This window comes from Petaurus breviceps, unplaced genomic scaffold (genome assembly GCF_028583685.1).
Source record: "Petaurus breviceps papuanus isolate PSGF00001 unplaced genomic scaffold, PetGlider_PUasm1.0 90865, whole genome shotgun sequence".
NCBI classification, from domain to species: domain Eukaryota; kingdom Metazoa; phylum Chordata; class Mammalia; order Diprotodontia; family Petauridae; genus Petaurus; species Petaurus breviceps.
In genome coordinates this window covers 2,954,612-3,026,700 of record NW_027187367.1, presented here as the reverse complement: position 1 = coordinate 3,026,700, position 72,089 = coordinate 2,954,612, and the positions used below count along the sequence as shown (strand labels likewise).

The window sequence follows — 72,089 nt, the reverse complement described above, 5'->3', positions numbered from 1 at the left end:
GCAAGTGAACCTGGTCTTGGTAAAAAGATGTCAGGAGAAAATGGGACAGGTACAAAGTGAAAGCAGAGACCGAGAATATTATCTAAGATTGTTAAAAAGAATAGTAAAAGAAAATTGGGAGCCAGCCAAGAGACAGAGGGGTGAGAGATTTATGGAGGAAGGACTCCAGCATTTCACCATTTCTGTCCTTTTTCTATGGAATATATTAATGATATGTTTAACATCAGAAAGGAAAGTGCCAAAGGAGGCTGGAAACATTCAGTGTAATGCAGCTGTCTCTATTAGGTACAGATAAAAGAAAAGTATCAAGTAAGTCTTTTGTGGCCTGGAGTGCCAAGTAACTGTTTTATATTTTTTCAGGAGATCTCCTACTATTTCTGTAAGCTTTTGGATCCATTCTATTATTTTCTGTATCTATTCTGCTTTCTTTTTGTGTCTTCATATGAATAAGTGTGTGAAAGTAATTTGTCATTCTATAAGATTTAATAGTCAGTTGGACTACGGAACATTCCATGAAATGTTGTTATCTCTTTCACTCCCCCTCTCCCTTCTTTCTCACCAGAAAACATAGTATTTTATTATTTTAGAGGTTATAAAATGGTTATATAATGGTAAGTTGAAGCGTGTAGGAGCAGTGTCAGGTTAGAATTAGAAAGATATAAGATATGTGTGGTTTTAAAAGGGGCTTTAACCAAAGTCCAGCAAAAAAAAAAGATAATAGTAGGCAAAGCAAGAAAGTTTAAGTATGTAGCAATGAGAGGAGCATGGGTAGAAAGTTTAAGAGAGGTATAAATTATTTGCATGAAAGATGTGAGGAAAAGTTTTTTTTTTTTTTTAAGCAATTGGGGTTAAGTAACTTGCTCAAGGTTACATGGCCAGTTATTATTTCTGGGTGTGGTGCTGAGTATCTGAGCCCGGATTTGATCCAGGTCATCCCGACACTGGAGCCGGTGCTCTTACTTGCTGAGCCACCTGGCTGCCCCTAAGCAATTGGGGTTAATAACTTGCTGAAGGTTACACGGCCAGGTGTTTCTGGGTGGGTGCTAAGTGTCTGAGCCTGGATTCGATCTGCAGGTTGTCCTGACACTGGAGCCGGTGCTCTTACTCGCTCTGCTACCTGGCCACCCCCATGAGCAGAAGTTTTAAAGTTTTTAAAAGCTTGATGATCTCTCTCTCACTCAACTCAGGCCAAATTGGGTGCTGACAAGGAGATAAGATAAGGGACTTTTCCCCTCAGATCTAAGAGGCAAACAAATGAACATTTGGGAATGCAACTGTAGGTCAATTAAATTCACTTGAAAAGTAAAAAGTGTCACTCCTAATTTAATGCTAAAGATAAGTCAGAATTTATTATACTTGGCATTTAGGCATATTGTAATATTGCTAAGATCTGATAAAGAAACATTTAAAAAGTTAAAGTTTCAAGCTCCCCAGTTTCTGGGAAGTGGGACAAGGCGTGCCTCTGGATTTTTCCAGAGTCCCAATCCCTCTGGAATGGAGTGGAATTGAATTGAATTGAAATTGAATTCCAATTTCAGCTGGTGGGTGGAAAGCTTTTCACTCTCTAAGAAATTTTTAGGAATAAACATAACACTGAAGTACAAGTTAAAATTACCTGAAAACATTTTACAAAATTTATTAAAGCTTCTCATCCCAGATTAGGCTAAAAGAGAGTGCTGAAGATTAATAGGGAATTTAAGTTACTCTCCCCAATTTGGCAAAAGGGAGGAAACATACTAAAATCAAGGACCCCACTAGTAACAGCCCTGAGGCACCCTGAAGCCCACACCTTTAAGCAAGCAGATAGACTTCTCTAATTCAAACCCTGACATCCACTATCAGGCTCTGCAGCTGTGAGGAGATGAGAAAAACTTCTGCACTCCATAAGCCCAATTTTTATCATTAATTTTTGCAAGTGATGATTTGGAAATAAATTAATGTCATAATGTCATGTGGGGATCATTGTAAGCCAGAAATAGTGTCAGATAAGCAAAATTTTAATCCTAATTTTGTTGGAAGTAAAAGACAAAGATCTTGTTTAAAAAAAGTTATGTCACTTACATCTTATAATGTTTATATATGCAATTTGATTATCAATTATTTGGAACTAGTAAGATTATTGAGTTATTTTATTGTTTTTATGCTAAAAACTTAAAATTGTTGATTGATTAATGTATGTAGAAAGGAGGAGACTGGGTGAAAACTTTGTTTTGGATTCTGTCCATTCAGAACATTCCTTCTCCATGTGTGAGAGTTATCAATGTAGGGGAATAAGCATTAACCCCCCAGTCTTTCCTGCTTAGAATCCATATCAATCTTACGTTGTAAAACCGCCAAAAGCCCATGGATCTGTATCTGTAGAGGCAAGGTCATTCAGCCTGAGAAAGGAACTTGTTTTAATTGTAACTTGCTAAGAAACTTGCAAAATATTAAAAAGATTTCTAATAATTTGGCTTTTACACAAGGACAAGTTAAATTTGAGAAAGAAAAATGTTAAATGAAATTCTTTATGTAGGAGAAACCTAGTAAACCTTTATTGTTTATTACAGCTCCATGGGAATAAAAAGTTTAATTGTAATTGGCTATGAGCCATTATTTGGTGAAAGAAATTTTTTAACTACTTAATGCTCACCTCAAGAAGATTCTAATATCAATAGCTTTTAAAGTACTGTGATCAGATTAATTTACTATATCTTTTTTTGACTAAAACACTTTTAATATCTAAAGAATTCTGCAATCAACTAGAAAATTAGTATATTAATAATACTTCAGGAATTTGTTACTTAAGAAAAGTTTTATACCAACTTAGTCTTAATAATCTCAATTTTAAAAGTCTGTTGTGCTCTAAAGTATATACAGAACTATTAGGTTATAAAATTTTAACAATTTTTTTTCTTTTCTCTCACAAAAGTTTGATGATCATTTATAAATCTTAACACTAGAAATATAGCTTACTACATTGATTCTAATCATAAAGTTATTATTACTCACTTTACTCCTGCTTATGATACAAAGCTTTTAGCTATGATATTACTGTTAAATGATTTTTTCTTTTCCCTTTACTATTGAGTCAGATAGCAAATATTCTGTATACATATGCCAACATATTTGATACTGTTAAACTTAAACACACTTAGAATACAGATCTTTTTAACCTTTTTCAGAAGTTACAAGCTCTTATAAGATAGAGGCCACTACCTATATTGCAGTTCATTCTTCACTTCCTAGGCCTCTTTATCTGAATAATGCTACTATTAATCAAAAGTTCAAGTTTTTCCAACTTTTCCCCCAAATATTCTTATAACTACATTATCTTAGTCTTATTTTTATCAAAATGCATATACTCTATGTAAATAATTCCATGTTTCTAGGGAACAAGCTAGACAGATTCATTAAAAACTGCACTCAATGTGTTGCCTTTATTACTCCTCCCCAACTCCTCGTTGACCCACATAGGATGGATGTAACTCATTATCCTCCCTTTCACACGTTATCATATATGCATATTATAATTGATACTTTTTTCATCTTTTACTTTTGCTTCCCTTCAGACAGAGGGTGAAGTAAAAAATGTGCTCAACCATATGTTACTGTTTTTTGCTTCAATAGGCATTCTGACACAACCGAATGCTGATAATGTTCCTGCCACTAACAATTTATTTCAATCTTTTTGTGATCATTTAAAAAATAAAATTAATTACAGACATAACCCTCATAATCCCATTGGTTAAGTTATACTTGACAGATGAAATAAAGTTCTTAAGTCCAGCCTTTAAAACTTTATCCATTCTAGTCCAAACTTACCATGCCATACTTAATGTTACTCCTTTTCATTCTAGGCAAACTGGTATAGCTATTACTCAAACTTGACATACTGTTTCCTACTCCCAGCTTTTATATAAGTAAAACCTATCTACAAAAAATAAAAAGGAGGGACTTGGACCAATACACCATGAAGGCAATTAACTACTGCCTTATACACCCTAAAAAATTTTAAGCATCACTAAAAATGAGTATACACCAGCAGAAAAAGTTTGAAAAAGTACACACTCTTTGTGGAGAATTCCCCAGACAAGAACTGGGTAGGACCTGACCCTTAACTATGGGGGGAGAAGCTCTGTCATTTTTATCAGAGAATGTGATAATTCCATCTGTGAGAATGGAATGTCCAAGAGTGTTCCACGACCCATCTTGCAGATGCAGAGAATTCAGAGAAAAAAAGATCAGGAGACCTCTTGCACAAAGACAGCCCAAGAAGAAGTGATTTACTGTCTCACATTTTCACAAGATAATACTACCCTCCAATGGACTATTACCTGCTTAACTTACCTTTACACAATGTATTAGTGGAACCACACTCTTTAGAAAAAAGTGACTTTGGGGTGGCCAGGTAGCACAGCGAGTAAAAGCACCGGCTCCAGTGTTTGAGAAGACCTGGAGATCGAATCACAGGCTCAGACACTTAGCACCCACCCAGAAACACCTGGCCGTGTAACCTTGAGCAAGTTATTTAACCCCAATTGCTTAGGGGCGGCCAGGTGGCTCAGCGAGTAAGAGCACCGGCTCCAGTGTCGGGATGACCTGGATCAAATCTGGGCTCAGATACTCAGCACCACACCCGGAAATAATAACTGGCCTTGTAACCTTGAGCAAGTTACTTAACCCCGATTGCTTTAAAAAAAAAAAAAAAGAAAAAAAAAGTGACTTCTGGACTTTTAATCATGGGACTAATTGCCATAGCCTCCCTTTTAATATCAGCAACCATGTCTTCTATTTCCTTACTGAGTGAAATATAAACTGTTCAATTTTTGAATAAATTGGCAAAGAATATTAGTTTGAAACCCATGTAATTATGGATACACTTATCCCCATGTATGGAATATTACTTGTATTAATTGTGCTTTTACTTAATGTATATTTTTTGCTTTTTCCAACTAATTTTAATTCATGTTTGGCATCTACATCAGGGGATATACACTACATAAAATTTCTGATCTTTAATAAGGGGGGATAAGGTCTTGTCATTGTCAGACTTATTGTTAGACTTATTATTCTTGTCAGATTTCTTGTTCCTAGACTCACTGCCCTATTATTATTGTACTATTATTGATAATTTCAACCACTGTGTCTACAATTTCTCTACTTAAAAAAATCCAAAAAACTGCATAATATGTTAATGAATTTTCATAAAATGTTTCTGTAGCCTTTAAGACACTACATGATATTAGATAAGGACTTTTTGTATAAGATCAATGTATTAGAACCTAATGTATTGTATGTTAGGTTATGATTTAAAAGCTTTAAAACTCAACTGTTACTTAGATGTGATTATGTATTTACATATAGTTGTGTAACTCTTTTACCTTATATTAGCTCTGATTCTAATGTCTTTTGGGACAAAATATATGCCCAACTACTGCAGCCAGCACAGTTGGTGGGCTAGTGAGTGGTGAGAATAACGAGAGAGGGGTGTAATCAACAGTCTGTTTATTACAGGACCATTTCATACAGAGCCAAAGATGCAAGGGGCTCACAGAGTTTATATGCCCACCCCCCAAATAATGTAGATACCCCAAAAGAATGTAGACAATGTACAAAGATCCTCCCTCTAGGTGACCCAAAGGAATGCAGACAATGTAGAAGGACCCTCCCTTAATCTTGTTTACTATTTACCCTTGCTTAAGGTTAGTTATTTATTAGGGTAATATCCTAGGACCATATCCAGAAGGCTTAAACAAACAAAAAAAAAGATTACATGGCCTCTTTCTTATCTGCCCTGTAACCTTGCAGGTAACTGTATAGGGCAGGGTAATATACCTTTAGCAAGGTCAAGGAACCCCAAAAAGTTCTCTACATATATACATTCTCCTGCTTGTCTGCCCTGCAACCTTTCAGGTAATAATATAGGGGAGGGGAACATTTCATTAGCAAAGCTGGGGGACTCCTGAAAGTTCTCTACACCCAACTTCTCAGTGCTTGGCATGATTAAAATATTACAAATTATATCAAAAAAATGCTCAGAATTATCATTGCTCTGGAATTGATCCAGGAACATTGCCAACAATATCAGCATTGCTAAAATTATCTCCTTTTAATTTGATGTCTATGTTTTTACATATCTTACCTATATTGATTATTGTATTATTTCTTTGTATCTTTGAAATCATTATTAACTCAGATGTAGGAAAATAACTTTTTAGAATAAGGATTTATATTGGAATTTTACTTGTAAAAATTGTAATCTCATACCATGTATTTCTATGGTCATCAGTATGTTATTACCATTTTTTGCTGTCTTTTCTCACTAAGTGTATCTTATGCTTTGTACCAATCTGCAGAAGAACATAGCTTAGAGCATAGCTTAGGTTGATCAGTGAGGCTTTAAAACATAAAAAAGCATTTCATAGGGCTACTATTATTTGACACATAACTTTAGTATTTTAGTTTCCTTTGTTACATTTTTTGGCTATAACTTTACAATCCACAATTCATACTGTCCAGTATGTTGTAGAACTAGCATAATTTTTTATCTTACCTGGACTAAAATTGAAAAATTAGAACAGTCTATACTGGGTATAGGAGATGAGGTAGAGACCCTTAAGACTCTGTTATCTCTACAAGTGGCAGATGTATATCTCTCTGTGTCACCCTCAGATTATATTACTCCTCCCAGACCATCATTACCTAGGACAGGATTAGAGCCTGCTTAATGGGAACAAGGCTTGATTCCAATATCACCATTGTAAATAAAGGTTTTCCATCAGATTTTCTAGGATATTAAACATAGTGAGATCCCTGGGATTGACCCAGAAGAAGTAGCAAAGGCAATTATTGATACATTTAAGAAAACTTCTCCATTTCAGATCATACTGGGTCTTGGTATACACTTGCTTCTTATATTAATTTTCTATATAATTGTGCTATGTATTATTACAAATGATGTCCTGTGATGTCAAGGTTTTAGGCACTGAGGTACATGCCCTTAATTTATTTAACAAAAAAGGGAGAGATGAAGGGAGCCAAAACATTTGATCCAGGAATCAGGCTGGTCCTAGATAGGTTTGCTCTGGGTTTTCACCATGGCCAGTGCAAAGTCACTGGTCTTGGTTTTTTCCCTTGAGAAGCAGCCGTTATCAGAGCCTTTCTGATATCCTGTGATCCTGGGGGGGTGGTGGTGTGTACCCTGTTCTGGGATTATTGCCAGAAGATGTTCGCTGCCTTTTATACATTTTTTGATACTATACTATAGGACCTGGTTATTTTCAAGGCCTCATAGTTGACATCATTACTTTACTAAACAAAGAGTATTAAGAAAACCAAGTGACCTATAATTACCTTCTTTGTTTAACTTCTCTATAAAAACCTTGTTCATGGTATCAATAAAGGGATTGTTTGACAATCACGCCTAGACCATGTTTACATATCACACTTTCTCAGGCTAGTGTGTCAATTTAGAGCTGGCTTAAGAAACCACTCAAGTTATCTCTACATAAAGCAAAAAACCCACAAAAAGATAAAGTGAAAATAGTATGCTTCAATCTGCATTCAGATTCCACCAGTTATTTATCTGCTTTGTATTATTTATTATTCATCTGCTTTACTTATCTATATCGCTGAGAAGAGTTAAGTCATTCATAGTTGATCATCACACAAAGTAGCTATTACTGTGTACAATATGTTCCTAGGTCTGCTCATTTCACTTTACATCACTTCATACAAGTTTTTCTGAGTTTGTCTAAAATTTGCCTGCTCATCATTTCTTATTGCACAATAGTATCCCATTACATTCAAATACCACAACTTGTTCAACCACTCCCCAGTTGATGGGCATACCCCAGTTATGAATGTTTTGCCACCACAAAGAGAGATGCTATAAATATTTTATATAATAGATCCTTTTTTTCTTTTTTATGATCTCTTTGGGATATAGACCTAGCAGTGTTATTTCTGGGTCAAATGGTATAGACAATTTTATAGACCTTTGGTCATAGTTCCAAATTGCTCTCCAAAATTGTTAGATCAGTTTACAACTCCATTAATAATGCATTCCTATCTCAATTCCCCCATATTTCCTCCAACATTTGTCATTTCTCTTTTCTGTCATATTAGCCAGTCTGGTCTGATAGGTGTGAGATGGTACCTCGAGTTCTTTAAATTCACGTTTTTCCATTTGAAAGTTGAGGCTTTCATCAGAGAAACTTTCTGTAAAATCACCCACTCCCCCAGTTTTCTTCTTGCCTTCTAATATTGGCTGCATTGGTATTATTTTTGTAAAACCTATTTAGTCTAATGTAATCAAAAATATTCATTTTACATCCCATAATGCTCTTTATCTCTCGCTTGGTAACATATTTTCCCCTTATCCATAGACCTGACAGGTAAATTATTCAATGCTCCCTTAATTTGCTTATGGTATCACCAATTATGACTAAATCATGTACCCATTTTGTCCTTATCTTGGTATATGGTGTGAGATATTGGTCTTTACCTAGTTTCTGTCAAGCTGCTTTCCAGTTTTCCCAGCAGATTTGTCAAATAGTGAATTTTTGTTCACTATCTGGATCTTTGTGTTTATTCAACATGAGATTGTTATGGTTGTTTCCTACTGTGTATTTTGCACCTCCACTACTCTATTTTAAAATTAGTGGCATATTGTTTTTTTTTTCTTTTTTTGTGATTACCACTTTGTAATACAGTTTGAAAGATGGTATGGCTCAGTCACCTTCCTTTGCATTAAAAAAAAAATTAATTCCCTCGATATTCTTGCCCTTTAGTGCTTCTAGATAGATTTTGTTATTACTTTTTCTAGCTCTATAAAATATTTTTTGGTAGTTTGATTGGTATAGCACTGAATAAGTATATTAATTTAGTTAGAATTGTCATTTTTATTATAGTGGCTTGGCCTACTTGTGAGCAATTAATATATTTCCTATTGTTTAGATCTGACTTTATTTGTGTAAAAAGTATTTTGGAATTGTATTCATATAGGTCCTAGATTTGTTTTGGAAGATAGACTTCCAAGTATTTTATGCTGTCTACAATTATTTTAAATGGAATTCCTTATTTTATCTCTTCCTGTTGGACTTTGTTGATAATATATAAAAATGTTGATGATTTCTGTTGGGTTTTTATATCTTGTAACTTTGCTGAAATTGTTAACTGTTGCTGAAATTGTTCAACTGGTTTTTTGGTTGGTAATCTGAGAATGTCGAAGGATACCATCCTACTATTTGTAAAAAGTGATAGTTTTGTTCCTCTGCTGATTATTCTAATTCTTTCAGTTTTTTTCTTCTCTTAGAGCTATAGCTAGCACGTCTAGTACAATATTGAATAATAGTGGTGATAATGGACATCCTTGCTTCACCCCCAGATCTTATATTGGGAAGGCTTCTAGTTTATACCTATTATAGATAATAATTGATGTTGGGTTTAGATAAATATTACTTATCATTTTAAAGAAAGCTTCATTTATTCCCATTCTTTCTAGAGTTTTAAAGAATGAGTGCTATATTTTGTCAAAAGCTTTTTCTGCATCTATTGAGATAATCATTTGATTTTTGTTGTTTTTGTTATTGATACAGTCAATTATACCAATGGTTTTCCTAATGTTGAACTAACCCTTCTTTACTGGTACTAATATCCACATAGTCATAGTATATGATCTTTGTAGTATATTGCTGTAATTTCCTTGCTAGTATTTTATTTAAAAAAATATTTGCATCAGTATTTATTAGGAATTTCTCTTCTGTTTATCTGGGCAAATGATATTTTTATAAATATTCTTTCTTTTCACTTAGATAGAGATTTATTGGCATTTCATTGGGCAAAATAGCTCCTAATAATTGCTTGAATTTCTTTTTCATTGGTGGTGAATTCATCCTTTTCATTTTTGACAAGTTGGTTTTCTTTAAAAAAAAATCAGATTAATTAATGATTTATCTTTTTATTATTTAAAAAAAACTAAAACCAGTTCCTACTTTTATTTATTTATCTAAATGATTTTCTTACTTTCAGTTTTATTAATCTCTCCTTTGACTACCAGGATATTCAGTTTGGTGTTTTATTGGGTATTTTAATTTGTTCTTTTTCTAGTTCTTTTTTTGCAGTTGCATAACCATTTTGTTGATCTCTGTTCTTTATTTTATTGATGTCATTCTTCTTAATCAAATTATTGATGTTTCTCTGATTTGTTCTTTGACCTACTAATTCTTTAGTTTAAGGTCATTTAGTTTCCAATTATTTTTTAATCTATCTTTCCACAATCCTTTATTGAATGCAATTTTATTGCATTATGATCTGAAAGGAATGAATTTAGTATTTCTGCATTTCTGAATTTAGTTGTGAGGTTTTTATGTCTTAATAAATGGTTGATTTTTGTGAAAGTACCATGGCAGTGGAGGAAAAGATATATTCCTTTCTATTCCCATTCAGTTTTTTTTCCCAGAGGTCTATCATATTTAACTTTTCTAATATTTTATTCATTTCTTTAACTTCTTTCTTGTTTATTTTTTTGGTTAGATTTATCTAGTTCTGAGAGGGGAGAGTTAAGGTACTCCACTAGTTTAGTTTTATTGTTTATTTCTTCCTATAACTCATTTAACTTTTCCTAAGAATCTGGATGCTATGCCATTTGATGCATATGGGTTTGGTATCGATATTACTTCATTATCTGTGGTACTGTTTAGCAAAATGTCATTTCTTTCTTTGTCTTTTCCAATTAGGTGTATTTTTGCTTTTACTCTGTCTAAAATCATGGTTGCTACCCCTAACTTTTTTTTTTCACTTCAGTTGAAGCATAATAGAGTTTGTTTCAGTCAATTATTTTTACTCTGTGTGTCTCTGTTTCAAGTGTGTTTCTTATAAACAACATATTGTCAGATTCTGCTTTTTTAAACCATTCTGTTGTTTAATGTGTGAGTTCATTTTGTTCACACTTACAGTTATGGTTACTGGGCATTTTTCTTCTTGTTTTTTCTTCTGTTTATCTCTCTCATCTGTCCCTTCTCAAAAATCTATTTTGATTCTGACCTCTGCCTCCCTTAATCAGCCACCCCTTTTATCCATCCCTCTCCCTTCTTTTATTCCCTTTCCTCCTACTTCCCTGTAGGGTAAGCAAGTTTTCTACACCCAACTGGGTGTTTATGTTATTCTCTCTTTGAGGCAATTTTGGTGATAGTAAGGTTCAAGCATTGTCTGTCACTCCCATCTTCTCCCCGACTGTAAAAACTCTATTGTTTTGCACCTTTTTTTATGTGAGATAATTTATTGCATTCTTATTTTCTCTTTTCCCTTCTCCCAGTGGATCCCTCTTTTTCACCCCTTAATTTCATTTTATTTTTTAAATTATCCCATCACAGTAAACTCATAACTCACACTTAGTCTACATATACTCCTAACTGTCCTAATAATAATAAAGTACTTGGGAGTTATGAGTATCATTTTCTCATGTAGGAATGTAAATAGTTTAACCTTATTGAATCTCTTATGATTTTTCTCTCCTGTTGACTTTTTTTTGTGCTTCTCTTGAGTCTTGTATTTGAAAGTCAGGTTTTCTGATTTGCTCTAGTTTTTTCATCACAAATACTTGAAAATCCTCTATTTCATTGAATATCCATTTTCCCCCTGAAGGATTGTACTCAGTTTTGATGGAGTTTTTTTTTTTTTCCTTTGCTCTCTGGAACATCACATTCCATGCTCTCTAATTCTTTAATGTATGAGCTGCTAAGTCTTATGTTTTCTTGACTGTGGCTCCATGATATTTGAATTGTTTCTTTTTGGTTCTTTGCAATATTTTCTCCTTAACTTGTTTTGGAGTTCTGGAATTTGGATATGATATTCCTGGTAATTTTCATTTTGGGATCTCTTTCAGGTGGTGATTGGTGGATTCTTTCAATTTCTATTTTGCCCTCTGGTTCTAGTATATCAGAGCAGTTTTCCCTGATAATTTCCTGAAATGTAATGTTTAGGTTCTTTGATTATGGTTTTAAAGTAGTCCAGTAATTTTCAAATAATTTCTTGATATCTTTTCCAGGTTAGTTGTTTTACCAATGAGATATTTCATATTTTCTGCTATTTTTTCATTTCTTTTGATTTTGTTTCATTATTTGTTGATGCCTCATGGAATCATTAACTTTCACTTATCTAATTCTAACTTCTAAGGATGTATTTTCTTCAGTTAAGTTTTGTTCCTGTTTTCCCATTGGGCTGGTTTGCCTTTTTCTGGAGTTCTCTTTAGTGAATTCTTGTACCTCTTTTTCCATTTAGCCAGTTCTGTTTTTTAAGCTGTTATTTTCTTCAGTCATTTTTGTGCTTCTTTTACCCAGCTGTTGACTTTCTTTTCTTAAATTTTTTTTGTTTCACTTTTGTTTATTTTCCCAATTTTAACTTTACCTCTCTTATTTGAATTCTCAAATCCTTTTTGAGAGCTTCCAGGAATTCATTTTGGTTTTGTAACTAATTCATATATTTTTTTGAAGCTTTATATGCAGCATTTTTGACTTTGTTGTCTTCTAATTTGTGTCTTGATCAAAAGAGAGTAACTTGGGGCGGCTAGGTGGCGCAGTGAGTAAAGTGCCGGCGCTGGAGTCAGAAGGACGGGAGTTTGGTTCTGGCCTCAGACACTTAATACCCACACAAAAAAACTAGCCGTATAACTGTAGGCAAGTTACTTAACCCCAATTGCCATCCAAAAGGCAAAAAAAAAAAAAAAAAAGAGAGTAACTTTCCATGGTCAGATTTTTTTTTCTCTCATTTTCACAGTCTCTCACTTGATTTATAATTTAGCTGAGCTCTGCTCCCAGGGTGGAAGAGGCACTTTCCCAATCTTCAGGTCTTTCTTGCTGCTCTTTTCAGAGTATACTTTGTGGGTTTGTAGGTTTTTAGTTCTTCCCAGGTGGTATGATCTAAGAAGAGGTGTGGTCACTACTCTCCTGGCCTGTGCTCTCATTTGTATGTGACAACAAGCACTCTTCTCCACCTGGAACTGTGACCAGAGACCCTACTTTTTTCTTCAGGTGCAAGTGCTATCATTTTTTTATGTTCCTGGAAATGAGATGGGCTCCTGCTCTCCTAGAGTTGCTACTGCTGGTGGTCCTTTCTGCCTTGGACCCGAGACCAGGGTCTCTGTTCCCTTGTGAGCAAACACAAGCACTTTTCTCTGTTGGATAACTATGGGCAGAGCTCCTGCTCCCCTCATGCACTAGTTCTCCTTTTGCCCTGGGACTGTCACTGGAACTGTGTATGGGCAATGTAAAAGGGTCAGTGCATTTTGTTACCCAGTGCCATCAAAGGCTTTTTCTGTAATCTCTTTCTGTGCAGTTTTCCAACACCCTTACTGTGTATGGACTGAGAGCACCCCAAGCTGCTGCTAGTACCCCTGCAGCCAGCCCCAGTGCCTTCTGCTGGCTTGCCAGTGCATGACCTGTATTACACTTCATGGCAGGCCTGACCAGCACCCCTGAGACACAGAACTTTCTTGCCAACCTCCTAAATTGTCTTGGGCTGGAAAGTTATTTCTCCCCAATCTTTTGCTGGTTCTAGCATTCTAGATTTTGATTTGAGGCATTATTTTAAAATTGTTTGGAGGGGAATTTAGAAGAATTCAGGTGAGTTCCTATCTTTACTCCTCCATCTTGGCACTGCCTCCATTTTCTGGTCTTCTTCCACTTGATTCTGCTTCACATTATCTATAACCCAGGGACACTGGCCTCTTTATGGTTATGGAATGTTCCTGGAACATTCCATCTTAACTGATCATTTTTGGTTATTCTCTGTCATGCCTGTAATATTCTTCTTCCTCATCTGTATTTCCTAGCCTTCTCAAGTCTCAACTGAAGCCCTATTTTCTGTGAGAAGCCTTTCCCAGTCTCACTTAATCTTAGTGCTTTCCCATTGAGACTAGTCTCAATTTACCCTACATATTTTTTGTTTTACACAGGTGTTTGCATGTTATCTCTTCAAAGAGACTATGACCTCCTTGAGACTAAGGATAATTTTTTGCCTCTCTTTGTATCTTTAGTACTTATCATAGTGCTAGTTGACGGACTGAAAAAGAAATCAAAACAACAATGAAGTCTAAAGTAGTGGCAAAAGGCACAGAGAGAAAGCTAAGTAGATGTCTCTTGTAAGGCTCAAGAATAGTCATAGGGTCTGAGTTGTGGCCTTCTATTTTCCTCCTAGCTGTGTGTCCCTGGGCAAGTCACCTGACCCTATTTGCCTCAGTTTCTTCATCTGTAAAATGAGCTGGAGAAGGAAATGGCAAACCATTTCAGTATCTTTCCCAAGAAAACCCCAGATGGAGTCAGGAAGACTCAGACATGACTGAAAGACTGAACAACAACAAAAACAACAACAGCAACAATAGCAGTAGCAAAAACCTACGTCCTGCAAGCCAGACGACAACACTCTCAGTCTTGGGTGAGACAGCAAATTTTTTCAGGCAAATATCTTTTTAGAGCCTCTTTAAAATACAGTAGTCTCAATGAACCACATTAGAAAGGGCACTATTTATACCCTTAAAGAGGAAGATCAATGCCAACAACACCAAAAGAAAAAAGTAAGGGGCAAGTCCACATAAAGGTTCCTTTGATTTTTCTCAATAGTTTGGAGGATCAGAGATCAACTCATGAACCAAATCACACTGAGAATCAAGCCCTGGGCTAGGAAGGAATTCCAGGTGCCATACCTTACCTGACCAGCAGAGGGCAAGAGAATCCGTATTATCAGGCTATCTAGTGAAGTCTGGTTAGAGAAACTTCTAAGCAGTAGCCTTTTTAGAAATTGTGTTAGACTTTTGCATTTATACTTATGCCCTTCGAAATATTCTGAAGGCGTTTCATACAGCAGAATGGCAAGAGATCATATGACTCTCCCCTTATCCTTCATTATATGACCCTATACCATATAATAGTTGGGAATTTGGTTATTGTTTAAAAGTAGGCAGGTACAATAGGGAAAGGGTTATGTTGGGAGGTAAGAGGCTTGGCTTTAGACTTCCTGACTTCCTATGTGATCTTAAGCAAGTTAGTGAAGTTTTCTGTGCTTCAGGCAGCTAGATGTTATAATAGATAGAGTGCTGGACTTGTAGTAAGGAAGACCTTACTTCAAATCCTGCCTCAGATATTAGTTGTGTGATCCTGGGCAAGTCACTAAACTTCTGTCAGCATCAGGTTTTTCCATCTGCATAATGGCAATAATAATAGCACCTACCTTCCAGGGTGTTGTTAGGATCAAATGAGATAATATATACATATCTTAGGTGTTATATAAATGCTAGTTATTGAACATTGGAATAGTAATGAGCCTGGAAGCAAGCAGATATTGACTCATGGTGCTACTACTTAGGATCATAGATTTGGAGCTAGAAGGGGTCTTTGAGGTCATTGAATTCAACCCCATCATTTATTTCACAGATGAGGAAACAGGCTGAGAGAGGTTCAGTGATTTGCCCAGAGTCACAGGGTTACTTTAGTGTTTAAGGAAGGATTTGAATTCAGGTCTTTCTGACTCAAAGGCAAGTTCTCTATCCTCCATACAGCTTAGCTGTCTTGAGCTTGGGTAATCACTCATACAATCATTTTTTTTCTCTGTAAGACTCATTTTCCTCATCTGTGAAATAAGGGGGTTGAACTAGATAATCTTTTAGATCCTTTCCAACTTTAACATTTTCAGTGAAAAGATTGGTTCTCCTTTATTTAAAACCTGTGAGAAAGGTTGGATACCAAAGAGATTATAACAAAAAGAAGTATGCATATGTACAAAAATGTTTATTGCAGCTCTTTGTGTTGTGTCCAATGTCTCCAGTCTACAAGTAAGTGGAGATCAAGGGGCTACCCAAAAATTGAGACATGGGTATATTTATGAATGTGATTATTGTGGTGTAAGAAATAGTGAAGGGAATGGTTTCAGAAGGACTTGCAAATCATATGAGCTGATTTTAAGTGAAGTGAGCAGAACCAGGACAATAATGTACACAATGATAACAAGATGGCAAACACAAACATCTTTGAAAGCCTCAGACACTCTATTCAATATGATGGAATCAACTGCAATTCCAAAGGGCTCATGATGAAAGATACCACCCAGGTTCATGTGGAGAACTAATGGATTCAGAGTGCAGACTGAAGCATATTTCCTTTACTTGGGTATGGCTAATGCAGGAATTTATTTTGTTTGATTATACATATTTATAACAGGTTTTGTTTTTCTTACCTTCTCAATGCCTTGGGAAAGGGTAAGTGGGAGAAAAAGAATTCAGAAGTAAAAACAAAATTGAGTTAAAAAATAAAAGCTAAATAAAAGGAAAAAAGAAAAGTCTGTATATAGCTTATTGAGTATTTTTGGCCAGTACCAGTCAAATTAGATAGTTTGTATCTATGCCCAGAGACTATCTGTGAATCTGTAAAATTAAGGTGAGAAAACTAAAGGAGTAAAAGAGGAAAAACATGAAGCAGAAAAAAGGAATAAAAATGTAGATATCACTGAAAAAGTTGACAGGCACAAAGGATCACAGATTTCAAGTTTGAAGTGAATTCAGAGGCCATCTAACCCATTTCCTTCATTTTGCAGATGAGGAGATAGGTCTACAGAGTGGGTAACTTGTGTAGGGTCACACAGATCAAAGAAAATTCATGTGGTAACAGAGAAAGAGATGGTAGTTGGAGATAGAAGACAGAAATGGCAAGAGGTGACCAGTTAAAACAGAGCTAGAGAAATCAGGGAATATTATATAGGATAAAAATTCACATGAAGACAGGGAAAGCAAAAAGATGCATACAGGATAGAGAAGAAAAATAAAATGAAATTATATATCTCATGATTTCATATATGTAGCAGATTCTCATCCCAAACAGAGCCCTTCCCCAATCTCGAGATTATGTGTTGAGTTGGTTGGGGCAGTTGAAATTCCAGATGAAAATGAAAAGTTTGGAAACATCCCTCTAACTCCAGAAACCTCTCAGTCTTAATGTCTCAGCTCTCCCCTGGTTGCTTGATCTTTCCCAACAGCCTCCCAAATGCTCCCTTTACCTCCTTGTTTCTCAGGGTATATATGAGAGGATTTAGTGCAGGTGTCCCCACAGCATAGAAAAGACCAAAGAATTTTCCTCTGTCCTGAGCATAGGGGTTCTTGGGTTGGAGGTAGACAGTGATGACAGAACTGTAGAAGAAGGAGACCACCAGGAGATGGGAGGAGCAGGTGCCAAAGGCTTTCTTCCGTCCTACTGCTGAGCTAATCTTTAGCACAGACTGGACAATAGCACCATAGGACACCAAAATGAGAGTCAGTGGCACAACCAGGATGAGGACACTGGCCACAGCCATCTGGATCTCATTGTAGGTGGTGTCCTCACAGGAAAGGCGGATGAGGGCTGGGACTTCACATACAAAGTCATCTACTCTTCTGTGGGAGCAGAATGGTAAACGAAGAGTGGGTGGTGTCTGGAGCACAGACTCCAATAGTCCGATGAGCCAGGCTATAGTTGCTAGTCTCTGGCTAAGGCGGGGGTGCATGATGATGGCATAATGGAGAGGTTGGCAAATTGCCACATAGCGGTCAAAGGCCATGACAGCCAGGAGGATACACTCAGTGGTCCCTAGGGCCAGGAACACAAAGAGCTGAATGGCACAGCCATTAAAGCTGATGGTCTTCTCTGGACCCCAGAGGTTGGACAGTAACTGGGGAACACAGCTTGTGGTGAAGCAGAGATCCAGGAACGAGAGGTTGGAAATAAAGAAGTACATGGGAGTGTGGAGTTTGGAGTCCAGGATAGACAGTAAGATGATGAGTGTGTTTCCAAGCAGAGTCATGAAGTAGGAAGTCAGTACTATCACAAAGAGAGTTTTTTCTAACCTGGGGTGTTCAGAGAAGCCCAGGAGGATAAAACCTCCAGGGGAGCTTTTATTATTCATGGTCTAGCTTTGCTCTGGAATCTGGAAAATGAGAGAGAGAGAGAGACAGAGAGAGACAGAGAGAGAAAGAGAGAGAGAGACAGACAGACAGAGAAATAGAGAGTTAAGAAATTTCTCAGATGTTTAAAATTTGTTTTTTGTGCCTGGGAACTTGTCAAAACACAGCAATAAGGGCATTTTCTTATTTAGTGATGCAGTTTCATTCACCTACTTCTCTATTGACACCCACTTTCCATAGATACAATGTTATATCACATATGGGTAGTCATTCTTTCAACTCTGTTAACTATCATCACCATCCTCTACCCTTTTGATAAGAAGTTTGTAAATGTGGGTAAGAAAACCCAAGATGTCCTGAATAATAGGTTTAGTAAAGGGGACAACATACGCTGTGTTCCCCCCTCTTTTTCTACCATCTGCTCTTTTTAGATGACAGAGATATTACCAAAAAAATTATAATGGTAAAAAAAAAATCCTTTGTTTAAGAAAATGAAGTTCATGAGCAGGAGTACATGTGTATGGGATATCTGCTTGGCATTTGTTTTTCTGGGACCAGGAATGCCTGACACAGCATCATTCATACACTTTTACCCTGTTGTTTCTTATAACCAGTCTACAAACTTGGGGCAAATGGATAGATTTAGTCATTTGATCTGAGCCTGAGGAATAGAATTTTCTCTTTTGGCAAGCTACTGCTTTAGAAATTCTCTTTCATACTATATGCCAATCCACTAAAATGATCCAGACTAAAGAAATGGAAGTCATGATCCATGCATTTGAAAAGCCTTTGGTCCAGTTGGAGAGCCAGAGCAGCAAAGTAATGGAAAAAAACCTGAAGGAAAATGAAAGATTAAAAAAAAACAAATAAGTAAATTGAATGCAGAGGGCACATGTTCATGATGATTAGGTTCACATGGAATCAAAGAAGTTCTTGGTCTTTGGAGTTAAGGTGGGAAGAGCTGGGACATGGTAGAGGCAGAAGGAGGCTGGTTAGGCCGAATCTCAGAGGTAAGAGGTTGAGATTGTTTCATAAATCAGATTGAGGGGGGAAGGGTACTGAATGCAGTAAGCAACACTTAACCTTGGGGCAATGTACTCTTCTTTGACTAATGACTGTCTATTATGTTTTTGAAGGTCCCTTCCTTGTGGGATCTAGCTATTTTTTTTGTCTCTGTCTCCCTCCATCCCACCCATGAAAGAATCTTCATTATCTAGCTATCTAATCATCTCTTTGCATACATGCCTCCATTTTCCTCTACTCTTTTTATTTCTCTCAAACTTTCTATTCTGATCTGTTTATCTCTGTCTCTCTTTAAGGCTATCTCTTTGTCTGTGTGACTTGCTTCTCTTTTTTCTCTTCCTCTCTCATTTAACAAGATTTTGTTTATAGTACTTGAGTGTACACTGTTTTGTGTGATTCATTTTGTCTTTTCCCTCCCTTCTGTTTCTTTGTTTTTCCCCCCTACCTCTCCATCTACAGTTTTCCCCACACCATCTCACCCAGAGATTCTTGTCTGTTCCATCAACAGGAGACAAAACCTCCTTTTTGCTAACTGCTAAAACCCCTCTCTGAGAACCAGAGATCAAATTTTCCACTTACCCTGAGTCAGTGACAAAAATCTCCTAGGTGTCTTGCTGCTGGAGCTCCACTATGCCAAAGAACACTCAGCCCAGTGCCTAGCTCCACTTAACTCATTAAGAAGAGAAAAGAAAAGAGATAAACCCCCTTTCCAGAGGCAGCAGCTGTTATACTTTAAGAGAGAACATAGGGGGCTCTTACTCAACAAAATCTCCCTGGTCTGAGTAGTCTGGTGCAGATCCAAGGGTCTGGAACTGGCAAAATCTTAAGTAATGGTTGACTTCTGGAAGTTCGGAAAAAAAGACACCTCAGATCTAGAGTAATGGCCACCTTATAATCTCACCAGCTGTGCAGGAGGAAATGAAAGGCACTAAAGAGACATTATTGTGGTATTAGAAGGAGGTTACAGTGATTGAGGAGGAAAAGATCCCAGATCTCCCATCCCATGGAGAGATGTAGCTCATTAATTCTGCTAAGACCCCAGGGAGAGGATGGGGTGGGTCCAGGATATAGGTCCCAGGCCAGCAATTAACTCCTGGGGCTCTTGATATGGGGGAAGAGAGAGAAAAAGAGCTCAGGAAAATAAATAGCAAAGCATCAATGATAGTGCTAGATAAAGTTGGTTATCTTTTGCCTGATAGTAAAGACCAGAACATCCTGATTCCCTCTGGTTTCCCTTTCTCCCACACTGGAGGAACCCATGAATGCTTACTCATTGCTAATCCCTTCTAAATACCTGTAAAAAAGGACTCCAAACAAATTCTAGAGCTACAGTTATTTTAATAATCCTATTATTTCTCCTCCCCATTAAGGATACATCCCTTGCAAAAGATTTTTTAAAAAGAGAGAGAATAAGAGGCATGCTGGGAAGGCGTGGCATGCACAGGCAGGCCTAGAGAAGGCCTAATTAAAGAGGGGGGCAAGTTGACCCACCAAACACAAGGGCCACTACCAGGCATATCATCAAAAGGCTGAGACTGGAAAGAGCAAGGTAAGAACCAAATGCAGGGCCCCTATCCAGGACAGCAAATACTCCTGGGACTACCACTCTATAGTCCAGAAATTAAAAAAAAAAGCCCCTATCAGGACCTCCAAGGACCAGGATGGCAGAGTGAACCCTGGCTGCTCCAACCCTCCCCCCACAAAAAACATAGTAACTATTGCCCCAGGGCAAAACCCTCAACAGTAAAAGCTTAGGAACCCTAGAGGAAGGGCGTGGCTATGGCCCTGCCTCAAAATGGGTAGAAAGCAGACTAAAAAGACTTTGGAGTCCTACTATCCTCAGAGGGAGGAACCATCCTCAGAGGGAGGAACCAAACTCAGAGGGAGACTATGTGGACTCCACACCCACAGCTGAAACATCAACAGAGAATAGGTCCCAAGACAGAAAGCTCTCCTAGATGAGCTCAAAAGGAACTTTGAAAACCAAATGGGAGAGATAGAAGAGAAAATGAATAATTCTTTTAAAATCAAAATTGCAGAATTAGAAAAACATTATAATGAAGAAAACAGCTCCTTAAAAAGAAAAGTGTATGATATGGAAAAGTAGCTCCAAAAACTAACCAAGGAAAATGATTTGCTAAAAACTAGAATCAACCAAATTGAAACAAATAACTCTATGAGGAACCAAGAATTAGTCAAACAAAACAACAAGAATGAAAAATTAGAAAAAGAGGTAAAATACCTCAATGGGAAAATAATCAACCTGGAAAACAGATCCAGGAGAGAAAATCTGAGAATCATAGGCCTATCAGAAAAACATGATGAAAAAATGAGTCTGGACAACATTCTCCAAGAAAATTGCCCTGAGATACTAGAACCTGAGGGTAAAATAGAAATCGAGAGAATCCACCAGATATCTCCTGAAAGAGATCCCAAACTGAAAAGTCCTCGAAATGTTGTGGCCAAACTCGACAACTACCAGGTAAAAGAGAAAATACTTCAAGTGCCCAGAAAGAAACAATTCAAATTATCAAGGAACCACAGTGAGGATCGCACAGGATTTGGGAGCCTCTACACTGAAAGATCAGAGACAGTGGAATATAATTTTCCACAAGGCAAAAGAGCTCGAGTCAATCAAGGATCACCTACCCAGTGAGACTAAGCATATTCTTCCAGGCAAAGAGATGGTCATTCAATGATATAACAGATTTCCAGACCTTCCTGATGAAAAAGCCAGAGCTCAATGGAAAATTCAACCTCTAGTTACGAGATGCAAGAGTGACATAGAAACATAAACAAGGAAAACACACACACACACACACACACACCCTGTTATTTAATAAGAGCAAACTGTTTATAGGCAAGTAGAGGGTATGAGTATAAAATACACAAAATGATGATTTAAAAAAATCTTATTAAGGGCTATAAAGGGACTGCGATGGAAGGAGAAGAATGAATGAAGTGGAAAAGGGTAAATTATATCGCACAAAGAGGCATAAAAACAATATAGCAGAGGAAAAGAAGGAAGGGAGATGAGTATTATATGAGCTTTTCCTTCATTGGTTCTGGTGCAAGGAGGGAATAACGACCAGTTAAGCATAGGACTCTATGGAGAAGAGACGCAAAATATATCATATTAGAGGGAAAGAGGTGAGGGAGAGGAGCTTTGCATGAGATTTGTTCCTGTCACTCTTGGTGTGAAGAAGAAATAACATACTTCATTAAGTATAAAAATATCCTACAGGCAGTAGGAGGGGGAAAGGGCTATGAAAGGTGGGGGGTGGTTGGTATGGAGGGAAGAAGTAAGGAGGAAGGGGAAGAAAAGGGAGGGGGGCTGATAAGAAGGGAATACTGAGGGAGGTGGTGGTCAAAAGGAAAACTATTAAGGAGGGGAAGGGAGAAGGGGAAAAAAATATAAGCATTAACAGGGGAGGGAATAGGATGGAGGGAAAGAAACAGATAATAATCTTAACTGTAAATGTGAATGGAATGAACTCTCCCATAAAATGGAAGCAGATAGAATGCATTAAAAATCACAATACTACAATATGCTCTTTACAAGAAACACATCTGAAACAGAGGAATATACACAGGGTAAAGGTAAAAGGATGGAGTAAAATGTATCATGCCTCAGCTAAAGTAAAAAAAGCAGGGGTAGCAATCCTTATCTCAGATAAAGCAAAAGCAAAAATTGATCTAATTAAAAGAGATAAGGAAGAAACTATATCCTGCTAAAAGGCACCATCAAGAATTAAGCAATACCATTACTTAATATATATGCACCAAGAGTTATAGCATCCAAATTCCTAGAGAAGGTAAGGGATTTAGAGGAAGAAATAGATAGCAAAAATATGCTAGTGGGAGACCTTAATCTTCCCCTCTCTGAACCTGATAAATCCAACCTCAAAATAAAGAAGAAAGAAGTTAAGGAGGTAAACAGAATTTTAGAGAGGGTAGGTATGATAGATTTCTGGAGAAAACTGAATGGGGATAAAAAGGAATATACTTTCTTCTCTGCGGTTCATGGCACATACACAAAAATTGACCATGTACTAGGACATAAAAACCTCACAATTCAGTGCAGAAAGGCAGAAATAATAAATGCATCATTCTCAGATCATGATTCAATAAAAATCATATGCAATAAAGGGCTATGGAAAGACAGACTAAAAACTAATTGGAAACTAAACAATTTAATCCTAAAGAATGAGCAGGTCAAACAAGAAATCATAGAAACAATCAGTAATTTCATTCAAGAGAATGATAATAATGAGACAAAATACCAAAATTTGTGGTATGCAGCAAAGGCAGTTCTTAGGGGAAGTTTTATATCCCTGAGTGCATACATGAATAAATTAGAGAAAAGAGAGGTAAATGAATTGGGCATGCAATTGAAAAAGCTAGAAAAAAAAAAACAAATTGAAAATCCCCAATTAAATACTAAATTAGAAATACTGAAAACCAAAGGAGAGATTAATAAAATTGAAATTAAGAAAACTATTGAATTAATAAATAAAACCAAAAGCTGGTTTTGTGAAAAAAAAAAAAAAAAACACAATAAAACTGGTAGACCCTTAGTCAATATGATAACAAACAGAAAGAAGAAAACCAAATTATGAGTATCAAAAATGAAAAGGGTGAACCTACCACCAATGAAGAAGAAATTAAAACAATAATTAGGAATTATTTTGCCCAGTTATATACACACAAATTTGACAATCTCAGTGAAATGGATGAGTATTTACAAAAATATAGGTTGCCCAAATTAAATGAAGAGGAAGTAAATTACTGAAATAACCCCATCTCAGAAAAAGAAATTGAACAAGTCATCAGTGAACTCCCTAGGAAAAAATCTCCATGGCCATATGGATTTACTAGTGAATTCTATCAAACATTTAAAGAACAATTGATTCCAATACTCTACAAACTATTTGGGAAAATTAGTAAAGAAGGAGTCCTACCGAATTCTTTTGATAACACAAATATGGTACTGATACCTAAATTGGGAAGAGATAAAACAGAGAAAGAAAATTATAGACCAATCTCCCTCATGAATATAGATGCAAAAATTTTAAATAAAATATTATTAAAAAGACTACAGCCTCTTATCACAAGAATAATACGCTTTGATCAGGTAGGATTTATTCCAGGAATGCAAGGATGGTTTAATATTTGGAAAACCATCTGTATCATATCAACAATAAAACTAGCAAAAACAACATAATTATCTCAATAGATGCAGAAAAATCTTTTGACAAAATACAACATCCATTCCTATTAAGAACACTAGAAAGAACAGGAATAAATGGAGCTTCCTTAAAATAATAATTAGCATCTATTTATAGCCATCAGCAAGTATTATATGTAATGGGGAGAAGCTAGAAGCATTTCCAATAAGATCAGGGGTGAAACAAGGGTGTCCACTATCACCCCTCTTATTCAATCTGGTACTAGAAATGTTAGCAGTAGCAATTAAAGAAGAAAAAGGAATCAAAGGAATCAAATTAGGCAAAGAAGAGATCAAGCTATCACTCTTTGTAGATGATATGATGATATACTTAGAGAATCCTAGAGAATTAAGTAAAAAACTACTTGAGACAATAAATAAATTTGGCAAAGTTGCAGGACATAAAATAAACCCACATAAATCCTCAGCATTTCTGTATATTTCTAATGAAATTCAACAGCAAGAGATAGAAAGAGAAATCCCATTTAAAGTTACTGTAGACATTATAAAATATTTGGGAATCTACCTGCCAAAACAAACCCAAGACCTATATGAACACAACTACAAAACACTTTTCATACAAATAAAGTCAGATCTAACTATTTGGAAAGACATCAATTGCTCATGGCTGGGTTGAGCTAATATAATAAAAATGACAATTTTACCTAAATTAAATTATATATTTAGTGCCATACCAATCAGTTTACCAAAAACTACCTTATATAGCTAGAAAAAATAGTAACAAAATTTATTTCGAAGAACAAAAGGTCCAGAATATCAAGGGAATTAATGAAAAGAAATGCTAGGGATGGTGGTCTAGCTATACCAGATTTTAATCTGTACTATAAAGCAGCAGTCCTCAAAACTACTTGGTACTGGCTGAGGAATAGAGTAGTGGATCAATGGAATGGATTGGGTGTACGAGACTCAGCAGTCAATGACTATAGTAATCTACTGTTTGATAAACCCAAAGACCCCAGTTTTTGGGATAAGAACTCATTATTTGACAAAAACTGCTGGGAAAACTGGAATATAGTATGGCAGAAACTGGGCATAGATCATTATCTAACACCACATACCAAAATTAAGTCTAAATGGGTACATGATCTAGGTATAAAGGCTGATACTCTAAGCAATCTGAGAAAGCAAGGAATAGTTTACCTGTCAGATTTGTGGAGAGGGGAAGACTTTATGATCAAACAAGAATTAGAGGGCATTATAAAATGCAATATGGATAATTTTGATTACATTAATTTGAAAAGCTTCTGTACAAACAAAGCTAATGTAACCAGGATTAGGAGGGAAGTGGAAAATTGGGAAAGAATTTTTACAACCTATGTCACTGATAAAGGCCTCATTTCTAAAATATACAGAGAATTGAGTCAAATCTATAAGAATACAAGTCATTCCCCAATTGATAAGTGGTCAAAGGATATGAACAGGCAGTTTAGAGAGGAAGAAATTAAAGATATTTGTAAGCATATGAAATGTTCTAAATCACTATTGATTAGAGAAATGCAAATTAAAACAACTCTGAGGTACCACATCTAACCAGTCAGATTGGCTAAGATGACAAAACTGAAAAATGACAAATGCTGGAGAGGATGTGGACAAATTGGAACTCTAATGCATTGCTTGTGGAATTGTGAACTGATCCAACCATTCTGGAAAGCAATCTGGAATTATGCCCAAAGGGCTATAAATAATTTCATACCCTTTGACCCAGCAATACCACTTCTAGGGTTTTATCCCAAAGAGATCATAGAAATGGGAGGAAGACCCATATGTACAAAAATATTCATAGCATCTCTCTTTGTGGTAGCAAAGAATCGAAAATTAAGGGGGTGTCCATCAATTGGGGAATGGCTGAACAAGTTGTGGTATATGCATGTTATGAAATACTATTGTGCAATAAGAAACAAGGAGCAAATGGACTTCATATTTACCTGGAGAGGTTTATATTATCTGATGCTGAGTGAGAAGAGTAGAGCCAGGAGGAAGTTGTACACAATTACAGACACAACGTATGTGTGACGACCATCTTGGATAAACTGGACTCTTCTCAGCAATCCAGAGTCATAAGTCGACCCCAAAAGACTCATGATGGAGAGAGATGTTTACATCCAGAGAAAGAACTGAGTTCAAACCCAGATTGAAGCAAACCACCTGCCCTTTTTCTTTTTCTGTTTTGTTTCCTTTTTCCCATTCTTCATTCCATCTGATACAATTCTTCTTTATAACTTGATTCATGCCTAATGTGAAAGTATTTGCAGATACTATACTTGATTTTATGCCACCATGGGGCGGGGTGAGGAGGGAGGGAGATAAAATTTATATCTCAAGGAATTATGGTAATAAATCTTATAAACTAAAAGTAAACAAATTAATGAACACGGGAGGGGGGAGAGAGAGAGAGAGAGAGAGAGAGAGAGAGAGAGAGAGAGAGAGAGAGAGAGAGAGAGAGAGAGAGAGAGAGAGAGAGAGAGAGAGAATAACAGTTTGGTAAAAATAGGTAACACATTGACCATGTCTGAAAACAATGGAATTCAGGTAATGCATGGAGGAATGTATGTACCTGCCTTGATGGACTCCCATCAAGGCTTGGGGGGAATCTGTGTTTACTTGTTAACCCATGAAACACCTCTAATCAGCACATGCCGAACACAGTCCCCTGGTAAAATTCTCTTCTCATTCTGGGTTAGCTTTCCCTTTCTCAATCCTCAACTGAACACTTATAGACTTGGACATAAGTCAGAGTTAGTGGCCATGTACTTTAAAAGCAATGTAAAATAGCATAGAAACACATGTAAGAACTAGATAGGGAATGGAAAGAATATTTATTAAGTTCCTATTGTGCTAAGTGATGGGTTCAGAGTGTGCCTCAAGAATGTTAGGGTGACACCAGAAATGATGAAGAAGAGATGTGTGGGTTCTGGTGTCCTGAAAGAAATTCACTTGGACAATTTTCCAATTTAAAGAAAGGCTTTTATTGGAGGCATCTAGGTAGCACAGTGAAGCCCCAGAGTCAGGAGGACCTGAGTTCAAATCCGACCTCAGACACTAAACACAAAAACTAACCATGTGACCTTGGGCAAGTCACTTAACGCCAACTGCCCTCCAAAAAGCAAAAAAAAAAGAAAGAAAGGCATTTATTGGGGTGATGGACCCAAGCAGGCCTGCTTCCACATGGGAGAGACAAAGCATAGGCTTCCCTAAGGGAAGCAGAGCAATTGGTCAGGTTAAAGGTCTAATTTAAATCGAATTTTATAGAATAAGGGGAAGAGGAACTACAGAATGAGAGGAGGGGAAATCCCAGCTCTGGAATGCCTGGAATATCAGGTAGACCTAGGTGCCTTTGTCATACAGAGAAGCAAAGGGAACAGGAGGGGGGAGGGGAAGAGTTGTTGTGGAATGTCAGGTAACTGGGGAGTGCTTTGTGAAAGAACACTGGTAAGTCCACACTGAGGGACTGCAATGCATAATCTTCATTGATCACTTTTCTGACTGGTCACATCCTGCATCCTACCTCATAATCTCACATCTTGCATTCTGCTTGCTCCATCTGCCTCCAGCACTCCTTTCTACCTCACCACTAAGCACTTTACAAATATGAGCTCATTTGATCCTCTCACTAACCCTGGGAGGCAGGTATTATTATTATTATCAACCCCATTTTACACTTGAGAAAACTGAGGCAGATCCAGGTTAAAAGACTTGCCTAGGGTCACTTAGGCTACATTTGAGTTCTGGTTTGAATTCAAGTCTTCCTGAGTCCAGAGTCAAGCCTCTAGTCTACTGTGCCATCAAGCTGCCTCAGATAGCTAGCTAGATGGATAATAAGTACTTATTCTGTTCTCACTGCATTAAGTACTAGGAATACAAATAGAAGCAGCTTCTGCCCCCCAAAGCAAAAAAAACTCCTCAAAACAAAGTTTGTCCCCATCTAGAGGAACTTGCATTCTAATGGAGGAAATACAAGAGACAAAAGAGAGCTTTAAAAGTGGGGGGTGAGAAGAAAGTAGAAAAGTAGTGGAGAGAAGCAGGGGCTGAGTTGGGTCTTAAGTGAGCTTGGCTGGTGGGGGGACTTCTTCAGATGGGGAGAAATTCAGTGTCAGGAGGAGGCCAAGTGGATGCTGACACTGTGAGAAGGCTTCTGGAGCAGAGGGACAAGTCATTCTGGGATTTGGGGGAGAATAGCCCTAGCTGGAGGTATTGAATTTTTCTGCTTATTCCACCTTGCACTCCTCTGAAACAAGACAAAATGATTCTACTGTCTTTTCTCAGTGGCATTCCTATAAATATTTAAAGAAGTTACCAGCACTCCCTGTCCCTCCCTCTGGGTCTCTGCCTCCCACATCTCTCCTCTCTCCCCCCCTTTTCTCTTCCTTGCTGGAATTGGTTGAAAAGTAACTGAGAAATGGGAGTTGGAAGGGGGAGGGAAATCAAGCAAACCAGCATTTATTAAGTGCCTGTCATGTTTGTGGCCAGAATGATGCATTGCAGAGTGCTGTGTTTGAAGTCAAAGACTTGGATTCAGATCCTGGTTCTGCTGCTTATTCCCTGGATGACTACTTGGGAAGTCATTTCACCTTTTGGGGTTTCACCATTTTCATCTATAAAGGAGTTCAATTTGGTGCCTCTACAAATCCCTTCTAACTTCAAATGGATGACCCTATCTCTATATTAGAGAATATAGGCTAAGTGATATTGCAGTGGTAATGAAGACTGTAGAGTCTCAACTTAAAGAGATGAGGAGCAAGAGCAGGAAGGCACCTCTTCCCCTGGAACATCTCTGTGGAGCTAGTTTGGGGCTGCAGTGTGCCTCACAGGAAGGGGAGGGGAGGAGGAGAGGCAATGCCACTTTCTGTTTCCTAGAAATGGTGAATGTTATCAGCAGCTGAGCACACTCTGGACCTGGAAAGTCCCAGGAAGAACTTTTAGATTTAATCTCTGTTCCCACCCTCTGTGGTGTTTCTGGATTTCTTCCTTCAACAACCTCATGTTAATGTATATTCTCTGCATAGTTTCTCTGCTGCCTCCTAACTCTTCCTCCTCAGCTCTCCATCTTTCTCTAGATAATCCTTTGCCAATATGGTACAAAGAACCTTGGACATGGAGCAGAGAAAACCCAATTTGAAAAACTATCTCACATACTTGCTTGCTATATAACTTTGGTCAGCTAACCTCTGCCTCAGTTTCCTCATCTGTAAAGTGGGGATAATAATTGTAGCTACCCCTCAGGATCATTGTGAGAATAAAATGAGATAATGTTTGCAAACCAATCTGTAAGCCTTAAAGTACTAAACAAATACTGGAGATGATTATGATTATGGAAACTACCGTGTTTCCCCGATAATAAGACACTGTCTTATTAATTTTTTGGACAGAAAAACACCAGAGGGCTTATTTTCAGGGGAGGGCTTATTTTAATGAACATTGACAGCAATTTTAATAAACAGGTAAATGTGAACAAAAAAATGTACCTTTATTCAATAAGCAAATCACTGGGGAAGAACAGGATGACACGCTCACTGCTGCAGCTCTGATTGGATGCAGCTTGGAGCGGGAGTTTCACAGGGTGGGGGGACGGTGCATACAGAGGGTACCGTAATGTAGCATGTAGCGCAGGGGATCACCTTCACTACAGTAGCAATCTCAATAGGGCTTATTTTCGGGGGAGGGCCTATTTTAGAGGAATCTTACACAGTAAGGGGAGGGCTTATTTTCGGGATAGGTCTTATTATCGGGGAAACACGGTAGGTGGTGAAGCAGAGGAACTGCTGGGCCTTGAGACAGGAAAACTCACCTCCCTGAGTTCTAGTCTGGCCTCAGGCATTTACAAGTTGTGTAGTGCTGGGCAAGCTATTTAACCCTGTTTACCTCAAGTTTCCTCATCTGTAAAATGAGCTGGAGAAGCAAATGGCAAATCACTACAAGTATGTTTGCCATGAAAACCCCAAATAGAGTCATAAAGAGCCACACATGACTGAACAGCATTATTGAACATTATTATTATTATTTCTGCATTCAAGCATTTCTCATGCATGGCCCTTCCTTTCCACTCATACACCACTACCCTGATACAGGGTCTCATCATCTTATTCCTGGACTATTGCAATAACTATTTATTGGTTTCCTTGCTCAATTTTCTCCCAACTCCAGTTCATCCTCCATTCAGTGGGCAAAGTCATTTTCCAAAAATGTAGGCAGTGGTTCTCTATCATGTCTAGGCTCAAATGCAAAATTCTTTGTTTGTTATTTAAAGCCCTTCATAATCTGGCCCCTTTCTACCCTTCCAGGCTTCTCCTACTTTATTCTCCCCTCCCCCTCAACTCTGTGATACAATAACACTGCCTTTCTGGCCAGTTCTTGCAAATACCACTCCATTTCCTGCCTTTGTACTTGCTGTCCCCCATGCCTCAGTTAAAATTTCACCTTTTAGAGGAGCCGTTTCCCCCTTCCCCCCACTCTCTCTTCCCATACCTTCCCTTTGAGATTACTTTTCATTTACACTATTTAAATGTTGACAATCATTTCAGATTATTTGAATCCCCACAAGAGCCAAAGACTGAACTAATACATGCTTAGCTTTGCTCTAAAAATGCCTTTTCCTATGGCAGCAACTTTAAAGACCTGTTTGTGACAGGATGCCTGCAACCAGAGTGGTGGGACTTGTCTTATCTTGGTATCCCAGAGCATTTACTATATGGTAGAAATTCAGATATCTTGGGGTCATAATTTCCAACTGACACTACTTTGTCAATTTGTATTTGCAATTTATTTAACTAAGATGCTTCCTTTCTCATGGTATAGTTAGACACATATGGAGACTATAAATCCGAGGGACACAGACATCCTGGGATTGTCCTAAAACATGTACAAACTTTGTCATTCTTTTATCAGACAGTCAGAACTTATGTTTTAGCTCTATGCAGGAGAGCCTGAACACTGTAACACAGCCTACTCCCTCTCCATTTGAGCTTTCTCTTCCAGCAGTTCATCTCTGCTTTTACTGATAATACCATAGCCTGCTAATAAAATGCAGCCTCTTCTACACACTCCTTCCAGTTCTTTCTCTGCTTTTATTGGTATTCCTTACAAACATCTTTCTAAATCTCTAGCTTCTTCCTTCTGTAGCCTCTGTTTCCAGTTTTCACAGGTCCAGTGCTTTTAACCCATTCCCTTGCTAGGGAGGAATAAGGTAAATCCTTCCATCCCGGGATATCCATTTCTTCCTCTAAAGGAAGATCTGAATTCAAATCTGGCCTCAGACACTTGCTGTGTGACACAACTCCCACAGCAACCTTTTATATATATTTGCTCCCACCCCAGCTCTGTTAGGTTAAGAAGTGTTGAGCAGAAAGGAGTGAGACAAAAGATCCCCAAGAGTAAAATTTGGAAGTGGACTTTATTACTGCAGGGACTGCCAGGTCACATGCCCAGATCAGATAGTGAGTTGGCATGGACAATGTTTTTAAAGTGATGCCATGAGGCCAACAGTCAGGTTGCATAAACTGAGACTACAATCAGTGATTTGACAGTATATGTTTGAATTTCCCACAAGCTCGAAGTTTACCCTAGGCTGAGGGGCAGGGAACCTAGAATGAATGAAGATCTGGGGGAAAAATGGGGAAGATCTGGTGGGGGGCAGGGGATGGGGGATAATGGGGGAATGCTGGTGGGGACAGGGGACAGGGAAGAATGAGGAATATCCATTTGTGGGCAGGGGGATAGGGGAGAATAGGATCATGCTCAACAGGGATTTTACCCTAGGCTGAAATTCCTACTCACAGATCAGTTGGGGAGTGAAGAGTGGAGTCATGCTCAACAGAAGGATGATAATGATTCCTTGCATGGGCAGACAGAAAGGCCAAGATTCAGAGAGGTTTAGTGAGTTGGTTAAGATTATACAAATTTGCATACTTCTTCATCTTCTGCTCAATATCCCTTCCAAATGAGGCAGTAACCTCTGTTACTAATGTTAGACATTAGTAGTACACTTGGGGAGGAAGGCAGAAAGAGAGGGACTGGATCATACATGTGTAGGGAAAGTGTAGGTGTTAATCATTCTACTGATCGAGGAGACATCTAAATGACAGCTGAAGAGGATGGATGAATAGACTGATGGGGGAAGTAGTAGTGGTCTTGGTGAAATCCTCAAGAATATTCAAGATATTTTCTGGGGGGTGGAGTCAAGATGGTGGAGTAGAAGCAGGACCTCTGCGGGGTTCCAGCTTCCACCTTCCCCAATCCATGTAAAAGAGGACTCTAAACAAACTTTGGAGCTGCAGAACCCACAAAATGACACAGAGAAGCTAACCTCCTGCTGAGGATAGCCCAGCAGGCCAGCAGCAAGCAGCCAGAGCAGCGCTCTGGGAGCTGAACCCAGCCACACACAAGCAGAGGTTTTAGCCCCAGGGCGGGCCTGACCAGCCTCCAGCCTGAGGGACTCCAGATCAGCAGCAGCTGTGGCCATTTCCAGACTTATTAACACATAGATGTGAAGGACAAAGTGAGAGGTCAGTGCAGTCTGGACTTTGGGACCCAGTAGTTGGGAGTGCATCAGCTTTTGCCCCCAGGGCGAGAAGCCGCTGAGCCGCCATGCTGGCGCCATGTTGCAGCTTCAGCTCCTGGCCTGCAGAGTGTAGGGGACTAAGCAACCAGTCTGAGGGGTAATCACTCTTGCTTTAAACTGCTTGGATCTGGATTGCAGTCTAAGGTGGAGGTCCTGGGGTATTCGACCAGCTTGCCAGAGCATGTGGAGGCTTCAGAGAGGGCACCCAACTAATACCTCCAGCAACTGAGAAAAACCCCAGCGTTTGGGATGAAGGCTCCCCTGTCTGGTGGCAGAGTCTTACTGTGGCAAAAAGCCCAGGGGTCAAGTGACTGAGGGGCGACATGACCAGGCAAAGGAAACAAAGCAGACAAAAGATTCCAACATTAGACTCCTATTTTGGGGACAAAAAGGAGCAAATCATGGAACAGGAGGAAGACAGTGAAGTCAGAACTCTTACACCAAAAGCTTCAAAGGAAAATACAAGCTGGTTACAGGCCATAGGGGACCTTAAGAAGCAGATAAGAGAAATGGAGGAAAAATTGGGAAGAGAAATGAGAACAATGCAAGAAAATTATGAAATGAGAGTCAACAGCCTGACTGAGGAAAATCACACCTTAAAAAACAGACTGACTCAATTGGCAAAAGAGGCTCAAAAAGGCAATGAGGAGAGGAATGCCTTGAAAAGCCAAATTTGCCAGATGGAAAAAGAATCTCAAAAGCTCAACAAGGAGAATTGTTCCCTCGGATTTAGATTGGAGCAAAGGGAAGCTAGTAGCTTTAAGAGAAATCAAGATGATGTTAAACGGATCCAAACAAATGAAAGAATAGAAAGCAATGTGAAATATCTCATAGGAAAAACCACTGACCTGGAAAATAGATCCAGGAGAGATAATTTAAATATTATTGGACTACCTGAAACTCTAGAAATTATCCTCCAAGAAATTCTCAAGGAAAATTGCCCTGATGTTTTAGAACCAGAAAGCAAAATAGAGGTTGAAAGAATCCACTGATCACCTCCTGAAAAAGATCCCCAAAATAAAACTGCTAGGAATATTATAGCCAGGTTTCAGAATTCCCAGATCAAGGAGAGAATATTATGAGCAGCCAGGAAGAAACAATTTGAATATTGTGGAAACACAATCAGGATAACTCAGGATCTGGCAGCTTCTATACTGAGGGATGGAAGGGCCTGGAATAGGATATTCTGGAGGGCAGAAGAGCTGGGATTAAGAATTATCTAATTATCCTAATTAAGAATCACCTCCCCAGCAAAACTGAGTATCATCTTTCAGGGGAAAATAAGGTCATTCAGTGGAATAGAGGACTTTTCAAGCATTCTTAATGAAAAAAAAAAAAAAAACCAGAGTTGAATAGAACATTTGACATCCAGATACAAGAAGCAAGAGAAGCTTGAGAAGGTAAACAGGGAAAAGAAATCATAAGGAACTTATCAAAATTGAACTATTAACATTCCTACGTGGAGAAACAATAATCGTAACTGATGAAACTTTTCTCAGTATGAAAATAGTTGAAGGGAATATATATATGTGTGTGTGTGTGTGTGTGTGTGTCTATATTGGAGGGTGTACGGGCATATGAATACATGTGTGAATGTGTGTATATATGCTTACAGGTATACATAGATAGAGGGCACAGGGCCAATTTAATAGGAAGGGATGATACTTAAAAGGTGAAATTAAGAGGTGAGTGAGGAATATAATGAGAGGAAATGGAGAGAGACAGAATGGGGTAAACTATCTCATAAAGAGGCAAGGTAAAAGGATTACAATGGAGGAGAAGGCAAAAGGGAATGGGAATAGGAAGGCAAAAGGGAATGGGTCAACCGTATTCTCACTGAATTTGTCTCAGGGAGGGAGTGAAATACACACTAAATAGGGTATCTCACCCTTCAGGACAGTAGGGGGAAGGGGATGAGAAGGGGGATGATGGAAGGGAGGGCAGGCTGGGGGGGAGGGAAGTTGGAAGCACTCACTTTTGAAAAGGGACAGGATCGAAGTAGAGAATAGAACAAGTGGGAGGTGGGATAGGAGGGAGAGAAATATAGTCAGTCTTTTACAATATATCTACTATGTTAATGTTTTGCATTAGCTACACATGTACAATCTATACTGAACTGCTTATCATCCCAATAAGGGTGGGTGACAAGGGAGGAAGGGAATGAATCTGGAATTCAAAGTTTTAAAATTAAATGTTTAAAATTATATATACATATATACTATTATTAATTGGCAAAGAAGACATACAGGCACTGGGGCATAGAGATCCACCATGCCCTACTGGAAAAGTCTAAGGGCGTATGGGACAAGATATGGGAGAGAGCAGATTGGAGGAGGGGATATCCTGTGGGACTGTTATTTTGGGGCTGTGGGTAGGGGAAAAATGGGGAGAAAATTTGTAACTCAAAATCTGGCAGAAATGAATGATGTGAATCAGAAGTTAAAAAAGCATTTGAAAAATGAAAAAAAAAAGAATATTCAAGATATTTTCTAAAGACATGTTTCCTCTTCAGATTATCCAGATCATCTTCCTCTGCCACATTTCAATTCTTCATTCAATTAACAGAGAGAAATGGTGGGGAAAACACTGGGTTTGCAGTAAGAGGACCTGGATTTGCCACTGTTTGACCTTAGACAAATCTGTTAACTTTCCTGGGCTTCCATTTCCTCATTGATAAAATGAAGGGGCTGAACTAGATGGTTAAGGTCCCTTCTAGTTTGGGATCCTATGATCCTTCTCAGTATATCCTCTGTGCACAGTTTTAACCTGAAGGTATGGGGAGTGATATAAGGAAAAGGGAGATAGACATCCTGATTCCATGGAAATACTAGAATATTAGGGGAGTGACACATGAATCACTGAAGATACTTTAAAAACATCAAAACAAGTGCAAATGAATATTATAAAATTTTTCTAAGTGCTAAAGGGTTGTAGAATCACATATCTGAGTCAAGTGAGATCAGTCAGGGAAACTTTGCCAATTGAAATAGACTTGAACCAATGTGGAAGGGAACAAGGTGGGGTGAGAGTGTTTAGAAAGGAGACAGGAGACACCTAAGAGAAAGGCCCTCACTGTTTGGCCCTTGGGGGTAAAAGATAGAATGGAAGAATGTGTGGCTGCCTTTTTCCATGTGGGCCAGTAGAGAATCTTGAGATGAAGTTCATCTCCTCCCCACATCTCCGGAAGAGAACTTCAGAGACCGATCATGTGGACAAAGCTAGCCCTTTAAGTGAATGATGCTGTAATTATGACCTCTTTTTGCTTCCCTTCCCTCTCTCTCCATTCTTCTCCCCCAACCTCCACCTGGAAAAGCTGAAAGTAAATTGGTTTTTGAGAATAATAGCTGAACAAAGGCTGAAATAAAGCACATATTTGTACTCAGGTGGGGAATTTTCATCCTCTCCCTCCAACCCCAACTCCCCAACCTCTTAGGATAAATGTCTGGGAAGGAGGCTCATTCTTCATTCTATTCTTTCTCAGCTTCAGAGAGGGCACCTGATGGCTCTTGTTTTGATGTAAGTCAGTGTGTGTGTGTGTGTGTGTGTGTGTGTGTGTGTGTGTGTGTGTGTGCGCGCGCGCGCGAGCGCGCTCGAAAGCAAGCACGTACCCACACACTTGGTTGCCCATAGTACAAAGCTTTAAGATGAGGGGAGATAGCTTTATGAACTGGGTTGGGGTGATGCTGATGTTCTCCACTTGAGATGCTTAGCAGAGAAGCCTTCTTGGAGTAGAAGAATTTTGAACTGAGTTTTTAAATGAGAGGAAGGACATGGATCAGCAGAGAACAATCAGTTACTCTGCTGTCTTCAACATAACTTTATTCCTAGCCTTCAAATGGGGATCAGTGGAGTGGGGAGAGAAGTCTGCTTCAGGGTTCACTGGCAATGTTTGAAGTAGGTTAAGTTTGTTCCTCTAATAGAATGGAATTGTAGGAAGTGGAAAGAACACTGGTTTTGTAATCAGAGATCCCTGCTTTCAGATTCCAGCTCTGTCATTATCTGTGGGACCTTCACATGTATGGGCCTCATTTACCTCTTCTATAAAATGAAGTGGTTTAATTAGGTGACCTTTAAGGACCCATGCAGCTTCAAAACTTAGAATCCTATAAGGAGTTTAGAGATCTAGTCCGACATTGTTTTTCCTTACACTTCTTTCTAGGTTTTCTAGGCTTGGGAGCAGGCTGGCATCCCTCTTGTAGAGGAGGAAATCAAGTTCTACTTAACATCATATTGTTGCTGAGAAGACCAAATCAGATAATGTAGGCAAAGCATTTTATAAGACTGAAATAGCTTTGTAAATGTAGTATTTTTATGAAAGTGTTAACAGCTTTTATCCTCTCAGTGTAAATTGCCACAGAGGATGCAATGGGGGAAAGAAAAACAAGAAGAAAACTCAAATGGTGGAATTTCACTTTGGACCCTTTGTCCTTTTGGAGTTCCCAATCTGGTATTGGGAGTGGTCACAGAATCTAGTAAGTCTGTCAATAAACATTTGTTAAGTGCCTACTATGTTTCAGACACCGTGGTGAAAACTAAAGATGCAAAACAAGGCAGGACAATCATTACCCAATAGGAACTCACAATCTAATGGGAAAGACAACAAGCAAATATGTATACAGAAAAAATGGGAAGTAAATAGGAGAGAGAAGAAACTAGAACTAAGGGAGGATGGGAAAGGCTTCCTATAGATGATGGAATTATGGTTGAGATTTAAAGGAAGCCAGGGGACCCAGTAAATGGAGCTGGGGAAAGAGATCATTTCAGGCCTGGGGAACAGCCAGAGGAAATGCCCATAGGTGAGAGGTGTGAAGTGTCTTGTTCTTGAAACAGCAAGGAGGACAGTGTCACTGGATTGAAGAGTGTGTGGCAGGTAATAAGGTGTAAGAAGAAAGGAAAGGTGGGAGGGGGCTAGTTTATGAAGGTCTTCTAATGCCAAATAGAGCATTTTGCATTTGATCCTGGAGGCAATAGGTAAGGGAATGACATGGTTGGCTTTGTGCTTTAGGAAAACTGAAGGCTAGATGGGAGCAGAGAGAGGTTTGAGGCAGGCAGACCCAAGAACAGACTACTAAGTGATAGCAGGCATAATTCTCAGGACTAGCATTAGTTAGTTTATAAAAAGCTACATCATGCTTTAAGGTTTACAAAGTACTTTAAATATATTATCTCTTTTGATCCTCACAACAACTCTGGAGTAGGTAACCTCATTCTGTTGATGAGGGAACTGAGGATGAGATAAGTTAAACAATTTGCCCAGGGTCTTACAGCTAGGACAGGGTAAGGCAGGATTTGAACTAAGGTCTTCCTGACTCTAAATGGCTTCTTAACTCCATCAGGTGTAGACTTAAGAGCTTAGACCAACAATAGACCAAGAAGTATAGCTGAGTATAGTGCAAATTACACTGATGAAATAAAAAAAAAAAACATTAGTTAGACTAGAACTTGGACATCCAGATAAGCTTTGTCCTTCAAAGTTTTCCCCAGGGAAGCTTAACATGTTTTCCAATGATGCTGCCATTGCTCAAAGTCAATTTGGAACTCTTCTGTTGGAAATGTTTTTAGAGTCACATGTTCCTTGGAGGAGCTTCAATAGTGATAAGTCGCCATCTTTCAGGGAATGAACTTGACTTTTGAAAACTTATTGAAGACAATCTGAGACAAATCAGATAAACAAAGTGGGTGATCAGATTGAGGAATACAATTTTTTTTGCTATTTTTTTTTTGGAGTGGGGAAGGCAGGGCAGTTGGGGTTGAGTGACTTGTCCAAGGTCACATGGCTAGTAAGTGTTAAGTGTCTGAGGATAGATTTGAACTTGGGTCCTCCCGATTCCAGGGCCGGTACTCTATTCACTGCACCACCTAGCCTCCCCAGAATCCAATTTCCAATCAAAAACCAGCTTATGGACATCTTGGGTGGCTGCAGATCAGGCTTGTAAACTGTCTCTGAAGGCAATTCTAGAAGAGGAACTCTAATCATGTTTAAACAAGGGCAGTATGGGGACAAAGGGACAATACGAATGGAATGTCATTCAGGGGGGAACATCCTAGAAAAGAGGACAGGTTTGGACAGAGGTGTCTGGGAGAGGATAAACAGCATTGACCAAGGAGACAAGAAAGAGACCTGGGTTTGAGTAACTGCTTAGCCACAAACTTGCTGCATGATTTTGAAGGGGCCTTTCCTAGTCCCCTTAATGACTTCCTCTTGCAGATTTCATTTATCTACTCTGTATCTTCTTAGCTATTTACATGTTGTTTCCCCCATTGGAATGTAAGCTCCTTGAGGGTAGGGACTGATTTTCTTGTCTTTCTAATAATAATAATAATGGTAGCTTTTTATATAGTGCTTTAAGTTTTGCAAAATGCCTTACAAATACTTTCTCATTTTATTCTCACAATAATCCAGAGAGGCAGGTGCTTTTATCATTCCCGTTTTACAGATGAAAAAATTGAGTCAGGAGGCAGTCAAGTGACTTGTCCAGTGTCACTCAGCTGGTATCTGAGGCTTGATTTGAACTGAGGTCATTCCTGAGTTCAGTTCCATTGCTCTATTCACTGCACCAGCTAGCTGCCTCATTATTCTCAACACTTAACACACTGCCTGGAAAATTGTAAGTGCTTAATACATTCTGATTGAGGGGATTTGCCTTGTCTGCACTTGAATTGGCACTACTAGTCTCCTCAATTCTAACAATCCATGACTGTAATTAGTGAAGAGGAGCTCCTTGAAGGGAGGAACTATGTCTTATTTTTTTTTGCCATGACCTCAGTGATGGCTCATACTTAAAGCTTTATAAATCTGGCTGGGTGAAAGGAAGCAGAAGCCAGCCCAGGGAGAAGCAATGGCATTAGTAACTTTTTTTTTTTGTCAAATGCTTTATTAACTAATTTACATCATTCATTTCGGCAAGATTTTGAGTTACAAATTTTCTCCCCATTTTTCCCCTACCCACCATCCCAAAATAGCGATCCCACTGGATATCCACTTCTCCCATCTGCCATATCTTAAAGCCCAGTGGAAGCCCTGTTTCTATTCCAACATCTTGACTCCACCCTGGCATTAATAATTTAACAGACCTTTTATGGAGTGGTTCAAAGCACAGCACTGTGCCAGGACTGAGGGAAATGCAAAATAAATAATCTCTGCCTCAAGATTGGTCAGTCAGCCAATATACATTTATTAAGAGCCTATTCACTATGTGGCAGGTATTTTGTTAAACTCGAGATAGTTTATAATCTAGTAGACACACCCACAAAGTATGATAATAAAAATAGAACATTGGAAGTGCATGAGAGAGATATAAAATGCTTTCTCCAGAGGCACAAAATGTCTGACGAAGGAAAGGCAATTTCTGACTGGGAATATCAAGGAAGGATTCATGGAGGACTGACTGGTGGCATGTAAATGGCATCTTAAATGGTGGAAAAGATATCAACTGTTAGAGACAGGGGAAGGGCATTTCATATGAAAAGAATGAGGTAAACAAAGGAATGGAAGAAAGAAAGTTTAGACCAAATATAGCAGGAATCGCCAGTGGTCCAGTTAGGTTAGGGCACACTCTATGGAGCAATGATGTTATATTTTGAAAGATTTTAAATGCTAACTTGATCAGTGACCTCAAAGATGGAAAGAAGCAAGTCATGAGTTTTTAAAATATCTACTCCTTTGTTCTTTTTCTCTAAGTGAATGTACATTCCCAAAGGCAAGAGCTAATAAAATTCACTGCCCAGAAGGATGACAGGGTAAAGAAGATTAATGAACAGACTTGGTTTAAAACCAAGGTTCCTGAAAAAAAAAAAACAAACCAGATGCTCCTCTTGGGCTCCAAGACCCTAAACCCTGAAAAAAGTTGTCCTACTGCTGGTTGGACCCCAGTACAACTATGCATTTAACCCTTTAGGTGGTGGAACCAAGTGATGAGGAGCTGCAGGTGTTTCTGATGGAGGTGTATGAAGGGAAGAAGTACCCATTTCGTATCTCACCATCCAGTTCAGTGTATCAGGTGGAGGTGATTAAAGCCACAACAGGAGTGCGCCCTAAGGCCCAGATTGTGAACTGCAATGGCAAGAAGCTAGAGGAGAGAAAGATCATGGCTGATTACTGCATCCAGAAGGTCAACATTTTCTTTTTGTTCAGGCTTTACATAGGAGGCCAACCAGAGAGAAGGGAGACTGGAATCAGGAGGAAATACAGTTCAAAATCTTCCAGCTGATTCCTGCTTATGCCAAACATGATTCTTTCATCCCTTGCAACAAAAATTCAGAAGGAAGGAGACAAAGAGAAGGAAGAGTAGTAAGTGATGCTGGTGTAGTAAAGAGCAAGTAGAAAAAGAGATGACTGGAGGAAAAGTAGCTAAGTTATTAATTTCAAGGTTAATAATTTTATAACAGTATACTTCTAATGTGCTGTTTGAATAAAATCCTTTAATGCTTTTTGTAGCCAGGGACTTGCGGTGTTACAGTTACTGAAGGGGATACAAAATGAATTCACCCTAGATCCTGTAGCAAATAAATTGTAAAGACTATATTACAACTTACTTCTCTTGACTAAGGTTGAAGAATTCTTCCACTATGGTAAACTGGATGTTAGAAAGAGGGAGATTATCTTGGTTTCTTCAGTTTAACAGTCAAGAGACCCCTTTTTTTGTTCCTATATCACAATGGACACAATTCATCATGAAGAGAGCTAATTATCCTGTCCCCATTAAAATATAATGTATGGAAGAGAAAGAAAATTGCTCTTTTGTCCTACTTTTAATTTTATATGATAGCATTTTATACCTTTCCCATCCTTTAAAGGAATAATCCTTTATGTGTCCTGGGAAATGGGGGCCACCAGGAAAGTTGTGCTTCTGCTTTTCTCTCCTACAAGAGTGGTTGGTGCCATAAAAGAAATGAAGTCTTCCAGGAAATAGTTTGGGGGGATTATTCTGCTTGTGATAAGAGTTTAGGAAAGATGGGGAAGATGTATCTGTTGTCATTCCTATTAAGCTTCCTTTCTTTAACCACCCCCAAACCCCCCAGTGGGGCTTTGGAGTTTCACTGGATCCATCCCATCCCCTTTTCTCCTTCCCAAGATTGTCCTTTCCTCGTGTAATCTCCATGCCATTTATATATGGGTCATGTCTTTTCTCTTAGATGCCTCTCTGCTTTCTATTCACTACTTAAATTTTTTGGTGTTTTAAAAATCTCAAGAAGTCCTTTTTCCAAGACTAACCTGACTATGCCCACTGGACATTTCTCTTCCTAATCCCTTTTGTAACCCTTCTTTTTCCATTTAAGTATGGAAGTCTGATGATTGTATAGACTACCCTAATTTATGTGTTATGTCTGCTTTTGTGTTGGTCTAGTCTCCTCTTACAGTTTCCCAAAGGCAGGGACCATTTGTCCTTTATCAAACTGGAAGCTTCTTTAGAACAGCAGCCCCATCTACTGGGAGAATATCTAAACTGAAAACTGTTTACCTTATCAAATGTGTACTTGGATGCTGGAGATGCCTTCTCTTTCATCAGTCTGGGAGCATTCAATGGACAAGATCTATGTATGCCATTAATTCTGGAACTTCTTGAGAACTATTTCTTTGAGTTCGCCAATCCACAAACCCTGAGGACTCAGGGTGGTGGACTGACCCACTGGCAAATTTCTCCCTAAATCCACCCTTATCTCTCCCTCCACTCTACTCTTCCCAGAAGCCTTCTTGCAGCCCTCTTCACCTCCTTGTTCCTCAGGGTGTAGATGATTGGGTTGAGAGCAGGAGTGACCACAGTATAGAACAAGGAGACGAACTTGCCCTACCCCTGGGAGTAACTGTGTGTGGGCTGCAGGTATGTGTAGATGGCAGAACCATAGAATAGACAAGACAGCCGTGAGGTGGGAACCGCAGGTCCCCATAGCTTTTCTCCTCCCTGTTTGGGATTTCATCTTCCACACGGCCTAGCCCACAGCCCCATAGGAAACCAGGATGACAACGGAGCGCACCAGTATCATAACTACCCGAGCAGCAAACATCTGCCGTTCCACAGTACCCCCGCCCCCGCAGACCAGTTTCAACAGGGCTGGCAGCTCGCAGATGAAGTGGTCCACACGCCGTGGCCCGCACAACTGTCTCGTGCCCAGTACGGTCTGCGCCAGGGAATTAGTGAACTCACACAGCCAGCGGGTAGCCGCCAACGCTAGGCGGAGGCGGGGCGAGGCCAGGGTTGTGTAATGGAGCGGAGGACACACCGCGGCCGAGCGGTCCAGCGCTATCACGGCTAGAAGGTCGCATTCAGTGGAACCCAGTGCCAGGGAGATGTAGAGCTGGGACATGCACCCGGCTGGCCCCAGAGGTTGGCCAGCAGCAGCGGAGCAACGCTGGTGGTGAAGCCTGCGTCCACCAGGGCGAGGTGGCAGAGGAAGTAGTACATAGGAGAGTGGAGTCGAGGGTCACGGACCGCCAAGAACACGAGGGTCGAGTATCCAGCCAGGGTAAGGAGGTAACAGAAGAGGATCAGGGCGAAGAGTAGAGGCTGGAGCGATGGCCAGTCGGAGAATCCCAGAAGAAAGAAGCATGTGCCAAGGCTGTGGTTGGTCTAGGGAGGCAGAAAATGACCTAGAATTTTTGGAGATGCAGTGGAAAACCCACACCACAGTCAAAAGTCCTCTTCCTTTTCTTTCCCAAGTTTTCCTCAAGACCTCATATTTATGTAGAGCTTTGCATTTTACTAAACCTTTTCTTGACACTTCATCTTTTTGCATATGAAGAGGCAGAGACTAAGGTAATGTTATCTCCTCCTGTTCCCATGTTAAATAGTAGTACCCATGAGGGGTAGGAATCAATTTTTTTTATCTTTTAAAAAATTTTGTAGTTTCTGTCCCTTCCCTAGAATCACTGTTTAATAAACATTTCTGGAAATAGATTGGATTGAGCCTGACTTGTCTAGAATGTAACAGGGCCTGGGCCTGGACCTGGAGTGGTGTTTCAGGGTGGGGAGGAACTGCTGTAACAGAAAGCACCATAGATATGAAATCGGGAAACAATCCCTGCTCCTTCTACTATTGAATTCTGCCACTACAATTTGGAACTCTGCCCAAAGGACTATAAAACTGTGCATACCCTTTGACCCAGCAGCACCACTTCTAGGTCTGTATCCCAAAGACATCATAAAAATGGGAAAAGACCTAATGCACAAAAATATTTATAGCAGCCCTTTTTGTGGTGGTCAGTAATTGGAAATTGAAGGGATGGCCATGAATTTGGGAATGGCTGAACAAGTTGTGGTATGTGAATGTAATGGAATTTGTTCCTTAAGAAATGATGAGCAGGGGCAGCTAGGTGGCAGCAGTGAGTAAAGCCCAGGCCCTGGAGTCAGGAGGACCCGAGTTCTGTTTCCGCTTCAGACACTTAACACCTACACACGCACACACAAACTAGCCATGTGACCTTGGGCAAGTTACTTAAACCCAATTGCCCCCCAAAAAGGCAAAAAAAAAAAAAAGAAGTGATGAGCAGACAGACTTCAGACAAACCTGGAAAGACTTGCATGAATTGATACCGAGTGAAATGGGCAGAACCAGGAGAACATTGTGTACAGTAACATCAACATTGTGAGAAGACTAATAGACTAATTTCTTCTTAGCAATCCAAAGATCTAAGACAATGCCAAAAGACTCCTGATGGAAAATGCTATCCACATCCAGAAGAACTATGGAGTCTGAATGCAGATCGAAGCATATTTACTCTTTTTTGTTTCTTTTTTCTCATGGTTCTCCCATTGGTTCTAATTATCCTTTACTTCATGACTAATGTGAAAATATGTTTAATATGAATGTTTATGTAGAACCTATATCAGATTGCATTCTGTCTTGAAGTGGGAAGAGGTGAAGGAGGGGGCAAAATTTGGAACTCAAAATCTTATGGAACCTAATGTTGAAAACTAAAAATAAATATATATATATAAAGAAATTCTGTCTGTACTACTTATCACCTATTTGATCTTGGTCAATTTACTTTGCCTTCCTCAGTCTCAGTTTCTTAATTTGTAGAATGAAGGTATCTTCCCTACCAACTCTACAGCTAATGTTCTTTTGGCTCTAAATGCAGAACTTCCTATTTTGCTTTGGAGGAGCAAAAATTATAGATAAGGATCGAGGTTTCAGAACAAAAACATGTATCCAGCATTTACTTTTCAGACCTTTCAGAAGTCTGAAATCAGTGTAAGTTGAACAACACAAAGATACATATTATGTATGGTTTGGTTTGATAATAAAACTATTGATACTTTAAAATTTAAATTAATTCCAAGTTCTCTAACTGAATTTACTATTTAATTTTTTTTTTTGTAATTTTTAATGGGAATTTTCATTTCAAGATCTAGTTCTGTAAACTGGAAATAATTCTAGCAGTAAATTTTTTTTTAATCAGAGTTAGATCACAACGAAACAATGTGAATACCCTGCAGTTATCATTGCAAAGAAATTTTGTCTGTAATTTCTGAAGTTCTTTTCTGGAAAACAATGGTGGACAGGAGAATGAATGGGGCATGTATAAAGTTGAAGTAGGATGTTGTAGGGAAGGAACACTGGCCTAGCAGTTTATAACCTCTGAGTCAGTTTCTTTATCTGTAAAATGGGACCATAAATTTCTTTATGGGATAGGATTATTGTGAAACTAAAGAGAGAGAGTTTATCTGTAAATGTTCTAAAAAGCCTAGAACACTAAACAAATGTAGGTAGTGGTACTATGTAAAAGTTTCTCTTAAACCAGATGTGGTGTAGAGGAATGAACCCTGGGTCTGGAGTCATAAAATTTGGTTTGATTCCTGACTTTTCCACTTACCATCTCTGTGACTTTAGGTAAGTCACTCCCCATCTATGGGCTTCAGTTCCCTCATCTGTAAAATGAAGCAGAGAGTATGCTCACTGATCTTTGATATCCCTCCAGTTTTGTTTGTGGGGTTGAAGTCTGGTTGAAAATTAGAAAGTATCTGTGGTACAGTGGTTTGTACAAAACCATTTGGAATTGTAGAGCCTGAATGCTAATTCTGACTCTGTCACTTTTTAGTTGTATGACCAAAGGTAAATCACTTCATTTTCTCAGATTCTCAGTTTCCTTATCTGTGAAATGCAGAGGTTCATAAAAATTTAGAACTAGAAGTAAATTTACAATTCATCTAGCCTAAACTCACCTTACACATGAAGAAAACGAGGGCCTGGTTATTGAAGAGAATTGTCCAAGGTTGTAAAACTAGGAAGTGGCAGAAATAAGACTTAAACCCAGCACTTAAATCCAATGTGTAAAACCATCACAACATGGCTGGTTTCACAGCTTGGACCAGATGATCTTTAGGGTCCTTCCAGCACTAGCACTTTATGATTCTGAGATACAAGATGCTGATCATAAAAGCATTTCACTTCATTAGATTCTGAAGTTTTAGCCCTTAGTTGATGAATGGGCATTGCTTCAGACAACGTGGGGCCTGGGAAGGACCTTAATTTAGAAAGGCCAAGGTCATCCTCTGCATCCTGGGCCATCACCAGTCATCTTGACTTTTGTCTTGCCACTGGACTTCTATGACTCTGGAGGAGAGAATGAGGCTGACTGACTTAAATCCCCTTCATGTGCAAGTTAAGAGATCACTCTCATGATGTTCCTCTTTGAGAATGAAGGAGCAGCAGTAACAACAATAACAAAACTTGCCTTAGTCTATTCAGGGACTGGGCCATAGATGTATCATAGATCTCAAGCTAGAAAGAACTTCAAAGGCCATCTAGCCAGACCTCTTCCTTTTACAGAGGAGGAAACTGAGGCCTAGTGATGGGATCTGAACTCAGGTGATCTTACTCAACAGTCAGTGATCTACTGTAGGATGGGCAATAAGAAATCATTTTTTTTCTCTAATTTTCACTTCTGATCAGCATCATCTACACTTTCCCTCTGTTGAGGTGCAATCAAGAAATGACCCAGCTCTATAACCAAAGTCAACAAAAAGGAAACCCACAAGCAAATAATAGAATCAAAGAATCATTGAATGATAGAACTGGAGCTTTTGAGATCTTTTAGTCTCATATTCTTCTTTTACAAATCTGGAAACTTAAGTTCTTGTCATCATTTTGCTACTTATCAGCTGTGTCTTTGGCCAAATTACTCCCCCTCTTCTCTGGGTCTGAGTTTTCTCACCTGTAGATTGTGTGTGTGTGTGTGTGTGTGTGTGTGTGTGTGTGTGTGTATGAGGGTGAATGGACCAGATGATCCTTAAGGTCAGTTTTAGAGCTAAGTGCTATTAATCTGTCTAATGCTAATATTATAGTGACTGTGCCCCCTGGTCTGGAATCTGGTGTTTGTACTTTGCTACTTGTTATCGGAGTATGGGAATATATCAAATGACTTGACTATTCCATAATATATAGCTCAGTTTGTAAAAATCACTTTGAGCATAAAATCATATGATTCATGTATATGATATATCTTAAATCATTTTGTTAGATAAAATTTGTGACATGGACAGTAATGATAGAATCAAGACTTCAGAGAAGTTTTCAGAGAAATCACAAGAACTCTACTAAACTGAGAAGACTTTATAGATGTGGGGCATTAGCTGGTCTTCAGGTAAAGCATGAAGGACAGTTAAAATTTAGATCAGCAAAGAAGAAGGAAGAGAACCTGAACAAAGATACACAAATGAGGAAATGTGACTACTAGGTCTGTTAGGAAAGACCCATATTTCAGTACCTTACCAACAAGTTATGGATTTGTATAATGCTATCTACTTTTTCTCTTGATTCACCTGTGGCCTCCCTTATCTCATACCATCCCTCAGTCCTCCTAGGAGTTCTACATACTCCCTCCTCATTCAAAATTCATCACCCCACCCCCACCCACACCCCTGCCATAGCCCTTCTATCCCAGAAAGATAAGATAGGGTATTGGTCAAACCCTTTGTCCTCATATGGAAAGTATAGCAGAACATACTAGAATCAGGAACATCAAACTTTTTAAACTTATTTTTCATTGGTTCTTTAAATAGGCTGAGCATCTCCCACTCCAGGGCTTTGCACATGTAATACCTGGAGCTCCTCTCATACATGGGCCCCCAGAAAACTTCCCTAGGTTAAAAAGCCCATTTTGGGTGCAGATAAATGAGCAGTGAATGGTTTCTTTAGAGAATAGAAATAAAAGATATTTAAACAAATAGCATAGCAAAATAAATCATAAGAAAGACCCCTGATATGCAAAGGCTATCTACCATACTATAAGGAATCAGTAAGAAATTTTCATGGTGGGTACAGTACCTGGTAGCAGGTACTTAAATTATGTTTATTTACTATTGACTTTTTACATGTGAGTCACCAAAGTCCTCTGATAATGCCATTAGCTAAGTTGCTGTATCTATTGAGTTGAGATCTGCCTGTTGTGGTAGTGTCATCTACCCTCTGCCTCCATTCAGCTGCTCTCTACTACCATCTTCTGGTATTTGATTAGTTAGCCTCTTTAGGTCTTCTCTTCTCCCATCTGAGTACAGCTGTCAGGCAGCCTGTCTTCTGCAGGAGGAAGAATCAAATAAATTTGTTTTTTGCTTTTTGGAGGGAAATTGGTGTTAAGTGACTTGCCCAAAGTCACATGGCTATGTAAGTGTGTCAAGTGTCTGAGGCCGGATTTGAACTCAGGTGCTCCTGACTCCAGGGCCGGTACTGTATTCACTGTGCCACCTAGCCACACCAACTCAAATAAATTAAAGCATTTTTAGTCACACCTCCTCAGGTAGTTTGGAAAAGCCAGCAGAAATTCTTAGGCTTACCTTAAGTCTGGTCTTAAAACTGAGTTTTCTCTTACTGGGTTTGACCTCCGTATTCTCAGTTTCCTATAAGATTTAGGGTTAGAAAATTGCTTTTAAGTCTCCTCATATTTCCTGGCCATGTGGTCTGTATCCTGAGAATTCTGCTTATCAAAATTCCCAAATTCACCAAGCCACCACTTGGGGGAGTTGGTGGATGAGATTCTCTTCAATCTCTAATAATGCCCTGTAATGGTAGATGCAATTTGAAGATCCCCTTGTATTGGTAAACTAACAGGTACATTTGGCTTCAGGTTAAGTGTTATTGATGAGGGATGGCTTCCAATAGGTTCAGCAGGAACTCTGATCTTATCTAAGACCAGAGAGCCTGCAATTCAGTCTGGAAAGAATTCAATAGGCCTTAGCAGACTTGGAGTCAGAGTTGAAAAAGTTTATTATAAGCCTTACAGTGGGCAAGGATCCTTAGGGGACCTGCAACCTTAAAGGGGTAGAATTAAGATTTATATAGAATCATCCATAGTAGAACCTAGGCCAATTATGCTAACTAGGTGATTAAGGGTGGGATTAGAGAGGAGTTAAGGTGGGGACAGTGTAATGTAACTTCAAAGGTGTATTGCCCATGATTCACTGGGAAAAAGCCCAAGGGGTGGGGCTGCCTAGAGGTGTGGTTTTAGGCTTGAAAACATCACTAAATCAGTGAGAGGTCAAGGGCTGATGGAGAAGTGCTCAGTCTGCCACCCATCAGTGTCATGTTTGACAAGATTGATGTCTGGGAACCAAGGCTATATGGAGACTAAGTGGATAATAGGCTAAGGAGTTAACCCAGAGATAGGGTCCTGAAGGATTCATTGAGGCAGCCAAGGAGTCAACCTAGAGATAGGGTACCAAAGGATTCATGGGGGCAAGGGAACACTATACAAGGGGGAGATAATAGTTGCCTAAGCTGGAATATTTATAGATTCTTTGGTGAAGGATTGATAAGTACAGCTTGTTAGTGTTTCAAGGCGAAGATAAACAATCATGAGTTGTTGCTGAGCAAAATTAATGCTTTGAAGCTAGGCAGAGTACAGGTAGGGGGAAGGGGCAGCGTTAATGCTCTGAGACTGGGGAGGGGGGTAGTGTGATTTTACAAACTGGTTTTACCAATTGATGTTACAAATTGGTATTACAAATTGGTTTTACAAATATAGATCCCAAGCACCCCATCATTCCTCCCTTAAACAGATGATACCCAAATTCATTTGGGGACAAGGGCGATGATCTCAGCTTCCTGAACTACTTCTTGCTGGGAAGGGGTGTAGAGCTGTCCCTGACTCTCAGGGTACCATCGTTCAAGGGGGTGGGGTCTGTAGCCAGTGTCCAAAGCCTGGCTGATGTCAGATATAGGGGGTGATGGGTCATGGACTCTGAGAGTGGTTGGTACTCAGCCTGAGACATCATCTGCAAGTGAAGGGTGCTGAGCCTAAAAGACACAAATCTAGCAAAAAGATTAAACAAACAAGGACCAAAAAGGAGTAAGAGAAAATTGACCAGAAGTGGGGTGAGTATGGGCTAGTATAACCCATTACTCAGACTATTTCACTGTTCTTTTCATCTTCCCATAGACAAGATACCTTATAAGTTTTTATTCTTTTACTAACATAATTTGTACTGCCTTTAACAAAAGAGGTTCCTGACTTGAACCTCACAGCTATATAGTAGACATACATCCTTGTTTCATAAAGCTTGTTTATCCTCTGATTATATTCACTCTGGAAAAAAGAGATACTTCAGAAATTGAATCTTTTACATGTACATTCAGCTACAAATGTTAAGTTTTGCTTAGATAATTGAATAACTATAAATTCAGATCAAAACAGCAAGATCTCGGGGTGGCCACTTAGCACAGTGAGTAAGAGCACCGGCTCCAGAGTCGGGATGACCTGGGATGGAATCCGGGCTCTGATACTTAGCACCCTCACCCAGAAATAACTGGCTGTGTAATCTTGAGCAAGTTACTTAACCCCAATTGCTTATAAAAAAAAAAAAAAACATCTGAGTTTTTGGGGCAGCTAGGTGGCGCAGTGAATAGAGTACTAGCCCTGGAGTCAGGAGGAACTGAGTTCAAATTTGGCCTCAGACACTTAACACTTACTAGCTGTGTGACCTTGGGCAAGTCACCTAACCCTAATTGCCCAGGCTTCCCCCCTCCAAAAAAAAAAAAAAGGAAACAACCTATATTAGGGGCAGCCAGGTAGCACAGCCAGTAAGCTCCAGTGTTGGGATGACCTGGGGATCAAATCTGGGCTCAGATACTTAGCACCACACCCAGAAATAACTGGCCATGTAACCTTGAGCAAGTTACTTAACCCAGATTGCTTTAAAAAACAAAACAAAACAGCAAGATCTCTTCTGCTTTACAACTCATTACATTAATTTAGCAATAAATTTATCTTGCAAATGAAAGTTTTAGTAGGCCTTTTAAAATCTCACTAGAGATTTAAAAAATTTCTTCTAAAAGTATTTTCCCTTTCTTTTAAAATAATTCAAGATTCATAAAATGATCACTAAACTTTTATGAAGAAAGTTGAAAACTTTTAAAATGATCTTAAGCAGTTTGCATAACTTTCTGCACATGTTCTAATTCTGGATGAAAATAATATTAGGTTTTCCAGTAAGCTAACATGTTTTACTGACTTTTTACTGTTTTACTGACTACTTGCTCTGATCATAGAAACCTTCTATAGAAGGAAAAAAGCAGGGACCTGTGATATTCCAAATCCAAATATGACAGGATAAGACATCCTTGATTCTGTTTAAATTCAGGTTAGTTCCAGATATCCAACCATGCAGTATCCATTCCATCTCAAAGCTAGACTCAGGAATAGGTGGGGAACATTCCTTTTCAAAGGAACCCCATGGGTAAACTAAGCCAGGAGTGATCCCATTCCAGACGGAGGATAAGATTGTCCCTTTGGCCTTTACCAAATGTAGACTTCCACCTGTCCACAGTACAGGATCACATTTCCTCTGAGTAGCTTGTGGCATTTTCTCTCTGATACTGATTTAATGCAGATAACTATACCCAAATTCAAACTCAAAATAAAATTTAGTTATGGTCCCAAATGCCTTTTACTGTAAGCAACAAGCTTCACCAATCACAGCTTAGAGCCAGTTATAATTATTTCTATTCCCTTGTAGTTGCAATAAGCAATAAAGATTTATCAGGTCTCACAAATGTAAGGAATTACATTTACCATCTTTCCTTCTCAAATATAAAAGCCAATTGATAGGAATCCTTTTTAATCCATGCAACTTCTTAGCAAGTTAGGTTCATTTAAAAACTACATGACTAAAACTGTTCCTTTCCCAATGATGATACTGTAACCTAGTTGTAATCCAGGGGTGGAAAACTTTTGACCTTTGTACTTTGTGACTGACCAAATGAATGTACTTTGTTTATGATTAGAAACTAATCTCCAATCAAGAAGGGAGAAGACTTTGTGATCGACTAAATGCATGTACTACCCAGGTGTGGGGTACTTTGTTTTAGAATTGAAGAATTATTAAACGTTTGAGTTACACATGGTGAATGCTGTATTTTTATTTTCTGTGAATGTTTTGTCTTAATTTGTTACTGAATAAATGGAGTTTACTATGTTTGTAATCAGAACCTTGGAGGATGCTCATGCTTGGCATTATATGCCCCCAGTTACCTTTCAAATCAGTTTGGCCTGAAAAGGCACAGGTAGAATCTGTGGAAATACTGACCTCTGCCCTAATACCTTTGTCTAAGTTCCTACCCTCAACACAATCACTGATTTCTACATACATGCTGTCCTCTCCTGGGAATTCCCTCCCTTTCCCTTTTCTAAATAAATCAATAAATCCATCCTTTAAAGTTCAGCTTAAGTTTTACCTCCTGTGTGAAGCCTTGCTTGATGTTTTCTAGTCCAATAATTTTCTCTGATCTGTGATTGCATTTAACACATACTCTCTAGACCATTCAATTGGTATTTATTTAGCAAATACTACTTTCTGTAATGGCCTCCTATTACCTATAGGACCAAAAATAAAATCTTGTTTGGTTTTTAAAGCCCTTCACAACATGGTCCTTTCCTACCTTTCCCTGCTAGCCACTATCCCATATTTCCTATCTTCCCATAGTATGATTAAACTTTTTTCTTTTATTTTTTAGTATTTATTTTAATATTTATTATTGTCTGACAGTTATCTTTTTAAAAAAAAGTTTATTCTTTATTCATTTTTCACAATCAATTTTTAACATTTTGAGTTCTGAATTCTGTTTCTCTTTCTGGCCACTCCCCTTACCTATTGAAAAGGCAAGTATTGTAATATCAATCGTACAGGTGAAATGATGCAGAACATTGCTCCACATTAGCCATGTTGCAAAAAAGAAAGAAAGTGAAATAAATATTATTCATTCTACACTTAGACTGGAGTCTCTCCTTGCAGGTGGATTTTTCATTCTAAGTCCTTTGGCATTGTCTTGGATGATTTTATTGATCAGAGTATCTAAGTCTTTCACAATTGTCCATCATTACAATATTGCTGTTACTGTGTACAATGTTCTCCTGGTTCTGCTCACTTCACTTTGCATCAATTGATAGAAGTCTTCCCAGTATTTTCTGAAACCATTTTGTTCATCATTTCTTTCTTTCCTTTTTACATTTTTCAAATGCTTTATTAACTTCTGATTTACACCATTCATTTCCACCAGATTTTGAGTTATAAATTTTCTCCCCATTTTCCCCCTAACCACTGCTCCAAAATAGCAGTCCCACAGGATATCCCCACCTCCAATCTGCTCTCTTCCATACCCCTTTTGACTTTTCCAGCAGATCTCTATGCCCCAGTGCCTGTATATCTTATTTCCCAATTACATGTAAAATAGCATTAATAATAGTATATATATTTGATTTTAAAACTTTGAATTCCAGATTCATTCCCTTCCTCCCTTGTCACCCACCCTTACTGGGAAGATAAGCAGTTCAGTACAGGTTGTACATGTGTGGCTAATGCAAAACAATAATATAGTAGATATATTGTAAAAGACTGACTATATTTCCCTCCCTCCTATCCCACCTTCCACTTGTTCTATTCTCTACTTTGATCCCTTCCCTTTTCAAAAGTGGGTGCTTCCAAATTCCCTCCCCCCCAGCCTGCCCTCCTTTCCATCATCCCCCTCTCATCCCCTTCCCCCTACTCTCCTGGAGGGTGAGATACCCTATTTAGTATATATTTCATTCCCTTCTCAAGCCAAATTCAATGAGAATAAGATTGACCCATTCCCTTTTGCCTTCCTATTCTTCCCCTCCATTGTAACCATTTTCCCTTGCCTCTTCTATATGAGATCGTTTACCCCATTCTGTCTCTCCCCATCTCCTCTCATTATATTCTTCTCTCACCTCTTAATTTCACCCTTTAAGTATCATCCCTTCCTGTTAAATTGGTCCTGTGGCCTCCATCTATGTATTCCTGTAAACATCTATACACACATTCACATATGTATTCATATGCCCATATACCCTCATATATATATATATATATATATATATATATATATATATATATATATATATATATATATATTTCTATTCCTTTCAACTACTGAGACAAGCTTCATCAGTTACAATTATTGTTTTTCCATGTAGGAATGTTAATGGTTCAACTTTGATGAGTTTCTTATGATTTCCCTGTTTACCTTCTCATGCTTCTCTTGCTTCTTGTATCTGAATGTCAAATTTTCTATATGAACTCTGGTTTTTTCAGCAAGAATGCTTGAAAGTCCTCTATTTCACTGAATCACCATATTTTCCCCTGAAACATGATACTCAGTTTTGCTGGGTAGGTGACTCTTGGTTTTAATCCCAGTTCCTTTGACCTCTGGAATATCATATTCCAAGCCTTTCGATCCCTCAAAGTAGAAGCTGCCAGATCCTGGGTTATCCTGATTGTGTTTCCACAATATTCAAATTGTTTCTTCCTGGTTGCTTGTAATATTCTCTCCTTAATCTGGGAATTCTGAAACCTGGCTATAATAATCCTAGGAGTTTTGTTTTGGGGATCTTTTTCAGGAGGTGATTGGTGGATTCTTTTAACCTCTTTTGCCCTCTGGTTCTAAAACATCAGGGCAGGTTTCTTTGAGAACTTCCTGGAGGATGATTTCTAGGTTCTTATTTTGATCATGGCTTTCAGGTAGTCCAATAATTTTTAAATTCTCTCTCCTGGATCTATTTTCCAGGTCAGTAGCTTTTCCCATGAGATATTTCACATTGCCTTCTATTCTTTCATTTGTTTGGATCTGTTTAACAGCATCTTGATTTATCATAAAGTCATTAGCTTCCATTTGCTCCAATCTAATTCTGCAGCAATGGTTCTCCTCAGTGAGCTTTTGAGATTCTTTTTCCATCTGGCAAATTCGACTTTTTAAGTCATTCTTCTCCTCATTCCCTTTTTGAGCCTCTTTTGTCATTTGAGTCAGTCTGTTTTTTAAGGTATTCTTTTCCACAGTCAGGCTGTTGACTGTCATTTCATAATTTTCTTGCATCATTCTCATTTTTCTTCCCAATTTTTCCTCCACTTCTCTTATCTGCTTCTTCAGGTCCTCTATGGCCTGTAACCAGCTTGTATTTTCCTTTGAAGCTTTTGGTGCAGGAGTTCTGACTTCACTGTTTTCCTCCTGTTCCATGCTTTGCTTCTTTTTGTCCCCAAAATAGGAATGTAATGTTGGAATCTTCTGTCTGCTTTGTTTCCTTTGCCTGGTCAGGTCACTCCTCAGTCACTTGACCCCTGGGCTTTTTGCCCCAGTAGGACTCTGCCACCAGACAGGGGAGCTTTCCTACTAAATGCTGGGGTTTTCTCAGCTGCTGGAGGTATTAGTTGGGTGCCCTCTCTGAGGTCTTCACATGCTCTGGCAAGCTGGACACACACCCCAAGACCTCCATCCTAGACTGCAATCCAGATCCAAGCAGGTTAAAGCAAAAGTCATTACTCCTCAGACTGGTCTCTTGGTCCTCCTACACTCTGCAGGCCAAAAGCTGAAGCTGCCATGTGGCACTGGCTGACTGTGCTGGAGTCTCAGTGACTTCTCTCCCTGGGGGCAAAAGCCTATGCACTCCCACTTACTGGGTCCCAAAGTCCAGACTGCACTGACCTCTCACTTTGTCCTTTGCATCTATGTGTTGATAAATCTGGAAATGGCCACAGCTTCTGCTGATCTGGAGTCTCTCAGGCTGGAGGCTGGTCAGGTCTGCCCTGGGGCTAAAGCCTCTGCGTGGGGCTGGGCTCAGCTTCCAGAGTGCTGTGCTGGCCAATTCCTGCCAGCCTGCCAGGCTGTCCTCAGCAGGAGGTTAGCTTCTCTGTGTCATTTTGTGGGTTCTGCAGCTCCAAAATTGGTTTAGAGTCACCTTTTTACATGGATTGGGGAAGATGGAAGCTGGAGCAGTGGGGAGGTCCTGCTTCTACCATCTTGACTCCACCCCCATTACTTACTGTCTGTCATTTCTTATTGCACAATTATATTCCATCACAATCATATACTATAGCTGAGCTATTACCTGGTTGATGGGCATCTCTTCACTTTCCAATTGTTTGTTGACATGAAAAGAGCTGCTGTAAATAAATATTTTTGTACATAGAGGTCCTTTTCCTTTGTCTTTGATTATTTTTTAAACAGATCCAGTAGTAATATTACTTGGTCAATTATATATAAAAACAAATTTTAGCATTTGATAGAAAAAATTTGGAGTTCTTCCCATCCTCCTCTTTGAGAAAGCAAGCAATTTGATATAGGTCATACATATGGAGTTGTGGAAAGCATTTCTATATTAATCATGTTGTGAAAGAAAACAAAGGAAAAAACCCCAAGAAAAACAAAGAATGTTAAAAAAAATGTTTGCTTCAATCAGACTTCCCCAGTGCTTTCTCTGGAGGTAGACAGCATTTCTCCCCCTTATTAGTCCTTTGGAATTGTCTTAATTCATTGTATTGCAGAGAATATTTAAGTCATTCATAGCTCATCATCATATAATATCGCTATTACTGTGTACACTTTTCTGCTTCTGTTCACTCTACTTTGCCTCAGTTCATGTAAGTTTTTCCAGGTTTTTCTGAAAGTGTCCTATGCATCATTTCTTATAGGTAAGCACAGTTTTTATAGGTCTTTGGGTGTATTGTTTTTCAGAAGGGTTGGACTAGTTCACAGCTCTATCAGCAGTGCTTTAGTTTCCCAATTTTTTCACATCCCCTCCAACATTTGTCATTTTTCTTTTCTGTCATATTATCCAATTTGATAGGTGTGAGGTGGTACCTCAACATTGTTTTAATTTGCATTTCTTTAGTTAATAGCAATTTAGAGTTTCTTTTTTCATATCAATATAGATAACTTTGATTTTTTTCTTCTGATAACTATGAGGCTTCTTGAGAGGGTTGTCTATAATGGGAGAGCCTCTCCTTTGTTTCTCTCACTCTCTTTTTAACTCTCCATAGTCTGACTTTTGACCTTATCATTCATCTGAAACTACTCTCTCTCAAATTACTACAGATCTCTTCATTGCCAAATCGAATGGTCTTTTCTCAATCCTCATCCTTTTTGACCTCTCTGAAGTCCTTGAAGGTGTCAGTCACCTTTTCCTTGACATTCTATTCTCTCTAGGTTTCCATGACACTACTCTCTCCCCTACCTTCTTCCTCTCCTTCTACCTATCTGATCACTCCTCAGTCTCCTTTTCTTAATCTTCATGGTTGTTTCAAAAGGCTCTGTTCTGTTTTGTTATCCCTCTATTTGCTGATTATCTATCCATTTGCTGATCACAGAAATTCTCACAAATTCAATCATCATATCTATGCTGATCATTCCCAGATCTACTCATCTGGCCCTAATCTCTCTACTGACCTCCAGGATTGTATCTCTATCTGATTATTGGACATCTTGAACTAGATGTCTTGTAGACATCTTCATCTAAACATGTCCAAACAGAAGTCATTATCTTTTCCCCCAACACTTCTCCTGTTCCTGATTTTCCTCTTACTATTGAAATATCCCCATCCTCCCAGTCACCCAAGCTCACAATCTAAGTGTTATTCTTGACTTCTCACTCTCTTTCATCCCCATATCCAATCTATTTCAAACTTCTCAATCAATTTCAACTTCTCAATTTCTACTGCTTATACTCCCTTCTCTCCTCTATCACTGCCAGTCCCCTCCCTTTACAGGCCCTCATCACCTCATGCCCACACTATCAAATGCCTGCTGGTTAGTCTTTCTACCACAAGCCTGTATTCATTGCAGTACATTCTTTACTCAGCTATCAAAGTGATCTTCCTAAAGCAAAATTCTGATTGACCATGTTGCCCCTCTCTTCTCAATCTCTGTTTGTCATTCAAAGTCTGTCATAAATTTCCCCCTCCCTACCTTTCCAGTCTTAAAACTCCCTCTGCCCTCTATTTTGACAATCCAGTGACACTGGCTTCTTTGCTGTTCCTTGAACAAGACACTCTGTTTCCTAACTGCAGGCATTTTCACTAGTTGTCATCTATACCTGCAATGCTCTTCTCATTTCTGCCTCATGGTTTTCCTGACTTCCCTCAAGTTCAAGCTAAAATTCCCATCTTCTACAAGAAGTTTTTTTTTAAACTTTCTAAAGCTAATGCCTTCCCTCTGTTAATATCCAATTTATCTTGTATAATAGGTTTGTTGTAGTGTATTTCTCCCTCATTAGACTATGAGTTCCTTGAGAGCAGTGATTGTCTTTTGCCTTTCTTTGCAAACCCAGTGTTCAGCATAATGTCTCACATATAGTAGGAGCTTAATAAAATGTATATGTGTATTGATCAACTGCCCTTTCCAGTCTCTTATACTCCAGGCTCCATATTCTGTGTAATCCAGTGACATTGGCCTCCTTGCCATTCCTCAAATGCAACACTCCATTTATTGGCTGTACATTTTCAGATAGGATTCCAGAAAGATGGTGAAGCAAGTGTTAAAATTCTCAGCTCTCCCAATTCCTTCCTCCGCCCCCCCAAAAAAAGAGATAAACTAGCTCCTAAGGATGAAAATAGAATGGGTAAAAATAAACAAGAGTTGGGGTAGGATATTGTTCCTCCTGGGACAATTGTAGAAGATCTGAAGAAAATTCCTAGAATGGAGTTTGATCCTTCTGAAGAGTAAACACCTTCAGGCTAGTTCTATTTAAGCAACAAGCAGAGGTCCTGGGGTTAGCTGGGTTGGGGGGTAGTCTTGGAATTTTTACCTCCTGGATAGTGAGAGGAGTTTGGCATCTGTGCTGGGGAAGATTGAGGGAATCTCTGCTAACAAAGAATGTCAGACCCTGCTATGCTGTAGAGATGTACTCTGGGTGGGAAGGAACCAGCACAAGCTGGGTGAGGGCAGGAGCATTGGGGTGGGGATGCTGCTGGCTGTGGGCACTTACAAAAGGGTTGAGGCCTTGGTTTCAATTCCAGGCCAGAGGGAAGAACTGAAGGAGGATCTGAGACTAGAGACACCATTCCTGATACCTGAGGACTAGAGGTTCTTACAAAAAATAAACTGCTACAAATTTGAAAAATGATCAGCCAAAGGAGAAAGAATCCAAACATTGTAACAAAGTTACTATTGGAATATAGAAGACTGGGGTTTGTCTTCAGAGGAGCATACTTAAGCAAAGAAAGCCTCTCCTACCCCAAAGAGTAATGTCAAATGGTCACTTGTCCAAACAGAATTTATAGAACTTTAAAAAAGACTTTACCAATCAAATGAGAAATTTTGAGGAAAAATTTAAAAAATAAGAATCAATCTAAGAAAAAGAAGAGTATGAAAAGAAAGTCAACCAATTAGAAAAGGTTATCCAAAAATCTTAAAGAAGACAACAACTCCTTGAAATTTAGAATTAAAATTAGAATTGGGTAAGGGGAAGCCAGTGAAGTTAAAAGACCAAGAAATAATGAAACAAAGCATAAAGAATGAATAGAAGATAATGTGAAACATCTCATAAGAAAAATAACAACTGATCTGGAGAACAAATCAAGAAGAGAAAACATAAGAATAATCAGACTACCTGAAAACTAGGATGAAAAAGAATCTTGATACAATAATTCAGGAAACCACTAAAGAAAATTGTCCTGAAGAATTAGAATAAGAGGGGAAAGTAGAAATAGAACAAATCCACCAATCACCACCTGAAAGAGATCCTATGAGGAAAATATAAAGGGATATCATAGTCAAATTCTGAAACCCTCAAGGAGAAAATATTATAAGCAGCAAGACATCCCCCCCAAACAATTTAAATATATTGGTACTACAATTAGAATATCTTGGAACAATATATATCAAGAAGCAAAAGAACTGGGGTTGTAGATAAAAATATCATCCCCAGCAAAGTTAAGGATAATCCTGAATGAAAAAAAAACCCAGACATTTAATGAATTGTCAGATTATAAGGATTTTGTTTTAAAAAAACAAACAAACAAAAAACAAACCTGAACTTAATAGAAGACACAAGAGCTAAGAGAAATAAATACAAGCTATGTATCAAATACTAATTACAAGGAACTCAATAAGTACAGACTGTTTACCTTTTATGGGAAGGAATATAAAATGTTTCTAATTATTAGTAATTGAGCATTCAGTAAGATTGGGGTAGTTGTGAATATGACATGATTTTAAAAAGTAAAACTATTTAGGAACAGGTATAAAAGTAATTATGCAAATGAGGTGTGAGAGGAAGAACTGTCACAGGGGAATTAGATGGAGGAGGAGAGCTGATAGTTCTGCAACCTTACTTTCATTGGGAAGGAGTTTAAGAGGGAACATAAAATATATATCTAAAAGGGTTTAAAAGTCTTCCAACTTCAGAAAGAAATAAAAGTCTAAGGGGATAGGAAGGGGGGAGAGGCTGAGAGACGGATTTTTAGAGGGGAGGGAGAGGGAATAGGATAATGGAGGTTATGGAAGGGTATTTAGATTAATGGAAATAGGAGGATAAGGGAGGGATCATTGGAGGGAGGGTAGGTTAAGTAATAGCAGTGCAAGGTAGAGGGTAGAAGTAAAGTAGAGGAGTCAGTAGGGAAAGGAAATAAGAGATATGCACAAATTAAAAGTAAGGATAAGATAAAAAAAGATAAAATTTAAAAAAAATTAAAAAAATAAAGGAGTAGAATTTTTTAGGGAAAAAGGAACCATGATCTCAGACAAAGTTAAGGCTAAAGTAGATTTAATCAAAAGAGAAAAAGAGGGAGACTATGCTATGTGTCAGCCATATTCATCAATGTTGTTTTGGATTGTCTAAAATAACTAGACAGCATAAAGTTGGGATATTGCTATGGTGTAGGAAATGACAAGCTGACAGATTTGGAAAAATATGGAAAGACTCAGGCTTATGAAGGAAGAGATTATCCACACTCAGAGAAACAGAGGACAAATAAGTATAGTGCAGTCTTATGTACATGCATATAAATGTATCTGTCTATGTATGAGTATGATTATAGATATCTATGGGAATGTGAGTGAAGCAAGTGTTAAAATTCTCAGCTCTCCCAATTCCTTGTATGTATGTGTATGTATATATCTCTCTTTGTGTGTATTGTATGTGTGTATGTATATATAACATACACATTTATGTGTTATATATATATGTGTGTATGTGTATCTATGTGTATGTGAGTATGTTTATATCTCTCTATTGATAATATTTTTTTTGCTTTTTTTGGAGGGCAGTTGGGGTTAAGTGACTTGCCGAAGGTCACATGGCTAGCTTTTGTGTTAAATGTCTGAGGTTGGATTTGAACTCAGGTCCTCCTGACTCCAAGGCTGGTGCTCTATTCACTGCGCCACCTAGCCGCCCCTATTGATAATCTTTAAATATCATTTTTTGGACCTCAATAAGAGTCAAAGCCTGAACTAATCAACCCAACTGCTTTGCTTTGCTCTATAAATACCCTTTCCTGTGTCAGTAACTTGAAAGACCAGATAAGGTCCTGTTTATGACAAGATGCCTGCAATTCAAATAAGTGGACTTCCCTTTATCTTTCCTTAGAGGCCTGTGCTGTGTGTGTGTATGTGGGGGGCTCAGGTATCCTGAGATCATAAATTCCAACTGACCTTACTTTGTCAATTGTCTTGTCAATCCATATTTACAACTAAGAAACTTTCTTTCTCGTGGTGTGGATAAAAAACAAACAAACAAACCCAGCAACATATGGAGATCATCAATCTGAGGGACACAGACATTCTGGGATTGTTCTAAATATACAAAAACTTTGTCAGTTTTATATCAGGTAGTCAGAACTTAGGTTTTGGCTCTTGTACATACAAGCTTGCTAGTTTCATCTAGCTTTAAGGGAGTAAACAATATGGATTTACATATCATCTAGCCTATTTGCCTCCTTTGACCAAACTTTCAGGTTGACAATATATATCTGTGCTCAATTGTAGCCATCTTGGGGGCAGAGAGGAAGGAGTGGGGGTGGGAGAAGAAAAAATTAAAAAGTAAATAGCAGAGAACAAAAGAAAACTTACAAGGGTACAAAGAAAATATGGATAACTGAACACAAAGTTCCCCCACCCCCCAACTCCACTCCAGTGTCCAGGTCCAGGCCCTGTTGATTTCTAGGCAAGTCACTATCAATCCAATCCCTTTCCACAAATGTTTATTAAACACTTAATCTGGCGAAGGGACAGAAGACTACAATTTTTTTAAAAGATTAAAAAAAATTGTTTCCTACCCTTCATGGTCGTTACTATCTAACGTGGGACCAGGAGGAGATAACATTCCCTTAACCTCAGCCTCTTCATAATAAAAAAGGAGGTGAAATTGTTAAGAAAAGGCTTAGTAAAAACGCAAAGTTTTAAATAAATGTAAACCTGAGGGGAAAACTTGGGGAAGAAGAGGTTTGATCTGGGTTTTCCACAGCATCTCAAAAAAAATTCTGTGCCATTTTCTGCCTCCGTAGACCAACCACAGAATTGGTGCATGCTTCTTCCTTCTGGGATTCTCTGACTGGCCATCACTCCAGCTGCTACTCTTTGCCCTGATCCTATTCTGTTTCCTCCTTACCCTGGTTGGAAACTCAGCCCTTGTGTTCTTGGCGGTCCATGACCGCCTCCTCCACATGCCTATGTACTACTTCTTCTGCCACCTTCCCCTGGTGGACCCAGGCTTCACCACCAGCATTGTTCTACTGCTGCTGGTCAACCTCTGGGGCTGGGCAAGAGCCCTGTTCCATGCTGGGTACATGACCCATCTCTAAATCTCCCTGGCACTGAGGTCCATTGAATGTGTCCTTCTGGCTGTGATGGTGCTATACCACTTGACTTCCAAGAGCTGTTTGCTCCATTATGATAAACCTGGCCTTGTGCTGCCTGGGTGCTCTTGGCTGCCTGCTGGCTGGGTGGGTTCACTAATTCCCTGGTGCAGACAATACTGTTGAGATCAGAGTTGGAATAGCTGGTTCAGATTTCAAAGAATTGACTTAGATTCTCTTTAGCCAATGGAAACTTTCTTTACTCAAAAGCATATAGGCCTGAGATTTAGCAAGGAGATAAACAAAGGTACTGATAGAGGAAAAGGACCAGATTTATATAGACAGAAAGCTATACAGCCTGTAGGATGATGATGCCATTTTGAGGGTTTCTAATGGGGGGTTGGTGATTTAGGGACAGGATGAGAAAGATGGATGACAAGAGATAAGGGAGACAAGGGAAATTTTATGACCCAGAATGGGGGGAGACAAGGAATTCCAAGGTCCAGGACAAAGGGGAAATTTTATAGTATTTCAAGACAAGGGAAGAAACTATAGGAAAACCTCAGGCTCAGGAGGACCTCACAAGGTACTGAAAAAGCAACCCTTTATATTCACACTTGGGGCACCTTTGTATCCACATCAATACTACTGGCCATGCAGCAGTAGTTGTGAGGACCTGGCATGTGGATAGGCATACTGTGGAGTGGAAGATGTTTGCTGCTTGGGTAGTTATACTCCTTCATCACCCTGGTCTCCTATGGGGCTGTGGGCCAGGTCATGTGGAAGATGAAATCCTAGACAGGGAGGAGAAAAGCAATGGGGACCTGCAGTTCCCACCTCATGGCTCTCCTTCTATTCTATGGTTCTGCCATCTTTATATACCTACAGCCCACACACAAGTTCCTTAAAGGGGAAGGGCAGGTTTTTCTCCCTGTTCTAAACTATGGTCACTCCTTACCCTGAGAAACAAGGAAGTGAAGGAGGCTGCAAAAAGGCTTCTGGGCAGAGCAGAGAGAGCTTCTCTTCTCAAGTGAAGGGTCACACTATTTGCCAGTGAGCCATTCTATCACACTGAGTCCTCATGGATTTTGGAGAGGTGAGCTCAAAGAAATGGGTCTCAAGAAATTCCAGAACTAATGGCATACATAAATCTTGCCCACTGAATGCTCCCAGACTGATGAAGGAGAAGGCATCTCCAGCATCTAAGTCCACATTTGATAAGGTAAACATAGTTTTCAATTTAGATATTCTCCCAGTAGATAGGGCTGCCTTTTTAAAGAAGCTTCCATTTTGATAAAGGACATATGGTCCCTGCCTTTGGGGGAATGGTAAGAAGAGATTAGACCAACACACAAGAAGTAGATGTAACACATAGACTAGGGTGGTCTATATAATCAACAGACTTCCATACTTAAATGGGCAATGAGGGGATAATACAAAAGGGATTAGGATGAGAAATGTCCAGTAGGCATAGTCAGGTTAGTCATGGAAGAGGAAGGATTTTTTGAGATTTTGAAAACCCCTCAGGATATCAGTAGTGGTCAGAAAGCTGAGGAGCATCTAAGAGAAAAAACATGACCCATGCATAAAAGGCATGGATGTTAAATGAGGAAAAGGAAATCTTGGGAAAGAGAGAAAGGGGTGGGATGGGATCCAATGAAACTTCAAAGTCCCACTAGAGGGTTTGGGGGTTGTTAAAGGAGGGAAGTTTAATAGGAACGACAACAGATAAGTCTTCCCCCATCTTTCCTAAACTCTTGTCACAAGCAGGAGAATATCTCCCCAAAACTATTTCTTGGAAGACTTCATTTCCTTTATGGCATCAACCACTCTTGCAGGAGAGAAAGGCAGAAGCATATCTTTCCTTGTTGTCCTCATATCTCAGGACCCATAAAGAATTATTCATTTAAAGGATGGGGAGAGACATAAAATACATGCTTTTACATCGGATACAGTAAAAAATAGAACAAAAGAACAATTTTCTTTCTTTCTCTTCCATGTATTATAGTTTAATGGGGGCAGAATAATTAGCTCTCTTCATAAATTATATCCATTGTGGTACATAAAGAGAAAAGGGGTCTCTTGACTGTTAAACTGGAGAAACCAAGATGATATCCCTGTTCCCAACATTCAGTTTACCATAGTGGAAGGATTCTTCAACCGAGATTCAAGAGAAATAACTTTTAACACAGTCTTTGTAATTCACTTGCTACATGACCTAGGGTGAATTCATTTTGGATTCCTTTCAATAACCATAACACAACAAGCATGTCTGCAAAAAGCATTTAAAGCATTTTATTTAAACATCACATTAGAAGTATACTGTTACAGCATTGCTAAGCTTGGAATTAGTTCCTTTGTTACTTTTCCTGCAGCCATCTCTTTTTCTACTTGCTCCTTACTACTCTACTACACCACCACCATCACTACTACTCTTCTTTCTTCTCTACTTCCTTCTGAATTATTCTTGCAAAGGATTAAAGGATCATGTTTGGCATAAGCAGGAATAAATTGGAAGATTTTGAACTGAATTTCTTCCTGACTCCAGGCTCCCTTCTCTCTGGTTAGCCTCCTATGCACCTCTTGAACAAGAAGATGATATTGTTGATGTTGATGTTGATGATGTTGATGTTGATGATGTTGATGTTGCCCTTTGAGATGACGTCGTCCTCTGAGATGACGTCGTCCTCTGAGATGACGTCGTCCTCTGAGATGATGTAATCAGACATGATCTTCCCATCCTCTAATTTCTTGCCATTGCAGATCAAGTTATAGCCAGTAAGGGGTCGTCCTATTAGGTCTTCAATCATCTTCTTCACCTGAGACACTGAGTAGGATGGTAGGATATAAAAGGAGTGCTTCCTTCCTTCATTCGCCTCCACCAGAAACACCTTCTGCTCCTTCATCACCACCTTCAGGGTGAGGTGAATAGTTGTAGTGGGGTCAAACCAGTAGTCAGACAACTTTTTTTCAGGGTTTAGGGTCTGAGAACCCAAGAGGAGCATCTGGTTTTTTACAGGGACCTTGATTTTGGAGCTGATCTGTTCAATAATCTTCTTTATCATGTCATCCTTCTGGGCAGTGAATTTCATTGGCTCTTGTTCTTGGGAATGTACATTGACCTAGAGACAAAGAACAAAGGAGTAGATATTTTAAAAGGTCATGACTTGTTTTTTTCCACTTTTGAGATCACTGTGATGAGGTCAAGGGTCAGGGTATCCAGGAACCTCAATAACCAGAGTTCCTGGAAAGCAGTCTGGAAAGAATTCACAGGACTCAGGCATTCTCTGAGTCAAGGTGGTAAAGATTTATTGTTATGCTTTACAGAGGGTAAGAGTTCTTAGAGAACATGCAATCTTAAAGGGGTACATTTAAGGTTTTTATAGGATAATTGTATTAACCATATGCCAATTATGCTAACTAGGTGAGTCAGGGCAGGATTAGGGAGGAGTTAAGGAGTGGTCAGTTCTTAAAGGAACATGCACTTTTAATATCTACTGTGCAGGCATATTGCCCAGAATTTACTGGGAAATAGCCTAAGGGGGGATTGCATGGAGGTGTGGTTTTAGGCTTGAAATGTCACTAAGTCAGCTAGTGGTCAGGGCTGACCAAGCTACCACCCATCAGTGTCATGTTTGACAAAATGGATGTTGGGGATAAACTCATGTTCCAAGCTAACAAGGGATACAGGATGTGTATAATGAGCTGGGGAGTATACACATGCCTGAGTCTAGGGTATATATGGTAGGTATGACCCAGTACACAGCTGCTTCAGTCACTACACAGCTGGGTCAAACCACTAAATTCTATAGGTGCAGCTGGTCACTGTAACCGGAAGAGAGATAAATATTTTGTGAGCCCATGCTGCCCTTGAGCTAGAGAGAAACTGCCTGAGACAGTGTTTTGAGGCTAGGAAGAAATGTGATTTTGCAAACTGATGTTCAAGCAAAAGCACCCAAGCAGCCCATCAATTGATCAGGTTAACATTTAAGATCCTCCACAATATAATAGCATTGCTCCACAGACTCTGCCCTAACCAAACTGGACTGCTGACAATTCCTGCTGTATCTGATCTATCCTTTCTTTCCTTCATTCTTTTGCTTACCTCATTCTTTTCATCTGAAATGCCCTTCCTTTTTCTCTGATGGTGAAATGCCCATGGCCTTATATTCTAAGCCCCTGTATATAACAAGTTTGGAAAATTACTGAATTCTTCCTGAATTTGTACGTGCCTAGCCAGGGGCCCTTCTCTTGTGATACAATAGTAAGACCCACCTTGCTGTACTTCCTGATAAGATGTCAGAATGACCCTGGGCAGGACACGGATGTCTGGGACCCCTGATAAGTCAGGGTAGGGCTATACAACTGTCCAAATCAAGGCCTGGCTATAATGGACCTGTTTATCTACCATTGTCAAACTAACTTTACTCCCCACACCCATTTTGCAGTTTTTGACTTTAAATATTCCCCCTTTCTTGATGGTCGGGGCAGCTCTCCTAAGGTTTTCTTGGGAGACTGTCGCTGGCCAGCTTAATAAACTAATGCTCAGAATAATTGGCTAGGCTTGGGGTCATTTTCTCTCTACATGTCCATTTAAATGGTTGTAATATTTCCCATCATTTAAGATCCAAACACACATGCCATCCTTCCTTGATACCACCAGTCAGAAATTGTCTTTCATTACTCAGATATTTTGTGTCTCTGGAGGAAGCATTTTCTATCTCTTGGGTGCACTAGCAATGCTCTATTTTTATTATCATCATTTGTGGGTTGGTATACTAGATTACAAACTACTTTGAGTTTAGCACACTGCCTGCCACATAGTAAATAGTCTCTAAGTGTGTATTGACTGATTGACTAATTTTGAGGCAGAGATGATTGATTTTGCATTTCCCTCAGTGCCTGGCACAGTGCTGTGCTTAGAAGAGATCCTTAAAAAGTCTGTTACGTTCATAATGGCATTTCCTTTCCCTGGGCTGGCTTCTATTTCCTTTCATCCAACCAGCCTTATAAAACTTTTAGTATTTGACATCACTGAGGTTATGGAAAAAAAGACAGTTCCTGTGTTCGAGGAACTCCTCTCCACTAATCATAGATCTGTAGACTGTTAGAACCGAAAGCACCTTTGGAAGGAGTTTGGTAGTGCCAACCTCCCTCATTTTATAGAGAAGAAATTTAAGTGTAGACAAGGCAAATTCAGTCAATCAGAATTTATTAGGCAATTACTATGTGCCAGGAAGTGTGCTAAATGTTGAGAAAAATGAGGCAGCTAGCTTTTGTGGTGGGTAGAGCAATGGAACTGGATCCAGGAAAGACCTTAGTTCAAATCTAGCCTCAGATGCTTACCAGTTATGAGACCCTAGACAATCATTTGACTGCCTCCCTGACTCAGCTTCCTCATCTGTAAAATGGGAGGGATAAAAGCACCTGCCTCTCAGAGAATACAATGAGATAATATCTGTTAAGCATTTTACAAACCTTAAAATGCTATCTAAAAGCTGGCAGTTATTATTATTACTATTAGAAAGACAAGAAAACTGGTCCCTGCCCTCAAGGAGCATACATTCCAATAGGAGAAACATGTAAATAGCTAAGTACTTAGAAGATATATGCAGAGTAGATTAAGGTAATCTGAAAGAGGAAGGTATTAGGAACTGGGGGACTAAGAAAGGTCCCCTTAAAAATCATGCAGCAATTTTGTGACCAAGCTGTTACTCAAATTCAGATCTCTTGTTTCCTTGGCCAATGAGGTTTATCCCCTACCAGACACCTCTGTCCAAACCTGTCCCCTTTTCTAGGAAGTCCTCCCTGAATGACACTCCCTTCATATTGTCCCTTTGTGTCCATACTGTCCTTGTTTGCATATTGTTAGAACTCCTCTTCTGTAATTGCCTTCAGAGTCAATTTACAAGCCTGATTTGCAAGGCACACGAAATGGCCATCAACTTGTTTTTGATTGAAAATCAGATTTGATAACCCACTCTATTTATCGGAGTTGTCTCAGAATATCTTCTGAAAATTTCCAAAATCCAAATTCGTTCCCTGAAAAATGGAGATTTGCCACTATTGAGACTCCTCCAAGGGGTGCATAAGTAAAAACTTTTCTAGGGGTGACTAGGTAGTGGAGTGAATAGAGAGAGCACTGGCCCTGGAACCAGGAGGACCTGAATTCAAATTTGACCTCAGATACTTAACACAAAAACTACTCGTGTGACCTTGGGCAAGTCACTTAACCCAATTGCTCTGCCCTCCAAAAAGAAAAACAAAACAACAACAACAAAAACTTTTCCAAAGGAAGAGTGCCAAACTGGCTATTGTGAGGATCAAAAGAGATAATACATTTAAAGTACTTTGTAAACCTTAAAGCATGATGTAGCTTTTTATAAACTAACTAATGCTAGTCCTGAGAATTATGCCTGCTACCTCCTAGTAGCCTCTTCTTGAGTCTACCTGCCTCAGATCTCTCTTCACACCAATCTAACCTTCAGATTTCCTAAAAGCACAGCGTCAACCATGTCATTTCTCTACCTATTGTCTCCAGCATCAAATGCAAAATGCTCTGTTTGGCATTCGAAGTTCTTCATAAACTAGCTCCTTCCCACCTTTCCTATCTTCGTATACCTCGTTTCCTGTCACACACTCTTCAATCCAGTGACACTGGCCTCCTTGCTGTTTCTAGAACAAGACACTTCACTTCTCTGCTATGGACATTTCCTCTGGCTGTTCCCCATGCCTGGAATGAACTCTTTCCCCATCTCCACTAAGTGATGGCTTCCTTTAAGTGCCAACTAAAATTCCATCTTCTATAGAAAATCTTTCCCATACCCTCTTAATTCTAGTGCCTTCTCTCTCTCTCTGTCTCTTTCTCTCATCTACTTACTGTTTTTTCCTGTATATATATTTGCTTGTTGCCTTTCCCATTTTAATTCCCTTTGAGTAGTGATTGTCTTATCTTATTTTGTATCCCCAGAGCTTAGAACAGCATCTGGAACACTGTAGGCACTTAACAAATGTTTATTGGCAGACTTCTAGATTCTGTGCCCACTCCCAATACTAGACTGGGAGCTGACAATCATGAAATATCATATTTTGGCCAAAATCTGAACTAATCAAACAAACTGCTTTGATTGATTTAAAAATGCTTTTCCCCTTGTAGTCAGCTTCAAAGACCAGAGAAAAACAGACATCCTGAGACCATAAAACGTAAATAAACCTTGCTCTGTTTGTTGTCAATTCGCATTTACAACCAAAGAGCTTCTTTCTGTAACAAATGGAAGTCATAAAGTTTTATGGCACGGTCATCCTGAATTGGGATGGTTCTAAAATGTATAAAAAATCTTTTGATTCATCTGTTCTTCAGGCAGGACTTGGTTCCTGCACTCCTTGTACAAGTTTCTTTAGCTTAAGGAAATAAATTCTGTAACTGTATATCACTATTTGTTGTCTCCTTTAACCAAACCTTTTTTTTAAATGTTGACAGAGCTCCAAAAGGATAAAGGGGTCCAAAGTGAAATTCCACCATTTAAGTTTTCTTCCTATTTTCCTTTCCCCATTGCCTCCTTTTGAGAAAGCAATTACCCCTGAGAGGGTAAAAGCATCAAACTGTTAACACTTTCTTAAAAAATATAACTGATAATTGAAATTTGTGCCATTTGACTTATAAGATGATTTGCCTACATTATCTGATTTGATACTCTCAAAAACTATATGAGGTAAGTAGAACTTGATTTTTCTCCTCCACAGGAGGCATACCAGCCTGCTCTTAAGTCTAGAAAGCATAGAAAGAAGCATAAGAAAAAAGAATATTGGACTAGATCTCTAAACTCCTTATAGGATTATAGGTTTTGAAGCTTTATGGTTCCCTAAAGGTCACCTAATTAAACCACTTCATATTATAGATGAGGAAACTGAGGCTCATATATGTTAAGATCCCACAGATAATAACAGACCTGGTATCTGAAAGCAGAACTTCTGACTACAAAGACAGTGCTTTTTCCACTTCCCACAATTCCATTCTATTAGGGGAAGAAACTTAACCTACTGCAAAGGGGAGACTTTCTCTCCCCATTCCAGTGGTACCCAGTTGAAGGCTTGGAATAAAGTTTTGTTAAAGAGAGCAGAATAACTGATTCTTCTCTGTTAATCCATGCTAAAAAAGCAGTTCAAAACTCTTCTACCCCAAGAAGCCTCCTCTGCTAAATATTTTAGGTCTAGAACCTCCTCATCACCTCCACCCACTTCATTGTTTTAAGGCTTTGTTTACCCCCTCTCCCCCAACATTGACTTACATAGAAACAAGAGCCATTAGGTGCCATCTCTGAAGGTGAGAAAGAATAGAATGAGAAATGAGCCTCTCTCCCAGACTTTAATCCCTAGTGGCTGGGAAGTTGGGCGTGGAGGGAGAAGATGGAAATTTTCCACCTTTGGCTTTATTTCAACTTTTAGTCAGCTGCTATTCTCATAAAGCAATTTACTTTCAGTTTTTCTGGGTAATGGTTGGGGAAGAAGGATGGAGAGAGAGGGAAAGGGAAAGAAAAAAAGGTCACAATTAGAGCATCATTCACTTAAAGGACTAGCTTGGTCCACATGATCAGTCTCTGAAGTTCTCTTCCACGGAGGTGGGGAGGAGATGAATTTCATCTCAAGATTCTCTACTGGCCCACATGGAAAAATGCAGCTCCATATCTTTTCATTCTAGCTTTTACATCCAAGGGCCAAACAATGAGGACCTATCTCTTAGGCTTCTCCTTTCCAAACACCCTCACCCCATCTTGTTTTCTTCCACATTGGTTCATATCTATCTCACCGTGAAAAGTTTCCCTGATTGCTCTCACTTGACTCAGATATATGATTCTGGAACCCTTTAGCACTTAGAAAAATTTTATAATATTCATTTGCACTTGTTTTTTATGCTTTTTAAGTATGTTCAGTGATATTCCTGTGACACTCCCCTAACCATCATTTCCATGGAGTAAGGATGGCTGTTTCCCTTTTTCTCATATCACCTACCATACCATTGTGGTTTCATGATGTGCTGTGGTTGAACTGTCTCAAAAAATTCAGAGTCAGACCACCTCTAATCCAAGTGTACTCATTTCTTGACACTGAAGCCTCTCATGGAGTGGGTTAAGTTCCAAGAGGAACCAGAGACTTCAGAGAAAGCAAGATAGATTTTTATAAGGCAAAGATGCAATTATATAACAGAAATTATGATTATTAAAAAAGCAGGAGAGATTGTAATAGGGGAGGGGTCCCAGCCATAGTGGAACTGCACATGTGATTACTCACAATGCATACAGAAAAACCTATTTGGGGGGTGATAATCATTAAATATCGTATTTTGGCCAA

General features: G+C 39.0%; 2 protein-coding genes and 2 pseudogenes across 3 annotated transcripts; 1 reads left to right on the top strand and 3 right to left on the bottom strand.

Annotated features, from left to right (window-relative positions):
- Nucleotides 1-16,968: 16,968 nt before the first annotated feature.
- On the bottom strand, nucleotides 16,969-17,907 carry LOC138150288 (olfactory receptor 2H2-like). Its single transcript, XM_069073701.1, has one exon. The coding sequence runs from the start codon at nucleotides 17,905-17,907 to the stop codon at nucleotides 16,969-16,971; it is 939 nt and encodes a 312-aa protein (XP_068929802.1).
- Nucleotides 17,908-36,168: 18,261 nt separating this feature from the next.
- LOC138150183 (ubiquitin D-like) lies at nucleotides 36,169-40,940 on the top strand (annotated as a pseudogene).
- A 1,043-nt stretch (nucleotides 40,941-41,983) lies between these two features.
- On the bottom strand, nucleotides 41,984-47,792 carry LOC138150182 (putative olfactory receptor 2I1; annotated as a pseudogene).
- A 17,220-nt stretch (nucleotides 47,793-65,012) lies between these two features.
- LOC138150287 (ubiquitin D-like) lies at nucleotides 65,013-71,160 on the bottom strand. 2 transcript variants are annotated; one of them, XM_069073699.1, is made up of 2 exons: nucleotides 71,030-71,160; nucleotides 65,013-65,863 (listed from the first exon to the last, which is right to left on the bottom strand). In XM_069073699.1, the coding sequence occupies exons 1-2, from the start codon at nucleotides 71,054-71,056 to the stop codon at nucleotides 65,306-65,308; spliced, it is 585 nt and encodes a 194-aa protein (XP_068929800.1). In that variant the 5' UTR covers nucleotides 71,057-71,160; the 3' UTR covers nucleotides 65,013-65,305. The 2 variants fall into 2 exon arrangements, with proteins under 2 accessions (XP_068929800.1, XP_068929801.1); XM_069073700.1 differs by lacking the exon at nucleotides 71,030-71,160 and adding an exon at nucleotides 66,847-66,947.
- Between the last annotated feature and the right edge of the window lie 929 nt (nucleotides 71,161-72,089).

Coding starts and splice junctions, on each gene's coding strand:
- LOC138150288 (XM_069073701.1), bottom strand. CDS start 17,907: ATGAATAATAAAAGCTCCCCTGGAGGTTTTATCCTCCTGGGCTTCTCT.
- LOC138150287 (XM_069073699.1), bottom strand. CDS start 71,056: ATGGCACCTAATGGCTCTTGTTTCTAT. Junction 65,864..71,029: donor CTAATGGCTCTTGTTTCTAT/GTAAGTCAATGT, acceptor CTTTGTCTCTAG/GTCAATGTACATTCCCAAGA.